Below are 72,089 nucleotides of genomic sequence, written 5' to 3' on the forward strand. Positions count from 1 at the left end.
AAGGCTTTGATGTGAGAAGTTGTCGAGCTCTTTCGTTAACCTTATCAAAATGCTGCCATATATCTCCCAGTTATCTGGTCTACTGAGGATGTTTTCTAACTCTATACCCTTTCCCAGGGAACATGGTTTTTAAGTTGCCTGAGATCAGATAAGCAAAGGGCTCAAGAATAGGTAGAAACAGCTGGAACTATGTCCCCCATAATGTCAGCACTCCCTGCCTTGAGTTACTAAGTGCATATGTTTCACTGGCTTTTCAAGAGCCTCTTTTTGCAACCCCAAACACTATGATTGATTCACAAGCCTTTCCACATTAAATATTGGACATACCACTATAACTTATATGTGATTGGTTTTTGTTTTGTTTTTAATCCAACTGCATCCCAAAGAGAAAGATGGGGAGAGAGAAAGAGCATTAGGGGTGGCTGTAAGAAAATAGTGTTCTTTTTTGGTTCTGAACAGTTAAGCTTTCAAAAGGACACAGCAAGGTGATATTTTAAAATAGTTGTACTGGTTAATGGTTTCTTTCAGAGGAAATGAAAACAGAAAATATTTTTTACTTTCAAATATGAGTCATTGTGTTTATTAGCTGCCTTCAAACCCTTGTTAAGCTGACCAAACATAGAATCTCCTTCAATTGCAACTAACTCCCTCACAAAGTAATATTTATAAAACAAACATTTTGTATGTACAGGATTTCAGGAAAAATAAGGGCATGGGGCACATGGTAGAACAATATTATAAAAAAACGAAAAGGTGAATTTATTATTTTAGCAAGTTTAGATGTGCAAATTCACCACTACAACACTGGAAGGAATAATAACACTGTGAGCCACTGGTTTCGTTTTGTGCCAGGCACCATTCTAAGTCTTTTACATGTGTTACTTTATGTACTACTCATGACAACCCAATGATTTCAGGTCAGAATTCTTGTATCTCCAGTTTACTAAGGATGAAACAGGCACCCAGAATAACTTAATTAGTTGGAGATGGTATTCGACCCCAGGCAGGCTAACCAACTACAGGGCCCACACCCTTCTACTGCCATAGGGAAGAAGGACCAACACTCTGGAATTAGATAGACTGGTTTCAGACCTAAGTACTGTCACTAACTGTGTGAGCTTATGCAAATTACTCGTGTGAACTTAATTTTTTAATCTATAAAATATAGCTATTGACAATACTTTTGTCACTGTGGTGAATAAATGAGGTTAACCAGAATAAGATCTTATAAATACAGTGTATGTAATTTATTTCAGTTAATATTATAAATATCTTTCTTTTGTGAAACTCTTTGCCATTTACAAAAGACTGCATATTCTCTCAGTTCATCCTCACAAATAATTTGTATAGTAATTTGTATAATTTGTATATTACACTTTTCATTTTTAAGACAATTACTATACAAATTATTAAAAATATTTAATAAGTAAAATATGTCCCGAGTGAAAAAGGCATATCATGAAACACTATTATCATATAAGCTTACTTAAGTATTGCATGATGATATTATGGGCAATTTAGATTCTTTTTTTTTTTCCTTTTTTATGTTGATGTCTGTTTGTTTCCTCATTTTTTCATGATAAACATGTATATTTTATCTAATGCAAAAAAAAAGAATGGGAAGTTTAAAACATAATGATTAGCCCTACCTGGTTTGGCTCAGTGGATAGAGGGTCGGCCTGGGAACTTAAGGATTCTGGGCTTGATCCCCAGTGGGTGGCATTCAGGAGGCAGCCGATCAATGATTCTCATCATTGATGTTTCTATCTCTCTCCCTCCCTCTCTGAAATCAATAAAAATATATTTTTAAAATGTAATGTTTAGAAAGGGATATGTAATTTAGAGTGGTACTTTCAGACGTATTACTTACCTAAGCTTTCCCTCTACTTTATGAATTAGGAAAAAATAATGCAACTGTCTTTTGGAGGTCCTTATACCATATGCCTTTCCAGAGCTTCTTATAAGACTTTCATATAGGGTTCACTTTGTGGAAAAGAGTAAATTCGGCTCCCTAGTGCTTTTATTTCGCTCAGAATCAGCTCTTTCTCTAAAAGAGAGAGGGGTTCTTGGCAGAAAACTCTGGCTTTACAGTTTTTGGTCTGGATGCTTGGGACAGAAAAAGAGAGGGAATAAAGAAACATATCATGCAATAAAATGAATCTTTCCAAACAGGAAAAATTTCCCCAGGGACCTCCTATCTACATTTTCCTATCTCTCACCTGAGCCCTCTGTTTGCCACTAGTATAAGAACAAATTTTCACTAAAGAGAGTTTGAATTATGATGCTTTGAACACCTATATTTTATTTACTTTTGTTTCTTTTTAACAACCTATTTCAAATGTTCATCTCTTTAAAAAAAAATAAGCCAATATACTCTAATCATCTTAATAAAAACAGACACACTTTTTAAAAAATGACCATTCCACTACTTCAAAAGAAGAAAAGAATTCAGACTTAAAAGAACAAATAATATTTTGCATTAAATAATTCAATTAATCTACATTTTACCCACTTGAATGATGAAAACAAAAAGGAAACTCAAGATCTATCCATGGACCCAGAGTTGTCATAGACATTAGACATTAGACTTAGATTTAGCTCCTTATAATAGAAACCCAAGTAACAGCAGCTAATGCAAAATATTTAGCTTTTTTTCCTCCCATAAAAACTTGTAGAGATAGGCAGTCCAGAGGTAGGCAGTTCTAAGATGCCACCAGGGACTCAGGTTCTCCTGGCTTTTGGACAAACCATTTTTAGTACATATTTTCATTCTCAAAACCACCTTATTATCTGAAGATGGCAGCTAAAGCTTCTAACAGCAAAAGCTTTTGATTGAACTGAAGTGTCACATGACCCCTACATACAAGGAAGGCTGTCATAATTTCATTTTTCCAGCTGGGCACATTGCCACCAGAATAGAATTGAGGCTGTATTAATCAGGAAATAAGAAAAGTGGGTATTAAGTATGCAGCTAACATATTCTGATAAGCATGTATTAGCTGTAAAATAAGTAAATAAATGATGAAATAAGTAAAAAAAAATGATGAAATTTTAGAAATAGCCCCTTTTCTCAATGTTATATTTTGTTTATATCCAAAAACACAAGAAGAGAGACAGATTTAGTGGATAGAAAAGTTTTGAAAGACAAACATATTAATAAAAACAATAAAATGAGGCTCTATAGAGCCTAAGATTTTAGTCAAAATTGATGAATGGGTGTGAAAAAATAAACGTAAATTTGTTTCTCCAATCCTGAATAAACAAAAGCAACTCATGTGATACTTTTTAAAAAATGAATGCTTGGGATAAATGATGAGAGATATATTTTAATACTGCCATAATTAAGCTTATGCAATTGTTACTCCAAAAAACAAATCCATAAAACTATATATCCAAAAAGAGTTTCAGTCAAGTCAAGCATGATATGAATTACAATGTGGGGGACACTTCTCTTTTGGGAATATTAAATTACCAAACCCAGTCCTGGCTCCGATTTCATGACTTCCTCCCAGAAATCTCTTAATGGCGTATATCTTCTGGAAAAGAAGATCCAACCATTTAGATAGAAATGCTTTCTCTTTCTTATTTCTTCTCCTCTGCACTCCTAACCTCGAATTGAAGGTCCAGTTCCCTCCAGTACCTCTTCAATAGTCCTGCTACGAAGGAGCTTAATCTTAAGAATATTGTGAGGACTGAGAGGAAAGAGGTAAAAAAAAATGGTGGAATAGTGGGTCACTCTTGTGAGAAAGAAAGAATATGATCCTGGAAAATGGAGAAAAAAATTATTTCAGGCGTTAGGAGGATATGATACAATAGTGAGAACTGAAATCCCCAAACCAGACTGAAAAAGAGGAAATAATAAAATAGAAAAAGTTATTGAGAGGGAAGAGAGAGAACAGTGAACTTTTGGGGAGAAGTTAAGAGCTTAGCAAACCACTCTCCTCTTTGCCCTGGCTGGACCCATGTGGGAGAGAGGGCACAGCCACTGGAGAGGAAAGAACCACAGGAGAAAGGGCTTTTATGCCTTTCCTGCAGGAGAAGGTGAGAAAAAAATCCTGAGAAGTTTCAACTTGTCTCGGCTGCCCTCCATTTCCTCTGCTCAGTGGTAAACAGTACCAGGTAAGTTTTGTGGACAAGGTGGGTGAGCAAGTAGTGAAATTAGCAAGCAAGAAAGCAAAAGTGGGGACCCTCCCCCTACAGTGCCCCTGGCCTTTTTCAGGGGAGGCTGGAGGCCTCAAGCTAGGCAGGGGTTAGACAGAACTTAAGGGGAACATTTGGGTTAAAGTTTGTCACAATCGAACTGTCCAATTGAGGGAATGTCATTGTGGAGCATTTAAGTGCTGCCTCCAGTAATACCATCAACGCTGATTTCCTACGGACAACGGACCACTCCACAACCCACAACCCGGAATTGTTCTGTATCCCTAGGATCTCTGCCCCAAGGCCATGTGTCTTCTTGGTTTGAGATCTATTCCAGATCCTAAAATCTCCCTAAATACTAGATTAGAGAGGCTAATTCAAGAGGAACGGGGCTCGCTATTAGACAAGTCAGGGCCTGCAGTGTGGGCTCAGGAAACAGCCTTTCAAACATTCCAGAGTAGCCACTGAAATAGGACGGTGCAGCATTTGAGCGTATTGAGTGACATTCACAATGAGACCGGTAGTTTTTCAAGGTTGAGTCACCCAGATGACGAATTCCCCAGGCCCTTCTCCTCAGACTTCCTCTGAACTTTTCACTGAAGTCTGAGGCGCATACAGCTATGATGCTCTTAGCTGAAGGAATAGGACTTGCGGAAAGGCAGCTTTATGCGATCACCCAGGCAGGTTACCCTCGTGGCAAACTCAAGGGGAAGTGTCCAAATCCTCCTTTGTCCAAAGACATGAATTCTGAATAATCCCAAACCCTGTCAGGAGGACAGTGCCCTTCACGATGGTTAACTATCTTCTAATTCCCCCCGAGGACCAGTCTGCTCTCCTGCCTCTTCCTATCTTTTCAGTGACCTAGATCGGAGATATATGATTACTGCTCATTTCACGCTAGGGAATTGGAGGCCTTACCATTGGAAAGGAATAGTCAGCAGTGAGAAAGGGTCAGTGGGACCTCCTCCCTCTGCACTATGCTCTGAACACAAAAGTATCACGGCTTTGTTTTTCCCTTTTACTGCGTTTTCTACTTCATTCTCCCACCCACTTTCTCTACTTGCTTTATATTTCACCTGAACTAACTTTTACTCTCTCTTTATAAACTCAACATAAACTCAATGGTAGAATTCATTTGGAATGTTTCTTTAGTCCTGCCTGAGGACTTTTGAGTGCAAAGACCATCAGATTTGGAGGCAGAATACCTGGACTGTAGCCACAGCTCTACCACTTTTACTCCTGTGACCTCGGGCAAGTCACTTAACTTCTTTGACATTTGTGAGTAAAATAAGGATAATATTGGGCCATGTATATTACTTGGCTAAGGATCAAATAAGAGTGTATGTTAAAGAAAGAAAGAAAGAAAGAGAGAGAGAGAGAGAGAGAGAGAGAGAGAGAGAGAGAGAGAGAGAGAGAAAGAAAGAAAGAAAGAAAGAAAGAAAGAAAGAAAGAAAGAAAGAGGAAGGAAGGAAGGAAGGAAGGAAGGAAGGAAGGAAGGAAGGAAGGAAGGAAGAAAGGAAGAAAGAAAGAAAGAAAGAAAGAAAGAAAGAAAGAAAGAAAGAAAGAAAGAAAGAAAGAGTGTGCCCTAACCGGTTTGGCTCAGTGAATAGAGCATCAGCCTGCAGACTGAAGGAACCCAGGTTCGATTCCGGTCAAGGGCATGTACCTTGGTTGTGGGCACATCCCCCGTAGGGGGTTTGCAGGAGGCAGCTCATTGATGTTTCTCTCTCATCAATGTTTCTAACTCTCTATCCCTCTCCCTTCCTCTCTGTAAAAAATCAATAAAATATATATATATATAAATATTTTAAAAAGAGTGTATGTTCAGATCTTATTATGTTTGTATCATTATCATTTGTTTCTCCTCCAATCTACTTTGTAATAAATAAAGTTGCTGCCCAGTCTTGAAAGTAGCCCATTTATAGCTCACAGCTCCCCTCCAAAGAAGTTAGAAACCTGAGCTGATCGTCCCCAGCAGGGGAATTGGGAAGTGACACCAATTTCTCTGCTGAGATCTCTCACACGTTGCAGGCTCTTCTTGCTGGTCTGTCTCTGTTTCATTCTCCACTGGCTTTCTGTCTGCACGGGGGCATAGCTAAGCGCTCAAGCATAGCTTGAGTCCTCTGCTTGGCCAAATGTCTCCTTTATATTGTAATCACAGAACTGTCCCACGCATATTGTGTTTTGTCAGTATCAGAAGGCCCAGACCTGGGATTGTTGGCTTTTGCAGGATTTGACGCTCATCTTCTGTCCCTTCTTTCCCTAGAAGTAGGACCAATGATGGAAAGACCTCGGTTCTTCTTCCCTCTCCTCTCACTCTTACTGCTGGCCTTGATGAGCCTCGGCTTGATGAGCTGGGCATGGACCGCTCCCAACTGCACCATAGGAGACAGCTCCCTATTACCTAACATCTCCTACTACATCCCATTCTGTACCTTGGCCCCAGGACTGCATCTTTTCGCATCATGCTCCAATATTAAAAACCTGGCTCAGACCCTGAGAGCAGTGCCCCGGGATACAGAGGCATTATGTCTCCAGGGCACAGTTACCATCCTGCCTGCAGATGCCTTTGGACACTTCCCCACACTACAGCTCCTGAGACTGCAGCTGGGCCCCATCAGGATTACATCTGGGACATTTCAAGGATTGGGCCAGCTACAGCACCTTTCCTTTGAGCATCAAGCTCCCTGCTGCCTGAGCCTGTTTCTCCCTCCAGATGCACTGGAGCCCCTCGGATTCCTCAACACCCTTTCCTTCCATGGATACTGCCTGAATTATAGCCAGGATGTCCAGTTGCCCATCAGCCTTAGTCATCTAACCCTGAGGCACAGCTGTCTGACAGACCTGCAGGAATTGCAAGGGCTCTTCCCAAACCTTGTCTCTGGCTCCTCACACACACCCAGCCCCAGCCCACGGACTCCCTTCCTGGAGTTGCTGGATCTGTCTGCCAACCTGCAACTGAGCAGTGTGGGTAGCCAGGCTCTGCGTGGCCTCCAGCTCCATTCCCTGAGATTGGATGGCACCCCACTAAGTGCATTAGACCTTTTAGGCTCAGGACTGCTCCACTTGGACTCCCTCTACCTTGTGGGGACCGGTGCAAAAAAACTGCCTGGCAATGTGACAGGTTACTTTGCACTTCGTGCACTTGACCTCGGGAGGAACCAAATCCGGAACCTAGAAGGTGGAGATCTCCGAAGCTGCCACTCCCTGGAACTCCTCAGCCTTCATGCCAATGGCCTTCAGTTACTTCCCTCCAGTTTCCTGAGTGCCCTGCCCCAGCTTCAGAGGCTCAATCTGTCAGTGAATAAGCTGGGCCCAACCTTGGTGCTCCCGGGAGGGCTGGCCAGCTCAAATCTGAGAGTGCTAGATCTGTCTCACAATGAGCTCTGCGTGCTGCCCTGCAGGGCCTTCTCCTCTCTTCCTCAACTCCAGGAGCTCTGGCTGAGTGGTAACAACATCTCCAACTTATCCAGGGAGAGCCTGGAAGGACTGAGGTGGCTGAAGACCCTAGACCTGAGTTGGAACCAAATTAAGATGCTAAAGCCGGACTGGCTCTCCTCTCTTCCTGCCCTTACTTCACTGAACCTCCTGGGCACCCATTTAGAGCATATCTCAGGCAGACAGCTCCAGGGTCCCCTGAAGCTGAGCCATCTGAAGCTGGGTTCCTCTAATATGCTGGCGATCTACCCTCCCTGGCCTCCAGCACTGCTCAGCTTGGAGTTATGGGCAGAGAGTTCTGTAGAGTTTAGGGTCCCCAAGGCAGAACCCTTCTTGTTCTTGGAGAACTTTACCTTACAAACTACCTATATGTTGTTGCATCCGGGCAACGCCACACTCCATTTCCCTTCCCTGCGTCATCTCACTCTGCGAGGCTGCAACACCATCATCTTCTCTCAGCTGAGAGTCTTCCTCGGGCTCCCTCGCCTGGAACACTTGCACTTCTGGTCTGATCACAGTGGCGCGGGAGATCTGCGTCTATCTGGGATGCCCAGGCTGCGAGTGCTGGAGCTGGGGGACTTGGATTTCTTCTATAATGCAAGACCCGTGCAGCTGGAGATGCTACTGAAAGAGCTGCCTCAGTTACAGGTACTGGCATTGAGCAACCTGAACCTCGGGAACCTCTCCGTCTCCAGCTTCAGGGGCTTGGGCCTCCTTCGCCTGTTGCTGCTCAACTCCGAATGGGCCCTGGGGTTGGACAGCAGCCTCCAGGAACTAATCCCCCAGATGCCGCAATATGTTTATTTCTCAGATGTCACCTTCACCTGCCAGTGTGAAAACTCTTGGGTGGGGCCTTGGGCAACACGGGCCCCAAACACTTTTGTGTATGGGCTGGAGAAATCCATCTGCAAGGCCAATGCCTCTGATTACTCCAAGACGCCACTGCTCACCTTCCTTTCTGGTCACTGCTCACATGATTCTGAGTTTCAGGCCTTTCTAACCAGCACCGCTCTGTTGCTCCTGCTGACCTTCCTTGCACTGCTTAGCTGTCCTAAATGGCCCTGGCTTCCCCGCCTGCGGACGCTATTTCATGCCTGGTGGTGGAAATTGGGTGGCCAGCACCCCAGAAATCAATTCCACTATGATGTCTTCATATCCTATTGTGAGCAGGACCAAGCCTGGGTGCTGGAAGAACTGGTTCCTGCGCTGGAGCAGCCTCTTCCAGATGGCGAGGGCTTGAGGCTATGCTTGCCTGAGAGGGACTTTGGGGTTGGGCAGGACAGGATGGATGCTACGGCCGCCAGCATGGAGAGCAGCAGAGCCACCCTCTGTGTGCTCAGCCACCAGGCCCTGGGAAGCCCCTGGTGCAGTCTGGAGTTGAGGATTGCCACCCACAACTTGGTGGCCAAGCCTGGGACTGCTTGCCTTCTGCTCCTGTTTCTGGAACCTATTGATCGGCGGCAGCTGCATAGCTACCACCGCCTGGGCCGGTGGCTGCGGAAGGAAGATTACTTTGATTTGTCCCAAGGGAGGGTTGAGTGGGATGCCTTCTGTGAACAGCTCCGGAAAAGGCTAAGGAAAGCTGGGCAAGAGAGAGAGGACTAGGGACTCTGGAAAGGAGTTTCAGCCAAGCCAGAGGACTCCCAGCAGGGACCTGGACCCAGCACATCTCGGGAGGGCAGGCTCAGAAGGCAGTGCTCTACAGGCAATGCTCAGCTCAAGCCGACTTGCCACACTAAAAATGATACGCGGAGAAACCAAATCCCAATGGGATAACATGTCAGCACTTGGAAACGAGATATTCATTCAAAAAACAGTTGTGATACCTGCTAGTCCTCTGAACACAAGGCATCCCCTAAAAAATAATACATAAAATGTTTTTTAGAACCACGTCTGCATTTCACATAATAAATTCATTCTGCCCCATGAAAGTAATGTATTTGCTTGTTTGGTTAAAAAAAAAAAAAGTACTTTATTCTAGTGGAATGGGGCAAGAATCAATGAGGTATTTGTGTTGAAGCTAAATTGAAGCCATATTTTCAATTCACCAAAGATCCAAAATTTCGAAGAGGCTCTCACAATAACAGTCTTTAATGGGGAGAACAATAGTTTTGATTCTATATTACTTGTGAGGAATCTGAGTACATAAAATTTACGTGATTTATGACCTTGGTGCAGCTGTATATCACGAAGTTTGGCTTTGGCCCCAGTTCCTCTGAGTCACATCCATGTCTACGTTCTCCACTCTGTCTTTCAGTTATCTCTAACCAATGACAACTTACCTTCCTACAAAGTTAAAGCAGGCAAACAGCTTCCCCTGCCCTCAAATCTGTCAAAGCAAAGGCACCAAATAAACTTGTGTGTGCTACTGCCACCTCGTGGTCATATCTGTTTTCCTTGTTCAGTTGGGGAACACCAACCCCCCTTCTCCCCCCTCCGCCCCCCCCCCCCCCGCCTTGCCGCCCCCCCCCCCTCCGCCACCCACCCCCAGTCTTTGGCTCATTGAGTGAAAGAGTTCCACACTTTTTTTTTCTTTTTCAGGAAAAAATAACAATTTCTTCAGTTAACAGCAGACTATTTGTAGTCCCATGGCATAATTCTGGGATTTTGCTGACCAATCCGCAATCCAGAATTCCTTCCAGAATTCCTTCCCCCCTTTGTCTGCTGTCAACTAATGATCCTTAGAAAATACGGTTCATTTTAGTCAGTGTTGATGAAAACCTCAAGTTCTCATTAACCTTACTGTTTCCCATCACATGTTTGTTTGTTTGTTTTATTTCATTGACGTTATCTGAATAGTTTTCTTTTTTTCTTGACACATCTTAGATTCATATAATGGAATTTCAGTATTAAAAGAAATTTGCTTCTGATGCTTAAATCCTTTCTACTACTTTCCCAGCCTGTATCGAACAAAGTCATGATATAAAGTAGTCTTCTGAAGCAGCCTGTGCCATCACTGGGTAGGTTTCTCTGTAAGAAAGTCATCCTCCATATTGAGTTACAGGGTGTTTCCCTATAACTTTTAACTATTACTTTTAATTCTGAACTTCAGGGATCAAATGGCACAAATTGTATTGCTCTTAAATAATTACCCTTCCACTGTTCCAATAGAACAAAGGAATTGTATTGTTCTTAAATAACCACCCTCCCTTTATTTCAGCAATTTAAATACCCCAGTCCCTTCCACTGTTACTCATTTTTCGTACTTCTCAGCCCCTCTAAGTCCAAGTGCACTGCAGTTTGCCCAGGTACTGCTTAACCCCAGAACTTGTAAAGGCACAGTGTCTGATCTCTGTAGAATCAAACAGGATGAGATCATTCCCTCCATTTATACATTCTGAAGTCACATTGTGGCAAAAAAAAAACAATGTTGACTCAAATGTTTGATTTGCTTTTCTTTGGCTCAATTGAGATTAAAAGGACAAATTCACAAAACAAGTGAGGCAGTAGTTGACAGTCAAGTCCTCATGAAACTAATGCAAAAATCCCAACATTACCACAGCAGACTTGGGGCTGGGATATGTATAGAATTATGGAAAGAATAGAATAGATGAAGTGAGTCTTTGAAGTGTTTTATAAATTACTATAGGTGCAGTGTATGAAAACGTGCACTCAGGCGGTCCCTCAGCCTGGCCTGTGCCCTCTCACAGTCTGGGAGCTCTCAGGGGATGTCCGACTGATGCAGGGAGCAGGCCTAAGCCGGCAGTTGGACATCCTTAGAGCTGCCGCAGAGGCGGGAGAGGCTCCCACCACAGCTGCTGCGCTCGCCAGCCATGAGCCTGGCTTCTGGCTGAGCAGCGCTCCCGCTGTGGGAGTGCACTGACCATCAGGGGGCAGCTCCTGCATTGAGCGTCTGCCCACTAGTGGTCAGTGTGTGTCATATGACCGGTTGGTCTGTCATTCAGTCAATTTGCATATTAGCCTTTTGTTATATAGGAAGGACTTGCATTAACTAACTTCTGCCTTTCTATTCTTGGGATTTGTAGAACCCTTTGCTTTTACATCTTCACTTCTAAATCCAATATCATATCTTCTGTGGGAAAACACAGCTGCCTTACTATATATATATATATATATATATATATATATATATAGAGAGAGAGAGAGAGAGAGAGAGAGAGAGAGAGAGAGAGAGACTTCTGCTTATAGTTCAGGTTATTTTTTTATTCATGTGTCTATATTTGTATAGTTCATATTCTGCTCTAAGGCTTAAGGCCAACTTATTCTTCAGCTTAGACCCAAGCCTCATCATCTTTCCTGATTCCCCTGGAGGTTGGACCAATTTAGACCTCAGTTAAAGGAATACTTTCTGAGAACTGGCCAAAATGTTCTCATTGTTGTCCCTAGCTGAGGCCACTGGGGAAAGTTGGGTAACCCAGGAGGGTCAGAAAGAAACCTTGACATGTTTATTAAAAAGTGTACATGGCCTGGAGCTCAGCGGAAGGCTTATGTGCTCACAGAGTGCTCTGGGCACCACCCCTCCAAGATGGGCTGCCCAGGACAGAGCAGCCATGGCTCAGAATGTGTTGGCCACGTACTCTCCTTTAGAGGTAGGGGTGTAATTGGTCCTTCCCAGATCAGGAAAGACCACAGTGCCCTTTACAACTGCATGTAACTATCTTTTCATCCTGTTTAAACAATATGCTCATTCTGTAAGCGTCAAGTAATTGCTATTCTTGATATTACTTTCCAAGTAATATCTCACCCCCTTTTGAAAGCCTTCTAAAAAACTTGGATGCCAGCACCATTGTGTTGGTTTTGCCGCACACTTTCTCCTGCTGAAATGAGAGAACAAGAAAACTGAGGCTGACTGCACTGTCTGGGAAAGAGAAACCCAAATTTGGATGTCTGCCCTCTACTGGATTCTGTAATTCTCAAACAACAGCTTCAGGTAAGGCACAGCTTAGATTATATATAATGTCTTTTTCATCTTCCTCTAAAAGTGTTGTATTTTCTCCACATAAAATGTAAATTAGGGTTAAAAAGGTGAAAAGTATCCAGAAAATAGTCATGGTATGAAAAGTACAGCATAGGGAATATAATCAATACTATTGTAATAACTATGTATGGTGTCAGATGGGTACTAGGTTTATTGGTGTGATTACTTAATAAGGTACATAAATCTGTAATCATTATGTTGTACACCTAAAACTAATATAATATTGTATGTCAACTATAATTGAAAAATAATTTAAAAAAATAAAGTTAGTCTAAGATTGAAAAAAAATGTAAATTAGCTTTCCTATATTAGAAGTTGATTAGATTCTCAACTATATAACATAATCTCCAGAATCAATTCTGGTCTCAATAAATGTTGTTATATATGTTTTATTTATAAGTATTTAAGTAAATATATTTAATAAAAATAACAATATTTTACTTGACTTCAGATATTAACTGAACTAAAAACCACATAAGCCAGGAAAAATTGTGGAATGGCAACTTTATTCTATAACTTATTACTTATTCAAGTAATATATACCAGATTTCCTAAACTCTGAACATGGGGCAGAAGAAAACATCAGGCAATAAGAGAAGAACATTTTTCTATTAAAGCACATTGGCTAGCTACATGGGAAGTAAATGTCAGTTACAGACTATCCCCACATGGTCTTTAAGAGGGAGCAATCTAAAACAGTTCACTTACCTATTTAAAATAAGAGGAGAAGATTATAAAAGCATTCAATAGTAATATTTAAAGATATGGACAACCAGTTATAGAAACAGACAGAAGACAGCAAAAAGCAGTGCGTATCCTGGTACATACACACATACACACCCTTAGAGCATGATTACAACTTAGCAACAGTAAGAAAGCACGGAGCACAACTGGCGTGGATAAAGGGGACACAAAGAAAGATGAAGCGATTCAGAGAGAGAGGTAGCTTGGATGGCATTGCCTGAAGTAGGCTCCTGTCATGGATATCCTCCTGTTTACTTAGACTGAGGTGTAGCCCCCTAGCAAAGTCCTTGTTACCTTGCTTTTCTTTTTATTTGTTTGGGAAGTGGGGGGGTTACTTGTTTGTTTTTGTTAGTAAACTGGAGATTTCAATCTTTGTATTCTTTTTTTTTTCTTTTTTCCCCTCAGTCCGAGCAATTGTTTTCCTATTTGGTTACATATAGGGCATGTTCATTGATTAAGAAAACAAATATTTAGTAAATACCTGTAATATACCAGACACTGACCTTGATTCTGGGAATAATTCAATGAGCAAAAAATGTCCCCCTCCTCTTATTTCCAGGTGGTTGAGACCAAAAATACATACTAAGTATATAATACAATGCCATGTGGTGATATGTGCTTTGAAGAAAACTAAAGCAGGATTGGAAAACAGGGTAGCAAAGATGGGCTAAACTGGGATGACCTCTCTGAGTCTCTGATTTTTACCAGAAATCTGAATAAGGCCAAGTAAGGCATGTGACTATTAGTGAGGAAGAGAGAGAGAGATTACAGGCATCGGTATGGGCCACACTTAGCATAGTCAAGTATCAGCGGCTGGAGAAGGAAAAGTGGTAAGCAATGAGGGCATGGAGGAAGGCCTCATTGTCTGTATAGACTGGGTAAAGAATTTTGGACTTATCCTAAGTGCGTTTAATTGGAAGCAAGTAATTGACATCAGATTTTAAAAATTATCCATCTAGGTACTATGCAGGTAATAGTCTCTAAGTATACTAGTATAAGTATGGAAATAGGTAAGTTAAGAGGCATTGGCAGTAGTTTGAGGATTTAATGCTGAAAGCTGATGGGACTGCTAAAAACTATTCAGATTCTGAATGTTTTGAACATGAAGCCTAATGGATTTGTTGATGGTGCTGATGTAGAGTGTTGGGAGAGGTGGTAAAGATGTAGTCAACGTTTATGGCCTGAGCAACTGAGCAAATGGAGGTGCCATTTAATGATGTGGCAAAGCAGTAGGAGTCAATCAGTTTGAGTCAATCATTTAGAAATGGCAATATGCCCATTTCTAAACTTTCAAAAGTTGTGTTTTAGTTATGTTATATTCCAATATGCCCATTTCTAAACTTTCATATTGTGTTTTAGTTATGTTATATTCCAAACAGAGATGTTGAGTAAGAAATTGGGTGGATAAATCCAGGTTGCAGAAGAGACTTTATAGGTAGGGAGACGAAATTCGGCTTCATCCCACATGGATGGTTTTTATGTCAAGGGCTAGATGACAGATCACATACAGGGAGAACAAGTAGGAGAAGGAAAATATCAAGGATTTGGTCCTACAAAACACATTTATAGGTCAGGTAAACCAGGAGGAACTCTACATAGGAGCCTCAGATAATGTGTGTGTGTGTGTGTATATAATATATATGTGTGTGCATATATACATATATGTACATATGTGCATACATATATATGTATACAGTATGTGGATATACATATTATGTATATGTGTGTTTATATGTGAGAGAGAGAAATGAGAATGAGTAGTCCATGGACAGTAATGTAATTCAAATCCCAGAGTGCTTTCAATGATGTAACACTGTAGTTTTATTTTGTTTGCTCTAGGTGGCAAAATGTAGATATTGTCACGAGGTATTTTACAAGTATCTGATAAGTTACAACTGAGGACTGAAGCCTGTGTACTGTAGTAAAGGTGAATTTCAGTTAAAAGAGAACCATGTTGGTTTGTAGTCTGAACCTCGTTCATTCACACCAATTTCATGTAAAATGTTTATTTAAGATGACACTGCATGGAGCTTACTCCTCTTCAGCAACAAGATTTTAACTGCAAAGAGGACCAATGTAAAAGTAAAGAGTATTTTATAGAATTGTGTATATGTCACTAAACACAATTTAGTGAGAGAAATTAACAATGAAAATTGTGGAATTTCTTTCATGGAATCTTTCCAAATAAGAGGGCACACAAATGTTGGGATTGACCTTGCTGTAAACAATCACTGATTAAAGGTTATTTTCCTTATCTCTTTTCCAACATTCCTAATACTACCTAGAAAGAAACCCTATATGAAACTATGCATATGATAGCATTAAGAATTGCCATTGTAAACAAACTCTTCTTTGTGGCTATTCATTCTTGCAATGTTTTCTTCTGTTAACACGGGGCTTAAACTGTACAATTGTTTGAACCTCCCTATGTTGGGCCCAGATTGATGTTTCTGAATGAGTTTAAAAGCCTCTGAATGGCAAGAGAGCATCTACCTTATTTTATGTAGTGTTGAGGATACCAAACACAGGCAGGTATTTAATGGATCATTATGGGCATGGTGATCACAATGGTAAGGCTGTAATAAGCACCACCCCCCCCCCGCAAGTTTTTTATTTTCTCCCACGACTGGTGTCACATTAGGACAAAGAATGCTGAAAAATCTTTAAGTAATCTAAAACTATGGTGCTAACTGAATTGTAAAGAAATGCAGAGAACATCTTAATGAGAAAATTTCTGTAGAGTAATTTGTAACATGGCAATGTCTTGTTATTGCGATTTTAGGAGAGAAAAACATGGAAAACCTCGGAAGGAATAATAACTCTGACCCTGTGAGCATATTCATTCTTCTTGGATTCCCTTGTACCTGGGAGATCCAGGTCCTCCTCTTCTCACTCTTCTCTGTGATCTACGTCCTAACGCTCATTGGGAACCTTTGCATTATCTGTGCAGTGCGGTGGGACCACCATCTTCACACACCCATGTACATCCTGCTGGCCAATTTTTCATTCCTGGAGATCTGGTATGTCACTTCTACTGTCCCCAATATGCTAGCCAACTTTCTCTCTGAGACCAACACCATCTCCTTCTCTGGCTGCTTCCTCCAGTTCTACTTCTTCTTCTCCATGGGCACCACTGAGACCTTCTTCTTGTCTGCCATGGCCTTTGACAGGTACCTTGCCATCTGCAGGCCCCTGCACTACCCCACTGTCATGACAGTTCCACGCTGCATCAGAATGGCAGCCTGCTGCTGGGTGTGTGGCTTCTCCTGTTTTCTCCTCCCAGTTTATCTCATCTCCCAGCTTCCTTTTTGTGGCCCCAATATTATTGATCATTTTTTATGTGACCCAGGACCCCTTATGAAGTTGTCCTGTGTGCCAGCTCCTGCCACTGAGATCACCTGTGCCGTCTTTAACTCGGTCCTGATTTTCTCCACCTTCCTCTTCATTACCGGCTCCTACGCCCTCGTGATCAGAGCTGTGCTGAAGGTCCCCTCAGCAGAAGGCCGGCAGAAGGCCTTCTCCACCTGTGGCTCCCACCTGGCCGTGGTGTCCCTGTTCTATGGCTCAATCATGGTGATGTATGTGAGCCCAACAGCAGGCAATCCAGCAGGGATTCAGAAAATTGTGACTTTATTTTATTCTGTGTTAACTCCATTTTTCAATCCCTTGATCTACAGCCTCCGGAATAAGGAAATAAAGAAGGCCCTGAGAAAACTGCTGAGGATTGTGAGATTTGGTCAAAGAACTAGAATCCAAGAACTAGAATCTAGTCTCAAGAACTAGAATCCATATATGTGCAGTACATATAGTGATATAAAATTAGAGGAGGTTAATAGTCTTGAGTAAATTTGAGAGACAAATATGTTTCCTATATTTCCTGGAATATATTTAGGGATGCGTTTCAATAAAGCAAGTAATAAACAAGATCTTACCAGACTTTTCATAAATTATTTATTTGTACTAAGCTTCACTGTATTGATATTCCTGTGTATATCATATGAAAACAGAAAAATGCCAGATATTCTCAGGCATTTTTGAAGAAGAAAAAACATATACAATCCAAAGGTCAACTGGTCCATTACTATCTTTTGCAGATTTCAGTAAATTTGTCTTCAGCCCCCAGTTTCATAGTGATTAAATGTCCAGAGTCCTCATCACTATCTACTTATACACCCCCACACACACACACACACACACACACACGTACATGCACACACATGCACCATACAAGCATGGTAATGTGCTTCTCCTCCCACTCCTGAATCTACCTGCTGTCTTGATCAATCACACCAATCTGGATGTGAGACTCATACCCTCCAACATTTTATCTAAAACCCAAACTCATTCCAGCTCTGTGTGAGTTTATTAGCGTGACTGCAGGTTGGGGCGAGGGAAAGTCAGAGGAAGCGCCACCATGATGAACACCCATCAATCTCTCATAGTACACCTGAAGCTGCCTTTTCCTATCTTCCTCATCCTCTTCTCACCACCCACAAGAGTCGCCAGAACATCTTTTTTTATATATTTTTTTATTTCTTTATTGATTAAGGTATTACATATGTGTCCTTATTACCCCATTACCCCCCACCTCCCATTCATGCCCCCACCCCCCTGTTGTCTGTGTCCATTGATTAGGCTTATATGCATGCATATAAGTCCTCTGGTTGATCTCTCCCCATTACCTCCACTGTCCCCTACCTTCCCTGAGGTTTGACGTTCTGATTGATGTTTCTCTGTCTCTGAATCTGTTTTTGTTCATCAGTTTATGTTGTTCATTATATTCCACAAATGAGATCATGTGATATTTATCTTTCTCTGCCTGGCTTATTTCACTTAGCATAATGCTCTCCATCTCCATCCATGTTGTTGCAAATGGTAAGAACTCCTTCTTTTTTACCACAGCATAGTATTCCATTGTGTAGTACCACAGTTTTTTAATCCACTCATCTGCTGATGGGTATTTGGGCTGTTTCCAAATCTTAGCTATGGTGAATTGTGCTGCTATGAACATAGGGGTGCATATATCCTTTCTGATTCGTGTTTCTAGTTTCTTGGGATATATTCCTAGAAGTGGGATTACTGGGTCAAATGGGAGTTCCATTTTTAGTTTTTTGAGGAAACTCCATACTGTTCTCCACAGTGGCTGCACCAGTCTGTATTCCCACCAGCAGTGCACGAGGGTTCCTTTTTCAGGCTCTATGTGGGATGATAGCATGACTTATTTTAAAACTTGGGTGCAGGGCCAAAGCTAGTCTATGAACTCGTTACATAAATCACAAAAATAACAAAGTAGCCCTAACTGGTTTGGCTCAGTGGATAGAGCATCAGCCTGCGGACTGAAGGGTCCTAGGTTCGATTTCTGTCAAGGACACATGCCCAGGTTACAGGCTTGATCCCCAGTAGGGGGTGTGCAGGAGGCAGCCAATCAATGATTCTCTCTTATTATTGATGTTTGTATCTCTCCCTTCCTCTTTCTGAAATCAATAGGGGACAGTCGCAACTCCTTCTACTGAACAGATTCCCTTATGCCAGGAACAACTTGTAGAGTCTTATCTAATATCCCTTGGTAGAGGAGAGAAGAAGTGAGCCACAGGCAGCCTTTCCACATTCTTTCTTAGAGGTTTTGAAAGAAGGGAGAAGGTAAGTATTTAACCCCCCAACTCCCCTAAAAGAAAGACGGAGAAGAAGCTAGGGATTAAACACAGCACACCAATACTCACCATATATCTCTTAAATTGAAACTCAGAATTTGCTCTCATCCTAGTACTTTTTTTTTTTTTTTTACCAAAGACCAGTAAATATTGGATGTGAATTCTCATAAAAATAATTTCAAAAGTTATTAAAATCAATAAGAAAATGTAAAATGATGGCCAGATGCAAAGTAAGTCTATAAAAGATAATAATCAGGAAGAAAATATAATGGAAGTAAAAGGCCATTTATAATAACAATGAAAATGTAAAACACCTCTAAATAAATTCATCAAAGAGGAGTGAAGTGTATGAGAAGAAAACTGTGAATACCTTGAAACAGTAAAATAAAAACATTAATAAATGGAGATATCTACCATGTTTCTAAATGTAATGAGTAAATGTTGTAAATTTGTCATTTCTTCTCAAATAAATTTATAAATTTAATGAAAATAAAGTAATAATATTAGAATTATACTTATTCAAATGTTCACTAATTGGAGAGTAGTTAAGTGAATTATCATATGTCCAAATTATAGAATAACATACAGATATTAAAAATCATGTTTTAAAATATATTTGATGAGTTGGGAAAATGCTCACACTATAATGTTGTTTAATTTTTATTTTTCCAAAATAAAAACTTACATAATTGTTTCCAAACTTATTTTGTAATTAAGAAAATACAGGAAGAAGCATGAACAGACTGTTGAACCTCAGAAGGAAGACAGAAGAGGGTGTGTGGGAAGAGAACAACCAATGAACTTGTGACCTCTTGATTCATGGTTGACACTCAACCACTGAGCCCACTGGCTGGGCTATAAAGCAAATCTTGATGGACATAAAAGGAGAGATCAATAGGAATACAGTCATAGTAGGAGATCTATCCCATTGGCATCATTGAAACAATGGCTTTAAATGACATACTGGATGGATTTAATTAATTTTTAGAGCATTTCACCTCAAAGCAGCAGAATATACATTTTTCAATTACAAATGGCATATTTTCCAGGGTAGACCACATGTTGGACCACAAAACAAATCTTAATAAATGTAAGAAGATTGAAATCATATCAAGCATCTTCTGCAACCACAATAGTAAGAAACTAGAAATCAGTTACACTAAAAAAAAAAAAAAAAAAAAACCTGAAAAACACACAAACACATTGAGGTTAAATAACATGTTACTAAAAAATAAATGGGTTTTGCCCAGCTGGTGTGGCTCAGTGGTTGATCATCACTCCAAAAACCAGGAGGTCACATTTCAATTCCCAGTCAGGGCACATGCCTGGATTGCAGTCTCGATCTCCAGTAGCGGGCATGCAGGAAGCAGCTGATCAATGATTCTCTCTCATCATTGATGTTTCTATCTTTCCCTTCCTCTTTCCAAAATCAATAAAAAATATATTAAATAAATAAATAAATAAACAAACAGATTAACAATGAGATCAAGAAAAAAAACAAGATACCTTGAGACAAATGAAAATGACTATTGTGCTAAGCAAAATAAGGCAGTTAGAGAAAGACAAATATCACATGACCTCACATATGTCGAATTTAATGAACAAAATAAACTGATAAACAAAATAGGTCCAAAGTCATGGATGTATGGAACAGAATAACAGATCTCAATGGGAAGGGAGGTGGAAGGGATGGCAATAGATTAACTAAAGATCATATATGCATAACCATGGACACAGACAATAGTGTGGGTGAAGTGGGGGTTGGGTGGAGGGGGGCAGAAAGGGGAACACCTGTAATACTGACAATAATACATTTTTTAAAAAGAAAAAACACAATGATCCAAACTCTATAGACACAGCAAAAACAGCCCTAAGAGGAAAATTCATAGCATTACAGGTTTACCTCAAGAAATGAGAAAAATCTCAAATAAATAATCTTACATTTCTTAAAGGAGCTAGAAAGAGAACAGCAAACAAAGCCCAAGGTGAGTATAAAGAAGTAAATAATAAAGACCAGAGCAGAAATAAACAAAAGAGCGTTGAAAAATATATGCATCCCATGTTCATTGCAGCATTATTCATAATGGCAAAAATGTGGAAACAACCTAAGTGTCCATCTACAGATGAATGGATAAAGAAGATATATATAACAGAATATTATTCAGCCATAAGAAGGAAATCCTACCATTTGTGACAACATAGATGGACCTTAAAGGCATTATACTAACTGAAATAAGTCAGACAGAGAAAAAAATATTGTATGATATCACTTGTTTGTATAATCTTAAAAAGTTGAATGGAAACAAAGAGCAGATTTGTGGTTGCCAGAGGTGTGGGATATGGGAAATGGGGGAATGTTTGTCAAAAAATACAAACTTGCAGTTATGAGTAAGTTTGAGGGACTTAATATAGATCCTGGTGATTATTGTCAACAACACTGTATTATATGCTTAAAGTTGCTAAAAGAGAATATCTTTACTATCTCACCACAAAATAGAAATGATAATTCTGCAAAGTGATGGAGGTGTTAGCTAATGCTATGGTGGTAATTATTTTGCAGTATATATGTATATCAAATACACTATACATCTTAAACTCACATATTGTTATATGTCAATTATCTTTCTATAAATCTAGAAAAAAAACTTTTTAAATAAAAAAAGAGTATAATGGAGTGCAAATGTTATAAAAAGAAGAAATGGAGATAATGGACTGGGTACCACACAGGGGGCATTCTCCCCAGTTTACACTTCTCTAGCACACTGGCCTCCCTGCTCTTTCCCTGACATGACAAACACACTCCTACCTCTTTTTTTTTTTTTTAATATATTTTATTGATTTTTTACAGAGAGGAAGAGAGAGGGATATAGAGTTAGAAACATCGATGAGAGAGAAACATCGATCAGCTGCCTCCTGCACACCCCCCTACTGGGGATGTGCCCGCAACCAAGGTACATGCCCTTGACCGGAATCGAACCTGGGACCCTTGAGTCCGCAGGCCGACGCTCTATCCACTGAGCCAAACCGGTTTCGGCCACACTCCTACCTTTTGTTCCTAGAATTAGTTATTCCTTCTGCTGAAAATCCCTCTCCATGTTCTTCATTTTTTCAAGCCTCTGCTCAAATGTTAATGTCTCTGTTAGGCTTTCCTTAAAACCATATTTAAAAGTCTAAGTCCTGCTCTAGCTGGTTTGGCTCACTAGATAGAGCGTAGGCCTGTGGACTGAAGGGTCCCGGATTTGATTCCAGTTAAGGACATGTATCTGAGTTGCTGGCTCAATCCCCAGTGGGAGGCATTCAGGAGACAGCCAATCAATGATTCTTGTCATTGACATTTCTATTTCTCTCTACCTTTTTCTCCGAAATCAATACAAATATATTTTTAAAGTATTTTTAGAAAGTCCAAGTCCTGCCCATTTCCAATCCATCTCATTTCTACACTTCATTTTTCTCAAATGAAAAATATATATAATACCTTTTATTTTTATTTTTTAAATTTCTTTATTGATTAAGTAAAGGCAGATATATATATATATATATATATATATATATATATGTATGTATGTATATATATAGATATATATAATACACTTATTCATTTACTCATTTTATTTATTTTCTGTTGCTTTTCTCCCCGCCCCCCATTGAATTTTTCTAGGTAAGCAGGATTTTTTTTCTATTTTGTTTACCCTACTATATCTCTAGTACCTGTTGAGCACTCTATAAACATTATTAAATAGCCTATACAAGTCTTAGCACTTAAAATGTCATTTTTCTATCATAAAATTGCAACTGCAATGTCTCTAAGTAACAAATTTTAGAATAATAGTTAATAAAGAACTGTTTTTTTCTTCTTCAAAATATAAATGGTGAACTTAATGGTACATCTTTTTGTTGTAACTATTACAGCAAACTATTACTATTTCATTATTCCCTAGGAACCTTTTACAATGCCTGGTTACTAGAAGCACAAGAGATGATAAGAAGCTAGTTTGGTAAGCACATTATTCCTCAGGGATAGCAGGGCTTGGGATTTCATTATAATTAAATAAAATTCAAAACTATCTCATCTGTTGAACAGATACTTTAAAAATACCAGGGAAAGGCTCCCAGATCTCAAAAGCCATGACAAGGAAATAAATTTAGATGAAACCTTCATCTATGCTTTCATCTTTACAATAAATATGAGTTTTCAATCTGGGAAGAAAAAATTTTTTTTAATTTACTCTTTGCAACTCATGGAAGGTTACACACTGGATCATCCAATTCTGCAGAAGTTCCTCACATGCTTTTCACTCTGTGGGGTAACATTTTATTCCCCCTTTCTGACTTCTCTTCTTAGCCTGTATTCAAGGAGTGAGTTAAAACTTTGCATGCCCAATTATAAGAGCTGACTTTTCTGCATAAGTAAATTTACTGGGAACTGCTTTCTTCTTGTTCTGAAAGTGTAAATATCTGGTTAAAAACAAATTCAGACAGAAAAGTTTTAAAATATTAATTATTCTCTTGTTTTTGAATCTTTGGAAGTGCATTCATATAGCTTTCTTATCCTTTTTAAATATTAATGGCTATTGTTTACAAAGAGACCTGGAGATTTTATGTAAAAATGTATAACTAATAAATTTCTGGAGGAGGATTTATTATCAATATTACAATCAATTTTTTCTCAATATAGAAAATATGACAAATTTCTGATACCACTCATATCATATCTCTCCAATACATATATTGCTCTTAATTAAATGTATTGTTAATAAGATTATGTGATATAACTCTTCCTTTAATGACAAAACCATTCAGTATCTGCATGCTCTCTGTTTCTTGAATTTATAGTATCTTCTTTGGATTGTGACTTTCTACAGTTTGTACTCCCAAGAAATACTGTAACAGGAGACCAAAGCAGGGTGAGTACTGACACTCATTTGCCACGATTAGGGGTCCAATTATCAGTGAAAATGACTAATTAAGAGTGCTTAGAGTAGGGTATAACAAGGTATCAGAACACAGATCAGAGTGTGAAAGATAGCAACTAAGACCTGTGTGGCAGCTAAGTGAGCTTTTTCTTCAATAAAAGCAGCAGAATAATTTGTGGGCATCCCATCAGGGTAGTTTTGAAACATTCATATAAATTGCCTCTTACATCAATATTATGCTTTTTCTCTCTTCTGTATATTTTGTACTCACTCTATGTACCTAAGTATAATTTAAATGTTCAAGGCACTTTATTTTCCAAACCTAGCAAATGGCTAAGATTCACTAGCTCCATAGGTTGTGTCTCTGGACAAGATGATATTCGTTCCTTTTCAGAAAGGGTACAACCACCTCAGCTGAGAAAAATCATACAATTATTCACAATAAAAAATCCTAAATATTTTTTTAATCTTACTTCACAATCACAACAAATCAAGAGGAATCTATGTCTTCCAGGACAACACACACACACACACACACACACACACACACACCAAAAAAAAAACCCAACTCTTATAATTTGAGAAATTCTGGTGCCTGCCCTACATTGCCACCTGGTATGATATTATTGCTATGGGAAACAAATAGACTGACCTATCACATTGCCTTCAGGCTCAATACAATCTGCATAGCCCAAGAGCAACGAGAATACACACACAGCAGTTCTTCCACTTTAGATGACAAACATTATAGCCAAGAGTAGGCTTCTGAAGAAACAAGATGTATAAAAGCTGTGATTGAGTAACAACAAACTGGGAGCAAGGGGACAGCAGGCATGAGTGAAGCAAGCCATTTCATGTTTCAAGGTTGTCTCGAAAGAAAATCCCTAGAATAGGTATACATATGTGCGAGAGGTATGAGTAAAAAGAGAAAAGACCAAACATAGAAAGCTGCTATGAAAGTAATATGGAAATGTCAGGCACACAATCAAAACTCTTTACTTCACAACATTTTGTGGAACTTTGGCCAACTCTAGTCACAGTCAGTTGTCCAGTCATTCAGAGCAGTGCTCTGCCTATGTCAGATGCCCCGCGTGGCTTGTTTCATTCTCACATTCACGAGAGACTGTTTCAAAATGTTCAACCAGCAAGTTTTAGGTGCCAAAGTGTAGGGCTCTGCCCCAGGATGTGGGGCTGAATCCAAGAGCTGAATAGAGAGAAAGCATGTCTTGTGTTCCAAACATATATAATATACCATCTGCGCTGGCCCCAGAGAGGCCGTTTGGGTCATTACTTTATAATACCATTAACAAGCACAAAAAGGAGTATTCTCTGTGCCCTTTCACTGTATCTCAGTGAGACAGAACCTTTTGAAATGTCTTAGTGTAAGTAGTATTTTATTTGGTATTATTATCAATAATACTAATCATAATAAATTACTTTTGTGTAATGTTTTAGAGATAAATTTTGCATACACAAATTTGAATGTACTATAATCTATATGGTAAACAGATGAGAAAATAGACAAGTAGAAGTTAAGTGACATACTCAAAATTAGAAATGTAGTACTCATGTGTAATCCAATATTCTCACCCGGTTTAATGATTGCCCCAAGCCAAGTTTTTACCTATTTGCATCTTGCCAAAATGAAATCATACTTTGGGAAACAGGTTGTGGTGATCACAGTTTTGTTGCTTTAACTGAAACCTCATTGTTTATTTTAAAAATTGTAAAGGAATTTGGTGTTTTCAGGGAGAACCAGCAATCTCCATTAAAGTGCAATAGCCAATGTCACCTCCATGTCTTCCAGACTGATGAATGTGTCCGGCAGAGAAACCAACTCCGTGAGTCACTTTATCCTCATGGGCTTTCCCTCGAGCCCAGAAATGCAGCTCCTCTACTTTGGGCTCTTCTTAGTAGCCTATACCTTGACCCTGATGGGGAACACAGCCATTGTCTGTGCTGTGCATTGGGACTGGCGCCTTCATACCCCCATGTACATCCTCTTGGGGAATTTCTCTTTCCTGGAAATATGTTATGTCACCACAACCATCCCTAACATGCTGGCCAACTTCCTCTCCACAAGCAAGTCCATCTCCTTTGTGAGCTGTTTTGCACAGTTCTACTTCTTCTTCTCTTTAGGGTGTGATGAGGGCTTCTTCCTTTGCATCATGGCTTTTGACAGGTACCTTGCCATCTGCCGTCCTCTGCATTACCCACACATCATGACTAAACAGCTCTACACGGGCCTCATCATCTTTGGATGGTCGGGTGGATTCGTTCTTTTCTTAACCCCAGTTGTTCTCATTTCACAGTTGCCCTATTGTGGCCCAAATATCATCAACCATTTTATATGTGATCCTGTGCCGCTGATGATGCTGTCCTGTTCAGAAGATACCACGACACAGTCCATTTACTCTACTTTCAATGCTATCTTTATGGTTGGCACCTTTCTCTTTATCCTTTGCTCCTACGCTCTGGTGATTCTGGCTGTGCTGCGAATGTCCTCAGCAGCAAGCAAACACAAGGCTTTCTCCACTTGTGCTTCCCATCTGGCTGTGGTGATCCTGTTCTTTGGCTCTGTCATTGTGATGTATCTTAGTCCTGGACCTGGACACCCAGTGGAAGTGCAGAAAATTGTGGCCTTATTTTATTCTGTGATAACACCCCTCTGTAATCCTCTGATTTATAGCCTCAGGAACAAGGAGATGAAGGCTGCCCTAAGGAAAGTCTTTGGGACTGAAATACACAGTCATAAAACATAAATCAGAAATAAGAGTAAAGCAAGTTCTGCCACAACCTATCGAAATAAGATATAAGCAAGTTTGTTTTCTAGAGAATTCAATAGTTTTGGTTAGGGAACAATAAAGCCCGTTGTCATCTTAAATATCACCACCACAGAGTGGGTTAGTCTTATTTAAGAAATAAAATTGCCTTAAGAAAACTGAACTCTTTATATATAACAGTTTCTTAAAGGAAGTATAAATAAGCTTTATATTTCAAAATTGGAGCAACATATAAGGATGTAGCATAGGTCATAAACTTGTAAACAAATTCTCCTCCACTGAGAATTACTGACTAAAAAGAAGGATTTCTGTATGAAATAAGTCCAACCTTGCAAATGTGACCTTATCACACTATCTGCAAAGAATAATACATGTTTTTACTCTAAGGATTTTAAGAAACAAATAGCTCTAGCTGGACATTAAATACAGTTTTTCCTCAGTATCCAAGGGGAATTGGTTCCAGGACCCACCTTCCCCACCCCTACCCTTGCAGATACCCATATCCGTGGATGTTCAAGTCCCTTATATAAAATGGTGTAGTATTTTTGTATAACCCATGCACATCCTCTCATACACTTTAAATCATCTCTAGATTACCTATCCAGTCATGTGCCACTTAACATTTTAGTCAGTAATGGACTGCATGTATAATGGTGATCCCATCCTATATAATAAAAGCCTAATATGCTAAGTGTCTGGTCGTCCGGTCATCCGTTCAACCAATCAAAGTGTAATATGCTAATGATATGCTAAGGCTGCTTAACCACTCGCTATGACATGCACTGACCACCAGGGGGCAGATGCTCCAATCGATAGGTTAGCTTGCTGCTGGGGTCCGACTGATCAAGACTGAGCAAGATGGGCTAGACATGTCCTGGAGCCCTCCCGTGATCCCCCCCCCCCCACTGGCCAACCTCCCTGTCCCTTCCCAGCCTCGATTGTGCACAGGTAGTGTCCCTCAGCCTAGCCTGCACCCTCTGGCAATCCAGGACCCCTCGGGGGATGTCAGAAAGCTGGTTTTGGCCCAATCCCGCTCAACACAGGAGCCGCCCCCTGGTGGTCCGTGCACCCCCACAGAGGGAGCACCTGCTCAGCCAGGCTCACAGCTGGTGAGCACAGCAGCGGTGGTGGAAACCTCTCCCGCCTCCGTGGCAGCACTAAGGATGTCTAACTGACAGCTTAGGCCTGCTCCCAATGGGGGGACATCTCTTGACAGCTCTTGGCCTGCAAGAGGGCGCAGGCCATGCTGGGGGACCCCCTAACTCCCGCCAAGTGCACAAATTTCATGCTTCGGGTCTCTAGTAAGACTATAATGAGCTGAAAAATACCTATTACCTAGTGATGTAGCTAACACAATGTCAGAGCAAAATGCATTACTCACATAATGTTTTGGTGATGTTAGTGTAAACAACCCTACTGCACTACCAGTCATATAAAAATATAGCACATACAATTATGTACAATACATATACCTGATAAAGATATTAAATTACTATGCTACTGGTTTATGTATTTACTATATTATAGTTTTTATCATTAGAGTATATAACCTTTCTACTTATAAAAAAGTGTTAGCTATAAAACAGGAGGTTGTATTATGTCAGCAGCAGTCTCATACATCTGCTTACCACATCTCTTGATTGAATCATTTTCTCTTTGCTTGATTTAATCTCATGTTGTTTTGTACAGAAACATTCTATACAAGCTTTTACCCTAGGAGCAATAAGCTGTACCATATAGCCTAGACATGTAGTAGGCTCCACCATCTAGTTTCAGTTAAGTGCACTCTATGATGTTCACACAACAAAATTGCCTAATTAGTTACCTCTCAGAATGTATCCTGTCGTTCAGTGGTGCACACCTGTAATTCTAATGCAGCGTAAATGCTATGTGAATAGTTGTTATACTGTATTGTTTAGGAAATAATAGGAAGAAACAAGTCTGTACACTTTCAATACAGATGCAAGCATCATAGGCCTAACTACACAGTACACGTCCGCAACATAACTTTTTTTCCAAATATTTTCAATCTGCTGTCGGTTTAATCCACAGATGCTGAACCTGTGAATACAGAGGACTGACTTCAGTATTTTAGAGAGCACTCAAAATAAGAATTAGGAATTTAGTGGCTATTGTTTATATCCAATAGAATTGAGATAGATGCTAACTGTAAAGGGTCAGGCATTAGTCAGGACTTAACTCCCTTTGCTGTAAATCCAGTGTTAACTGACAGGTTTTAGGACCATATTTTGTTTCAATATTTTTGCAGTGTGACATATTTCATTATCCAAAATGTCTCTAAAGATCTTCTCTTAATTAAAATATATAATCATTCTTGTTGGTTTGATTATGCATTTTATTTTCACCATTGGCCATCTGTGGGGCTTTTTTAGGATAACTCTAAGATGTAAAGAAAGGCAATAGGGAAATAACATGCAATATACAGAGCTACATTTATAGCCTTCAGAGAGTCATTAGATTCCACAAGGTGAAGTGCAACTGTAATTAAACTTCCTTTAGGAAAGAATCGAGGATTTGAAGTTTTCTGGACTTGAAAGGGCTGGATTTCTGGGAGTTTCATGACAAAAGAGAAGTTTGTTCTATTTCACAGAAGTAAAGTGAACTGAATGGACAAGCAAGTGCCTGGACAAATTATTTACATAAGCAAAACTGCATAACAATATCTTTAATATAAGTGTAAGATGGATGTTCTTTTCCTGATTGCTTTAATTATGATTCTCCTCTGGGAGCTTATGGTTCATTCATTCCATAATCATCTATCCTCCTTAGCAGATTTGAAAAAGAAATGAAAATGTGTGATAATAAAATGTCAAGTGATTATTTCTGACGGTGTGTGGATTCTGCATTTGTAGCCAACCTTGAGGTAATAATTAACTAGGCTCTCTATATCTCAGGCTTTCCATAACCCAGAGAGATGTTCACCTCATATTTCAGGTTGCTGACACTTAAGGGAAAGAAATCCAACTTAACTTAATAATTTTGTCTGATAAGAATGTAGTGGTAACAAAATTTGAATTCAAATGTGTCTAATTCATTTTAAGAGGTGAACTATTTATAAGGATACAAACAAAAGTCTGTCTCATTCAATAGATGATTCTTGGCTTTCTCTCACACACTCCCCTCAACCAGACAACACTGTGGTGATGACCAGAAGGAAGGAGGGGTGAAGGCAGGAGAGAGGTGGGCAAAGGGAGCTGAGGGAGAAATGGGGACATCTGTAATAGTATAGACAATAAAAATAAAGTTTTAAAAAGTTACAATCTTTTCAAACCATATAATAAATTCTTACCCCCACACAAAGAGGACAGCCTTGCAGCTTACTTCACTTATTTCAATATACTTATTACTATTTGAACACTTATCACCTCTTAGTCACTGAGATAAATCACTTATGTAAACATTTATCTCTAAGTGTTCAAACATGTTTTTCTAGGAATGATCCATGTGGAGTTAATAGAAAAGGAAAAATAAGTCTGCTTAAGTTTAAAAAGTCCTATATTTAAATAAAGCAAGTAATGGTGTACACCAAGTTCATGAAGCCTTCAAGAATATCCTAAGCAGTATAAATCTCCAAAATGTATATATTAGAATGGACCTTTATCCAAGTTTGACAGGATAACTTCCTTTTCCCCCAAATCACTTCATGGAATTATTATTTCACTGAATATGTTTTGAGAACAGCCCCTGCATTTATTATATACAACAATCTCCGGGAGCAGGTTATTATCAATGTCATGTTAATAAATTAGAAAGCTAACAGTTGTAGTGAGTTTTAGAAATTTGCCTAATGTCACACAATTAGTAAATTATAATGAAACCAGAAGGTTAATGCAGCAGATGCTTTTAGTGGGCTTCTATTTTCAGCTACAGCTGTATTGAGCAGTTCCGTATGAATTTTGACTCATACTAACAATGTCTCACATGAAAAGTACCATGTATCTTTCAAATTTCTGCCTCAGAGGTTCTCAGAGGCTATGAGATCCCCCCAGCTGTTGTGTAGGGTCAGCCCTGAAGTGTTATGGGTCAGAACAGATAGATAAGTGCATCAAACATTTTTCTTTTGGGGAGACATTCCCTATACATTTCAGAGATCCTGGAATGAAGTCTCCTCAGTGACTTTTTTTCCTCGCCTCTTACTATCCCTGCTCCTTCTTTCTTTCTAAGGTCATGTTGGCATCCAAGTCCTGTCTCAGGCTCTTCTTTCAAGAGAGCCCATATGAGCACCACTGATAATATAAGTGGCCCTAGAAACTGAACTTTCAGTATGAAATCCTGGAGAGATGTCAGCAAAGACCCCAGTGCAGTGGATAAGTCACGTGGTGGTAACCCCTAGTATAGGAGAGTACAACACTTGCTAAGACTTGACCCTTGAGAAATTGGGAGGAGGCACAGGTGGAAGGGAAGGCACTGTCTACGAAATGGCTCTAGCACTTGAGTGGATGGAGACAATGGTAACTGTACGAGCCATGGAATTGGGTAACTTTTGATTTCCTTGACATACAGGATGTCCCCAAAAATGTATACACACTTTAACAGCTGATAGCTCAATTCTGAAAATGAAATGTATTTAATAAATGCAGCCTTTATAATTACTCAAAGTGTGTGTATACATTTCATGGGACACCCTATATTTAAGATCAACAAACTCAGCTCAACCATTCAAGCCAGGGCACATTGCCTCTAAAATAAAAGACAAGTTTTTATATTTTATAATCCCTGCTACACAGAACTTGGTGGGACTCGTGATATTTAGGAGGCAGATAAAACCAAATTTGCTGAATATGGCTCTGACATATTAATCAAGTGACTGATGTGGAAGACTGCTGATTTTGAGTGGGCCCAGTGCAAAAAGGAACCTTTACAATAGGTTCAGGCTGCTATTCGTGTCGTCCTGCTTTCGGGCTAACTAGATAAGAATATGGTGTGATAAGCAGCATTAGACTTGTAGCGCATTTCCCTTGAGTCTTAGAACAAGGCCATGCTTTCTGCTCCATAGAACTACTTATTGTTTGCAAAGGATGTCCTGATTTCCATTGGTTGAAAAAAACTGAACATCTTACCACAGGAAATTGAGTGGCTATGCAAATAGAGCTGCTCAGAGTGAGCTGGATATTGTCACATAAATTCAGTTAAGAACAGCAACGCATTAGAAATGGTACCTGAGTGAGTGCCCAGGCACATTCAGAGGACACTTCACCTAGCTCTGCTATACCAGCACCTCTTCCTGAGTTTACACCTATGGCCTCATCAGGGGTTTCCAACAACCAGTAAATAATGGAAGAAGCTCAGTCCTACTTCATGAATGAGTTGACTCAATATATTCATGTGAGCCAACAATAGATGGCTGCTGCTATATAATAATGTTATGTCATTTTTTGTTCTGATGTTTTATAGGTTTCTATAATGTATATAGTCTAACTTACATAATTTAAAAGTTATTTTTAAATAAATGAATATTTGAGGAGACCCCAAGAGGGAAAGAAATTCTAAAACAGTGCTCTAAATACAGTGTGAATGTAAATGAAACAGTGGAGTGAGTGAAGACAGTTATGGGTATAATTGAAGCATTTTCAGCATAAACTATGGTCCAACTGGGCCACTTCCTCCAAGTGTGTTAAAATTATATTTCTGCCCAACTTCTAAGTCAGGGATAGTCAGGGATTCATCACTCAGATCTGAGATCAACAGTCATATCAAAGATGCATGTGAGGCTCTCAGAATCCCAGAAAAATCTAAAAATTAAATTAACTCACTTTCACTTTGATATTTAGTAATTAATGTACAGGGCATTAAGCACTAGTTATACCAACTCCAAAAGTTTGGATATCATCGATCTAAAGTCAGCTAGGAAATTACCAAATATGTGTATTTGGCCACTGTATTTTTTGCCCAAATTCCACAGGGGACATAGCAACTCTAAGAGCCTTTACACATGACCTGGGGAAGACTGTATAGAGACTGGGACCTGGGTGTCCTGAGACATAGTGCCCAAAGCAGAGCTTAACCCAACACAGCCCAGGAGCTTAGCTGTCATACCTTCTACAACACCCTCCTGACAAAAAGAGAGCCTCAGACGGTCAGATTTACTCCAGGTGCACGACTTCCTGCCTGGCTTTTAGGTCCAGTGCTGATTTCTTCCCAGAGTTTGAATCCAAAAACCTAATCAGGACCTGGTTTCCCTTGGTTTTCCTTAGCAATGACTTCCAGGCCCAAAGGGCATTTTTCTCTTTAGCAGTGAAACATATTATTTGGCTGAAGCTTGGCATATTAGTAGACTATCCAAATTGGCTTCATCAGGGCACCTGCAGAGTGAGCTGTATGAGCTAAGGTGCCCACTGACAGGCTAAGTGGTAAAACAGAAGCAATGAGATCATTGGTGATATCACAGAAACTCAGTTGCCATGACACCAATTCTAAGAAGAAAACACATAGAAAGAAAATCAGAGAATGGGAAGAGAGAAAAAGAAAACATTGAAGAGAGAAAAACATATGGGTCCAAAATTACATTTGAGGAATTTATCTAAGACATTTAGAAAGTTTTAGGTTTTTATCTTTGTTTTTCAGAATGGCTTTCATTCTTGGGCAGGTGAATGTGAGAGAGGACATGTTTCTGAGGTACTTCTGAAATTAAAAAGGGAAAGAACTGATTTGGGAGGTTACATACTAATGGGATACCAACTTAAGTATTAATATAACAAAATATTTTTAAAAGATTGTAACAAAGAGGTTAGACAGACATCATCAAAGTGACAGAATCAATAGAAGTTTTTCATAAGCAAGTCACTGGAGGTTAAAACTGAGTCTCTAAGTGTGATATGAAAGCATCAATGGGTCTAAGATTTCCAGATACATCAGTGATACAACCAAAATAGAAATTAGAGTATCCTTCAGTTAGTATGAGAAGAAGCAGGAAGTTAGGGCAGCTAAAAGTTAATGCTATTAAGAAGTATTTACCCTCTAATTACTTTCTATAGGGACTGGTGAACATTGAACAGAGTGAGCGAGCTGCTTCCTTTGTCAGCTGCATTAAAACATTCTGAAGACAACATGGCAGGACCTGGAGAGTATTATGCTAAGTGAAATAAACCTGTCAGAGAAAGACAAATATCACATGATCTCACTTATAAGTGGAATCTAATGAACAAAATAAACTGACAAACAAAATAGACCCAGAGACCCGGAAGATGCAACAGACTGGCGATTCTCAGAGGGAAGGATGCGGGTGGGCAGGAAGAGATTAACCAAAGAATTTATATGCATATATGCATAACCCATGAACATAGACAATGGTGTGGAGAAGGCTTGAGGAGGTAATGGAGAAGTGGGGAGGGCAAGGGGAAGAGGACACCTATAATACTTTCAACAATAAAGATAAATTTTTTTAAAACACACATTCTGGCTGGTTCCTGCCACTTCATACCACTGTACAAAATGACTAAAGCTCAGAGAAGAGAGAAGAAGCCTAATGAGAGTTAAAGTTCTAACAGAAGAAGGTAACATCTGAGACTGGTCTGACCCGCATCTTCCGATGAACCATGCCCAAGAGTTCAAATGCATCTCACCATCAGTGTAAGACTACCATGTATCCACTTAAACAGCAAAGAAAAGAAAAAAGGGACTTAAGTTTTGCCTTTGCACAGGGTTTTTGCTGGACCATTTGCCACAGTAGGTCTTTACCCTGAAAGCTCCTTGTGGGCAATAATTGTTTTGAATAAATCTTTGTTCACAGTGAGCACTCATTTTTCAGTGAAATCCCTTTTACAGAGATAAACAGAAAGTTATATCATAGAGCACAGTTTTAGAACAACTTTATCAAGTATAGTGTTTAAAATAAAAATATTTAAGGAAAGCTCTGGCCGGTGGCTCAGTTGATTGGAGTGTCGTCCCATACACCAAAGAGTTGCAGGTTTGATTCCCGGTTGGGGCACATACCTAGGTTTTGGGTTCCATCCCCTGCCAGGGTGCATACAGGAGGCAACTGATCAATGCTTCTCTCTCACATCAATGTTTCTTTCTCTCTCTCCTTTCTCTCTCTAAAATCAATAAAAACATAACCTCAAGAGAGGATTTAAAATATATACATACTAGAGGCCTGGTGTACAAAAATTCATGCAATTGGGGGAGGTGGTCCCTCAGCCTGGCCTGCACCCTATGGCAGTCCAGGACCCCTCAAGGGATGTCCACCTGCTGGCTTAGGCCTTCTCCCTGGGGGATTGGGCTTAAGCTGGCAGTCAGACATCCCTCTGGCAGCCTAGGAGCCCTCGGGGGATGTCTACCTGCCACCTTAGGCCTGCTCCCTTAGGCCCGCTGGGCCTAAGTCACAGTTGGACATCCTTAGCGCTGCTGAGGAGGTAGGAGAGGCTTCCTCCACCACCACTGCACTCATAGCCCTCAACCCGGCTTGTGGCTGAGCAGAGCTCCCCCCGTGGGAGCACACTGACCATCAGGGGGCAGCTCCTGCGTTAAGCATCTGCCCCCTGGTGGTCAGTGTGCATCATAGTGATCGGTCATTCCCAGTCGTTCCACCCTTAGGGTCAATTTGCATATTACCCTTTTATTATATAGGACATTTAAGGAATAAAAGAAGCCAAAATAGTAATGTTAATAGAAGTTTACCAGAGTGACCAAAAGGTATAACAATGGCAAGAAGAGAATAATAGGTAGTAGCCACAGGCAGATTATACTTTTTCACTTTAGGCACCCTATTTATAGAAATAAAATAAACCAAGTTGAATCACCACCAAATATAAACTTTAACCCTCTGTGGACTTCGGTTTAATTATTTTTAAACGAGAGGCCCAGTGCATGAAATTTGTGCATGGGGGGTGTGTGTGTCCCTCAGCTCAGCCTGCACCCTCTTCAATCTGGGACCCCTATAGGGATGTCTGACTGCCCCTTTAGGCCTGATGCCAATGAGATCAGGCCTAAAGGGGCAGTCGGACATCCCTCTCACAATCCAGGACTGCTGGCTCCCAACCGCTCACCTGACTGCCAACCTGATTGCCCCTAACTGTTTCTGCCTTCCAGCCTGATCACCCCCTAACCACTCCCCTGCCAGCCTGATCGACACCTAACTGCTCCTCTGCTGGCCCAGTTGCCCCAACTGCCCTCCTCTGCAAGCCCGGTCACCCCTAACTGCCCTCCACTACAGGCCTGATCACCGCCAGCTGCCCTCCCCTGCAGGCCTGGGTCCCCCCTCTCGAACTGTCCTCCCCTGCAGGCACAGTCACCCCCCCCCAACTGCCATCCCCTGAAGGCCTGGTCCCCCCCAACTGTCCTCCCCAGCAAGCCTGGTTGCGCCCACCTGCCCTCCTCTGCTGGCCCAGTCACCCCTAACTGCCCTCCCCTGCAGGTCTGGTCCCCCCCCCAACTGTCCTCCCCTGCAGATTTGATCGCCCCCAACTGCCCTCCTCTGCCAGCCTAGTCACCCCTAACTGCCCTCCCCTGCCGACCATCTTGTGGTGGCCATCTTGTGTCCACATGGAGGTGGCCATCTTTGACCATATGGGGTCGGCCATCTTGTGTGTTGGAGTGATGGTCAATTTGCATATTACTCTTTTCTTAGATAAGATGGTAAGACTTACCTTTTTGGCTTTCTGAGCAGCACTATGGTGATGGACAAGAACAAGTGCCTTATGAAAGTGCCAAAAAGGGAACCAAAAAAGAAACTTTTTGATCCACTTTTTAAGAAAGATTCGTATAATGTGAAAGCACCAGCTATGTTTAATATAATAAATGTTGGAAGAATACTAGTCACGAGAACTCAAGGAACAAAAATTGCATCTGATGGTCTCAGGGGTGATGTTTTTGGAGTGAGCCTAGCTGATCTGCAGAATGATGATGCTGCATTTAGAATATTCAAGTTATTACTGAAAATTTTCAAGGCAAAACTGCCTAATTAATTTCTATGACACGGATCTTACCCATGACAAAAGGTGCTCCATGGTCAAAACATGGCAGCGCATGATTGAAGCTCATGTTGATGTCAAGACAACCGGTTATTTGCTTTGTCTATTCTGTGTTGGTTTTAATAATAAAATGCGACAATCAGATTCGGAAGACCTCTTGTGCTCAGCATCAGCAGGTCCGCCAAGTCCTGAACAAGATGATGGAAATCATGACCCGAGAGGTGCAGGCAAATGACTTGAAAGAAGTGGTCAATAAACTGATTCCAGAGAGCGCTGGGAGAGACATAGAAAAACCCTACCATTCTATTTCTCTGCTGTATGATGTCTTTGTCAGAAAAGTCAAAATGCTGGAGAAGCCCAAGTTTAACTTGGGAAACTCATGGATCTTCCTGGTGAAGGCAGCAGTTCGGGAAAAGCTACTGAGGATGAGACAGGTGCTAAAGTTGAATGAGCTGATGAATATGAGGCCCTAGTCCAATAGTCTGTTTAAAAGTCATACTTTTAATGGTGACAAATAAAAATCCTATTTGTGAAAAAATGATAATAAAATGGTAAGACTTTCTTTGAAAGAATTTTATGATAATTGTATACTAGTATTGTATAATGCATGTAAAAGCTGCTGCCCAGTAATCGATCATAGCAGATATGAAAAACTGTCATCTAAGCATGATATAAAGCTGGGTAGAGTGTCCTTGAAACAGGGGGAAGATAGTTTAAAAATATAGAAAGACATTGAATCCTTGGGGTTGAGGGTATGAGAGGATACTCAATGTTAAATGAGAACCCAGATTTTCTTACTCTCATGAAGCCTGGAAACTGCCAACAGTTCCAGCGGCTTCAGTCCCTGCTGCCAGGAGTCTGCAGATGAAATGGGAACCAACTTTAATCACAGTAGACTCAGTGATAAAGATGGGCAGGGACGCTACTTTTATTTTATATTTTTAAGCATAGTAGGCTCTACTTTATTTTTTTAAAGATATTTTTATTTATTTCAGAGAGGAAGGGAGAAGGAGAGAGAGATGATGAGAGAGAATCATTGATTGGCTGCCTTCTACAGTCCCCTACTGGGGATCGAGCCCGCAACCCGGGCATGCGCCCTTGACCAGAATCAAACCTCAGACCCTTCAGTCTGCAGGCCAATACTCTATCCACTGAATCACACCAGTTAGGGCCAGGAACTTTACTTTTAGTGATGATTGGAAAGATACACAGTATTTGGGGTTTTGTTAAAGTGAACTTTAAATGTCATTTGAAAAAGCACATATAAAAGAAGGGTTGCTCCAAAAGCCTTGAAGAAACTGGTGACATCTAACATGTGTCTGGTTTTTAAAACCCAGAACCTGTCTGGAGGTGTCAGGTGAGCAGCAAACCGGAGAGGCCATTACTAGGCAACCATCTCACCAATGGATTCAGGGAGGGTCTTTCACCTTGGAGCTCATCACTGAATGTAAAACACACTTAGGAACTGAGTGGTGCACTGTGGTTGTCCCTGCTGCTCCTGAGGGATGGCCTCCCTTAAAACAAAGGCTTTTTCTCAAGATCTCCCTATTCTCTCCTTAATTTTGAATTTTAAAAAAAAGGGTATTTCTTATTCGAATACAACAACTCTGAAACACACCTTCCTTCCACTCTTGTTCTTTCCTTATCACATCTTTGTCCTGTTTACAGGCAGTCTCACCCAATATAGTCAGTTCAACTGTATAAATAAAATTATGGTCACACTAAAATAAAATTATGGGCACTTACAACACTCACTTTCATTAAATCTCAAATATAGACAATTTAGATGGTCTAGTTCTGGTTTAAAACATCATATATCATCCCTTCCAATCAGTGGCTTTCCAGTTCAAAGCCGCCTTCAATGATCAATAGAGACAACAAGTGTGCTCTTGTTTCACAGGTTTTCCTGATTTAATTCCTGATCTTGGTGGCAGAAGACCCCACTGAGCACACTGTGTTGTGGGAGCAGTGCTTTCATATGAGTGTGCACCACCCCCAGGGGAAGGGTCTTCCCTGAAGAACTGTGTCTTCAGCTTCATTGTCCTAACTTGTTTCAGATTAATAGTCCCTACAGGAGCGGAAGGAAATCCAGACATTGCTATGTAGGTGAGAGTAGAGGTGGGTGAGAGGGTCAGTCGTTGTACAGAAATATTTAGGTTTAATCCAATTTACATATTCATTTAAAACCCAGAAGTTATATTTTTATATATAAACTAGAGGCCCGGTGCACAAAATTCGTGCACAGAGGGGGGTTGTCCCTCAGCCCAGCCTGTACCCTCTCCAATCTGGGACCCCTCAACGGATGTCCGACTGCCCGTTTAGGCCCAATCCCAGGGATCGGGCCTAAACGGGCAGTCCGACATCCCTCTCACAATCCAGGACTGCTGGCTCCCAACTGCTTGCCTGCCTGCCTTCCTGATTGCCCCTAACCGCTTCTGCCTGCCAGCCTGTTTGCCCCCAACTTCCCTCCTCTGCCGGCCTGGTTACCCCTAACTGCCCTCTCCTGCAGGGTTGATCACCTCCAACTGCCCTCCCTTGCAGGCCTGGTCCTTCTCAACTGCCCTCCCTTGCAGGCCGGGTGCCTCCCAACTGCCCTCTCCTGCTGGCCATCTTGTGGTGGCCATCTTGTGTCCACATGGGGGCAGGATCTTTGACCACATGGGGGCAGCTATATTGTGTGTTGCAGTGATGATCAATCTGCATAGTACTCTTTTATTAGATAGGATAGAGGCCTGGTACAGGGATGGGGGCCAGCTGGTTTGCCCTGAAGGGTGTCCCTGATCAGGGTGGGGTTCCCTTGGGGCGTGGGGTGGCCTGAGAGAGGGGCCTGTGGTGGTTTGCAGGCTGGCCACGCCCCCTGGCTACTGGTATCTGGAATTTATTTTCCTTCTACAATTGAAACTTTGTAGCCTGGAGCAGAGCCAAGCCTGGGGCTCCCTCTGAGGCCAGCAGCCATTTGTGTTGGGCTTATAATTGAAACCTTGTTGCCTTAAGCGGGTGGGCCCGGCCAGGGTGTGCGGAAAGTTTTGCTTCCCCTGTTGCCGGCGGCAACCCTGGCCTGTTCTCTCAAGCTCCATTCTGCCGCCATTTGTTTGAATTTATTTACCTTCTATAATTGAAACTTTGTAGCTTGAGTGGAGGCTTAGGCCTGGCTAGGGCAGGCGGAAAGCTTGGCTTCCTCTGTTACCTAGGAAACCTTGCTCTCTGTGACTGTAGCCATCTTGGTTTGGGTTGATTTGCATACTCGCTCTGATTGGATGGTGGGCGTGGCTGGTGGGCGTGGCTTGTGGGTGTGTCAGAGGTATGGTCAATTTGCATATTTGTCTACTATTAGATAGGATCACAGAAAAGGGTCTAGAAGTATATCCACCAAACTGAGCACATTGCTGAAGAGATAAGTACGTGTGTAGAAATATGGATGTGAGGATTTTCATTATTTTGTACTGCTTTCTTTGTCTTTTACAATAAAAAATTAATTATAAAATATATTACTTATGTAATTTTAAAAAATAGAGAGAGAAAATGGAATATGACTCAATTTAAATATGGCACATATAACTTAAAAATCATGATAAAGATTTCCATCTTTTAACAAATAAGGCAGTGTATAGTAGTTAATATTAGCTCTTTTTTGAGATAAGCTATCAAGCCTGTCATTTCTCCCTTCTTCTTAATACCAACAAAGATCATTTTTTTAAAAATATATTTTATTGATTTTTTACAGAGAGGAAGAGAGAGGGATAGAGAGCTAGAAACATCGATGAGAGAGAAACATCGATCAGCTGCCTCTTGCACACCCCCTACTGGGGATGTGCCCGCAACCAAGATACATGCCCTTGACCAGAATCGAACCTGGGACCCTTGAGTCCGCAGACCGACGCTCTATCCACAGAGCCAAACCAGTTTCGGCCAAAGATCATTTTTGTTGCAAGAATGTATTTCCTGGAATTCTCAAGTGATGTTTTTACTCTTATCAGCATCTATGTAAGAGAATTCTGAGGTCTGACACATCTTTGATTCAAATGACCCATGAAAAGGATGAGGATCTACAAACTAAATGTCACAGATGTGGCACAGAGCAATGGCTATGGAGAGTCCTCCAGCTCTCTGGTTATATGAGGAAAACATATACGTATGAAGTCTCTCTTATTTACAGCAGTTGTTTTAGGTATGCAGAAATTTCCCACATGCCCCTTGACTCCACACAAGTGTAGCCTTCCCCACTATCAACATCCCCCACCAGAGTGGCACATTTGTTACAAGTGATGAGCCTACGTACATTATCATCACCCAGAGTCCATAGTTTACATTAGCATTCACTCTTGGTGTTGTACATTTTATGGGTTTGAACAAAGTTATAATGACAAGTATACACCAAAAAAAATAAGGATTTATGATTTGACCCATAAATCTGTGTAAGTAGAGAGGAAATAAGTGTGAGGACTGATGGAAAGGATCTTTGGTTATAAAGATGATTCTGAAATTTGACATGGGAGACATCAGAGACAGAGAGGCCATTTATGAAGTTACTAGAAGCCCGTTGCACGAAGTTTCGTGCAATAGACTTTTCCTTCACCTGGCTGCCGGCACCAGTTTTCCGACAGCAGCAGTTTTCCTCTGGCCTCCCGCCGATCAGAGCGCCTCCAGCCAGCAAGATCGGCCACCCCGAGAGGAACTCCGATTGGGAGGCGCTCTGATGGGAGGTGGCCAGAGGAAAACTGCTGCTGGCAGAAAACTGGTGCTGGCAGCCATGCAATCGGCCACCCCGAGTTCTGCCACCAGCGTCTTCCACCGGCCCCATGGGTCCTTCCGCAGCGTCGGCCGTTTAGGCCGGTGGGAGGAGCAGGGCTCGGGGACTCGTGAGTCCCCGCCTCCCGCTCCTACCGCCAGCCAATCGGCCACCCTAAGTCCCACCCCCCGTGCCTCCAGCCGGCCCAATCATGGGCGTAGCGGAGTGATGCAATTTGCATATTACCTTTTTATTATGTAGGAGGATTATGCCTTCATAGGTATAATGTAGTGCTAGAACCTAGACAAAAATGAGTAAAGATGATGAATATCACAGGGAGGATGCCACATAATTTAATAACATTAGGATTGGGTATGAGAAGATGAGGGATTGTAAATGTTAAGATTTGAAGTTCAGGTTAACAGTAGAGCCATTGGCAAATAAGGATGGCTAGAGCTAATTTAGTTGTTTTTTATTTTTTTGTTTTTTCTTTTCCTTTATTATTTTTTCCTTTTTATTGAATTAGTTGGGTGACTCTGGTTAACAAAATTATACAGGTTTCTGGTGCCCAATTCTACAACACATCATCTATGCACTGTATTGCATGTTCACCACCCCAAGTCAAGTCTGTCCGTCACCATTTATCACTCTTATAGCCTGCTGCACCTTCCCCCTGCCAGGGAATCACCACACTGTTGTTGTATTCATTAATTATTTTTTAAAAAGAAAATCTTACCCTTTGAGACAGCATGGATGGACCTGGACAGCATTATGCTAAGTGAAATAGGCCAGTCAAAGACAAGTACCATATGATTTTACTCATATGTAGAATCAAATAAAATGAACTAACAAGCAAAATAGAGACAGACTCATAGAAAATGGGCTGATGACTGGGGTTGGGGAGTGGGAGCTGGGTTGGGGAGATTGAACAAAAAAGAAAAAGAGAGAGAAAATTTTTTGTTTTTTAGAGCTAATTCAAAAGGTTAGCAAATTTAGGATTTAATTTTTTAATTTGAAATGGGTATTTATGTAAAAATATCCAGCAAGAAGTTGCAGATGTTTGACTATGGTTTAAAAATAAAGTTAGTCCTCCCCTGGCCAGTGTGGCTCAGTTGGTTAGAGTATTGTCCCATACACAGAAAGGTCACAGGTTCAATCCCTGGTCAGGGTGCATTGATGTCTCTCTCTCTCTCTCTCTCTCTCTCTCTCTCTCTCTCTCCCCCCTTCTTCTCTCTCTCAAATCCATAAAAACATATCTTTAGGTGAGGATTTAAAAAATAATTAATATGCCTGGCAGGTGTGGCTCAGTGGTTGAGTGTTGAACCAGGAGGTCACAATTCAATTCTCAGTCAGAGCACATGCCTGGGTTGTGGGCTTGGTCCCCAGTAGGGGGCATGTTGGAGGCAGCCGATCAATGATTCTCTCTCATCATTGATTTTTTTATCTCTCTCTCCCTCTTCCTTCCTTTCTGAAATCAATAAAAATATATTTTAAAAATAATTAATAAATAAAAATAGTGTTAGTGCTGGGGTTATCCCAGAACAAAGTTTTTGCCTAAGGTTTCCTCATGAAGTATAATACTGTGAATTAAATTACTACTCTAAAAAACAAGAATAGAGAGTATTAATTACTTCTGAGAGACATGTATCCAAAATTTGACAAAGAACTACATGAAAACAAGTGCACCTTAGGTCTGGATAGTAGTAATCTCACAAAGTCTATAGCTCTTTGGCTTACACTGAGTATTAGCTAGCCTTCATGTGTCTGAATATGGAAGATTTGGACCTACCTCCTAAAGTGTAGTATTAGCAAAGTGCAGGGAGTCAATGAAGTTAGCATAACCCTACTGAGGATTCTCAAAACTATACTTGCAATTATAAAGTATTTTTAAGTAGTGTTTTTAAATAGTCCCTGATATTGAGGTGTGTTTTTTTTTTTTAATCTGGCTACCTAAAGGGTTGTTGGTTAACCATTTGTATATTTGCAATACATTAGACATTTGCTATGCTCTAAGAAAGAACAACTGGCTTTGATAAAGGCCAAATTTGAGGATGTTGAAGTACATTAAGAAGCATGTTTCCAAATCTTAGCTATTGTAAATTGTGCTGCTATGAACATAGGGGTACATATATCCTTTCTGATTGGTGTTTCTGTTTTCTTGGGATATATTTCTAGAAGTGGGCAGCACAATTTATCATAGCTATGATTTGGAAACAGCCTAAGTGCCCATCAGCAGATGAGTACCGTATTTTCTGGCGTATAAGACGACCTTTTTAACCCAGGAAAATCTTCTCAAAAGTCAGGGGTCATCTTATACCCTGGGTGTCGTCTTATAGAGCTGGTGCTGAAACTTCCGAGCTGGACTGGAGAATCTGCAGTCGCCACATATGGTGTGGGGAGCTAAAAAACGGCTGCACTCCATTCATTTCAATGGAGCCGGACGGAAACCGCAAGTGTCTCTGGTCGGCTCCTTTTTGTGCCGCATACGGTCTCCGTCCGGCTCCATTGAAATGAATGGAGTGCAGCTGGGTGCTCGCCGCGCATACGGCGGGGATGCGGCCGCTGCCATTTCTGAGCTCCCCCCCCCACCATATGCGGCGACCGTATGAAAGCAGCAAGGGCTGTGCTGAACAAGTAGGGTAGAAGAAAATCCACTCACCAGGATTTGTGGAAAGAAGTGACTTAACATGGTCCCGATGACAAGGTGAGGGGGCGCCTCACCGGGAAGGTGTAAGTGAAGGGTGGAGCAAGCTGCAGGCGTCCGGGACGCCCGGGGTATGGAAAAAAGAGATTGAGCTGTGCCCAGAAAAACACGCCTCTTTCACCCGTCTGGCCCACCCTTGTATCCTATTACCATACCTCCTTCTCTGACTCTTAGATCTCGCTCCTGAGGACTGCAGTGAAGTGGCGTTGCTAACTCACCAGGGACTTGCCTGGCACTTGCTCTCTCTCTATTGTTTGTTATCTTCCTCTTATCATCATCAGTTCCAGTTTGATTGACAGCTTAGAAAACAAACAGCATGGCAGCTCCCATGGGTTTATTGTCTTATCCTTCCTTTCAGCTTTAGAGTGAATTAGGAAAAGTTTAATCCACTTGCACTGTTTTATGTTTACATGTTTGATGACAAACAGCCTTATGTTTATAAGTGACAGTTTTCCTGCTAAGTACCTGCATGTCATAAGCATTTGAATTAAAATTACCATATTAAAATCAAATCTGATGTTTTTTACATTTTTATTTGGTGTGCATTGGAAGAGGGGTAGTCTTATACGGCGAGTATATCCCAAACTCTATATTTTAACTGGAAAAGTTGGGGGTCGTCTTATATGCCCAGTCGTCTTATACACCAGAAAATACGGTAGATTAGAAAATTGTGGTACATCTACATAATGGAATACTACTCTGCTATAAAAAAGAAGAAATTCTTACCATTTACAACAGCATGGATGGAACTGGAGAGCATTATGCTAAGCAAAATAAGCCAGTCAGAGAAAGATAAATATCACATGATCTCATTCATTTGTGGAATATAAAGAACATCATAAACTGATGAACAAAAATAGATACAGAGACAAAGAAGCATCAAACAGACTGTCAAACTTCAGCGGGAAGGCAGGGGAGGGTGGGTGGGGGGTAAGATATCAACCAAAGGATTTGTATGCATGCATCTTACCTTATAATAGAGAAACATGCAAATTGACCGCACCTCCGCTATGCCCATGATTGGGCCTGCCAGAGGCTGGGGGCGGGACTCCGGGTGGCCCATCCGGCCGTTGGGAAGACCAAGATGGCTGCGCCCAATCCTGTAAGTTCTGGGGATCCGCATGGCGATCGCCACAGGGGGGGGCGTGTGGGGCCGAGCCCGGCGCTCCGTGGGTGTCCCGGGGGCGATCGCCACCCCGGGGGCGTGTCCGGGCCGAGCCCGGCGCTCAGTGGGTGTCCCGGGGGCGATCGCCACCCCGGGGGCGTGTCCGGGCCGAGCCCGGCGCTCCCCGGGTGTCCGCATGGCGATCGCCACCCGGGGGCGTGTCCGGGTCGAGCCCGGCGCTCCCCGGGTGTCAGCATGGCGATCGCCACCCGGGGGGCGTGTCCGGCCGAGCCCAGCGCTCCCCGGGTGTCCGCATGGCGATCGCCACCCGGGGGGCGTGTCCAGGCCGAGCCCGGCGCTCCCCGGGTGTCCACATGGCGATCGCCACCCGGGGGGCGTGTCCGGGCCGAGCCCGGCGCTCCCCGGGTGTCAGCATGGCGATCGCCACCCGGGGGGCGTGTCAGGGCCGAGCCCGGTGCTCCCTGGGTGTCTGCCTTGACAAAAGCTTTCCACATCTCTGTTTATTCTTTTGAATCCATAAAACGACCTTTAAAAAAGCATGGGGGCCAGCTAAGAAAGAATGCACTTTCTGGCCAGAGCACGCAGGATTCTTTTGCCCAACAGGTTAAAGGGAGCAGAGCTGGCACAGTGGGAATGGCCCTGGTGCCCTATGAGGAGACCGGGGGAATGGGGTTGCCGAAATTCCCTAAGCCTCTTGCCACCTTCTCCTTTGCAAACCACACCATCCAGATCCACCAGGACTGGAGGCAACTGGGAATCACAGCCGTGATTTGGGACATGGTAAGCAAATCTTGAGGGGCCTCTGAAAACACCTGCAACTGATTATAAGACTGGTCTTTATTTAAAAAGAAATAAAAGAACAGCTTTGTTGAGATATAACCCATATACTGTACATGTCACCTAAAGTGTACAATGAACTGGTTTTTTAAAGTAAATTCAGAGTGGTACAACCATCACCATGCTCAATTTTTAAATATCTTCGTGACCCATCCCCTCCAAAAAAAACTTCTACCCACTGGAATCACTTTCCTGATCATCTTCCCCAAAATAGATTGCACTTTAAAGGTGGGTAAAGGAAAGTTGAGGGAAGTTAAAACACTGCACAAAGGATATTGTAAGATGACAAAGCCCAAAGTGAAGATCATGTGTTTTCTTTAAAATATATATATATTTTTAAAATTTCAGAAAGGGAGAGGGAGAGAGAGATAGAAACATCAATGATAAGAATCACTGATCAGCCGAAACTGGTTTGGCTCAGTGGATAAAGCGTCGGTCTGTGGACTGGAAGGTCCCAGGTTCGATTCCGGTTAAGGGCATGTACATTGGTTGAGGGCACATACCCCGGTGGGGGGTGTGCAGGAAGCAGCTGGTAGATGTTTCTCTCTCATCGATGTTTCTAGCTCTCTATCCCTCTCCCTTCCTCTCTGTGAAAAATCAATAAAATATATTTAAAAAAAAAAAAAAAGAATCACTGATCAGCTGCCGCCCACAGGCCCCTTACTGGGGATTGAGCCCGAAACCCAGGCATGTGTGCCCCTGATCAGAATCAAACCTGGACTCTTCAGTCCACAGGCCGATGCTCTCTCCATTAAGCCAAACTGACCAGGGCCATGTGTTTTCTTCAAGTTCTGCGTGGTTGTAATGGTCCCCAAATCTATACTAATAAAAGGGTAATATGCTAATTAGAGTGGTTGTCTTCTGGACATCTTTCCAGACAAAGCCGCAGTGGCTACAGAGGCCAAGGCTCAGGCAGCCATAACCACCTGCAGTGGCAGCAGCATTGGGGTTATGGGGGTGGTGCCTCCAGAGGGAGGCCAGACGGGGGGCCAAGGCACAGGCAGTTTGGGGTGATCAGGCTGATAGGGGAGGGCAAGGTAGGGGCAATCAGGCTGGCAGGAGATCAAGGTAGGGGCGAGCAGGCAGGCAGGCAGTGGGGTTAGGGACAATCAGGCAGGCAGGCAGGTGAGTGGTTAGGAGCCAGCGGTTCCAGATTGTGAGAGGGATGTCCGACTGCTGGAAATTGGACATCCCCTGAGGGGTTCCAGATTGAAGAGGGTGCAGATTGGGCTGAGGGGCATACCCCCCCTACCCCCCCCTCCCACCAGTGCACGAATTTCGTGCACCGGGCCCCTAGTATAAGCATAACCAATAGACACAGACACTAGGGGGTGAGGACATGTGCCGGGCGGGTGAGGGAGGCGAAGGGGGGGGAGGTGAATGGGGGAAAAAGAGACATGTGTAATACTATATGTAATACTTTAAACAATAAAAATAAAAAATAAAATAAAAAGAAGCATGTAATAGAAACCAAAAGAGAAATTTGAAACTCAATTATAGAGAAATATATGAAAATCTTATTAAATTGTATTTAAAAATAAAGAAGTTTAAGTATAGACATATCTGGAACATAAGAGTAATAACTTCCTGAGACTTAAATCATGAATCTAATGAATTTTTAAAATCACCTTTCCAATATATGAAAATAAAATAAACCAAAAGGGGGAAAAATCATCCTATTCATCTCATGATCTTCCATATTTATTTTTCTAAATATTAATGATGCATTATATTAAATTTGGCTTTTGAATCTTTTAGAGATTTGTCACAATAATACATTCAGAATTTTCTTTAGTGCATCCTTCATATCTTTGTTCCGGAAATTATAGATAAGGGGATTAAAGAATGGAGTTGCCAAAGCATAGAACAAGGTCACAAATTTCTGCATACCAGAATAGGTCCCAGAACCTGGGCTAACGTACATCACCATGACTGAACCATAGAACAGAGACACCACAGCAAGGTGGGAGGCACAAGTAGAGAAAGCCTTACGCCTTCCTGAGCCTGAGGGCACCTGTAGCACCACACTTAGGACACAGAAGTAAGTGCCAAGAATGTACAGAAAAGTGAGAAAGATGATGAGAGAGCTAATGATACCACAGACCAGAGTAATCCCAGCTACTGGAGTACAGGACAATGCTAGTAAAGGTGCCAGATCACAAAGAAAATGGTCGATGGTGTTTGGGCCACAGAAGGACACCTGAGATATTAGAGTCAAAGGTGTCAATAACCAGAGAAAGCCACCTACCCAGCAGAAGACCACCAACTGAGCACATAGGCGATGGGTCATAATGTTGGGATAGTGCAAAGGTCTACAAATGGCAAGAAATCTATCAAAAGACATCACTGACAGAAATAAGCCTTCAGCAGCACACATGGAGAAGAAGAAGTAAAACTGGAGCAGGCAGCCTGTGTAGGAGATGCTCTTGGTCTGAGAGATGATATTGGCCAACATTTTGGGCACATCAGAGCTGACATAGCAGATCTCCAGGAAGGAGAAGTTGGCCAGGAGGATGTACATGGGTGTGTGGAGTTTCCTGCTTGACCATACCGCACAGATGATGGATGTGTTCCCCAGGAGGGTCAGAAGGTAAATGAAGGAGAAGAACACGAAGAGGAGGATCTGGATGTCTCTGCGACAGGGAAAACCCAGGAGGATGAACTCACTCACGAACCCAGAGATATTAGTAGTGTCCAAAGTCTTCATTAATCTGACCTGTGGAAGTGACAGGGACAGTAAAAGACACAGAAATACTTACACTAGTTTTCTTCTTCCTGGTGAAGAGATATATCTTTATTTTCCTCAATTTGAGTTACAATGTTACTATCTTCCCTTCAGAAGGTGAGTTGTTCTTTCTTCTTTGTCTCCTGCATTTATTTAATACACATTTTTGCACATATTACTGCCAGGCACTAGGAAATAGGGGGTAGGGGAAACAATGAATAAAAAAGCAGAGACCCTACTCTTTTGGAGCTTATGTCAAAGATCAACTGTGTGGTGACGGCCAAAGGGAAGGAGGAAAGGGGCCGGGTGAAGGTGGGCAAAGGGAGGTAAGGGGTGACATATATAATAATATAAACAATAAAAATAAAGTTTTAAAAAAGATTGTATCTAAAAAGGGGGAGGGTGCCCGGCTAGCTCAGTCGGTAGAGCATGAGACTCTTAAAAAGGGGGAGGTGACTTAGGGATTCTGTCCTGTTTGAGCTCTCTGGGAATGACACCCACCCCATGTCCCATTCCCACACAGACACAATAGTGAAGTTTATTGGGCACTTTGCAATAGCACAGTGTCTTCTTCAGAGGGCATGATGAATAAAAGTGGACAGTTGCTTTGCTTGGCCTCACTTGAGGTCAGCACCTGAGATGTTTCAAAGCCCTCCCCCCCAAAAAAAAGAAAATATGGGACTCACATGACAGAGGATTCACTGCCAGTCTGACTAGTTCAGACTTAATTTGCTAGTCAATGAAAAACTGCAGCTGGTCTAGTACAAGAGTAAAACGATCTAAGTTTATGGAAGCTGCATTTGAAAGACCATTTGCCAGACAATTACAGGGCAATGAAACTAGCAGGAAACTATTAGAAAGCTATTTCAGTGGTCCAAGTAAAAATTGTTTATTGAATGCTGACCTAGGGTAATATGTAAGCAAAAAATACCAGGGATGGATTCAAAAAATGTATAGAAACCTAATCTCTTGGTCTTTAAAATCAGCAGAGGTAATTAAATGCTGCTCAAGAAGCAGAGGAGAAAGACACAAAATAAAGAGACCTCACTTTCCATTTGCCACATTAATACTCTTGAGCTCTCTTCTGATTGTCCTCTCACCTGGGATGACTCACAGGAGAGAGCCACTCACTCCAGCACAATAGTCCCACTCAGAGCCTTTCTGTTCCCACAGGTCAACTCCTGTTGTTGCCTTTGGGTATCTCTCAGATCCCACTGGATTCCCCAGTCCCCTGCTTTCTTTTGACGCTTTTGAATCTGAGTATTATAGCTCATTAAATAAATGATCTTCTACTTACATGGTTTTTCTTTCCTACAAGCCACACTCAATGGCTATGCTGTCATCTGTGTGAAAGAGAGCAGTAAACAGAGAGCTATCTAAATTATTTCCAAAATCTTAAAGAAAAATTTTCCATTTTCTTGTTGGCTAAGAATGCAATTCTTTTGCAGATGACCTGCACAAACAAAATGATACTTTGACAAAAAAATATTTCCTTAATCTCATGTCTAATAAGGTTTATATAATTGGAATAGTGTTTGTAAAGGAAAATAATCATGAAAATTTATGCTCCTTTTTCATATCTATCCTATCTAATAAAAGACTAATATGCAAATTGCCCGTCACTCCAAAACACAAGATGGCCTCCCCCATGTGGTCAAAGATGGCTGCCTCCATGTGGACTCAAGATGGCCACCACAAGGTGGCCAGCAGGGGAGGGCAGTTGTGGTCAATCAGGCCAGTAGAGGAGGGCAGTTGGGAGGGACCAGGCCTGCAAGGGAGGGCAGTTGTGGGCAATCAGGCCAGTAGGGGAGGGCAGTTGGGAGGGACCAGGCCTGCAAGGGAGGGCAGTTGTGGGAAATCAGGCCTACAGGGGAGGGCAGTTAGGGGTGACCAAGGCCAGCAGAGGAGGGCAGTTGGGGGGACCAGGCCTTCAGGAGAGGGCAGTTGAGGGAGACCAGGCCAGCAGGGGAGAGCAGTTAGGGGTGACAGGCCTGCAGGGGAGGGCAGTTATGGATGACCGGGCCAACAGGGGAAAGTAGTTGGGGGAACCAGGCCTTCAGGGGAGGGAAGTTGGGAGGGACTAGGCCTGCAGGGGTGGGCAGCAGGAAAGGGCAGTTGGGGCAACCAGGCCTTCAGGGGAGGGAAGTTAGGGGTGACCAGGCCTGCAGGGAAGGGCAGTTAGGGGTGACCGGACTGCAGGGGAGGGCAGTTGGGGGCAACCAGGCCTGCAGGGGAGGGCAGTTGAAGGAGAACAGGCCAGCAGGAGAGAGCAGTTAGGGGTGACCAGGCCTGCAGGGGAGGGCAGTTAGGGATGACCGGGCCAACAGGGGAGGGCAGTTGGAGGCAACCAGGCAAGCAGGGGAGGACAGTTGGGTGGGACCCAGGCCTTCAGGGGAGGGAAGTTGGTGGTGAGCAAGCCTGCAGGGGAGGGCAGTTGAGGGGACCAGGCCTACAGGGGATGGCAGTTAGGGATGACCCGGCCGACAGGGGAGGGCAGTTAGGGGTGACCGGGCCAGCAGGGGAGGGCAATTGGGGGGGGACAAGGCCTGCAAGGGAGGGCAGTTGGTGGGGACCAGGCCTGCAGGGGAGAACAGTCGGGTGCAACCAGGCCAGCAGGGGAGGGGAAGTTAGGGGCAATCAGGCTGGCAGGGAAGCAGGTAGGCATTGATCAGGCTGGCAGGGGATTGGTTAGGGGGTGATCAGGCTAGCAGGCAGAAGTGGTTAGGGCAATCAGGCAGGCAGGCGAGTGGTTGGGAGCCAGTAATCCTGGATTGTGAGAGGGATGTCTGACTGCCTGTTTAGACCTGACCCTTGAGGGGTCCCAGATTGGAGAGGGTGCAGGCTGGGCTGAGGGACACCTCGCCCCATGCACGAATTTCATTCACCAGGCTTCTAGTATATATATAAAAGCCTAAGCGACTATTATGACCTGATGACTGGACAACCAGATGATGACCAGTAGCTATGACATGCACTGATCACCAGGGGTCAGACATTCAATGCAGGAGCTGCCCCCTGGTAGTCGGTGCACTCCCACAGTCAACCTCCTGTGGCCGTCCAACCTCTCGCAGTCCCTCCCCACAGCCGGCCGACCCAATCGGCCCTGATCAGGACTGAGTGAGATGGCCCTGATTGTCATCCAGGCCGAGGGACCCCACCCGTGCATGAATTCATGCACCAGGCCTCTATACTAATAAAAGGGTAATATGCAAATTGGTCAGGACGCCCTCACAGTAACAACTGAACAGCAAGCTACATGGGGCAACCAGGCTGGCAGGGGAGTTAGTGAGGGACAACCAAATGACTGAACAGCAGGCTGCGTGGGGCGACCAGACTGGCAGGGGGGGCAGTGAGGGGCAACCACGCCTGCAGAGGGGGGCAGTGAGGGGCAACCAGGACAGCAGGGGAGGGCAGTTGGGGGTGACCAGGCCAGCAGGGGAGGGCAGTTGGGGATGACCAGGCTAGCAGGGGGGGAGGGGAAGTTAGAGGTGACCAGGCAGGCAGGGAGGGGGGCAGTGAGGGGCAACCAGCCTGGCAGGGGGGCAGTTGGGGGCAACCAGGCTGGCTTGGGAGGGCAGTTGGGGGTGACCAGGCCAGCAGGGGGGCAGTGAGGGGTGACCAGGCCAGCAGGGGGGTGTGGTTAGGAATGATCAGGCTGGCAGACAGAGGTGGTTAGGGGTGATCATGCTGGCAGGAGGGGCAGTTAGAAATGATCAGGCAGGCAGGTAGGTGAGTAGTTAGGAGCCAGCAGTCCCAGATTGTGAGAGGGATCCCGGATTGGAGAGGGTGCACGCTGGGCTGAGGGGACACCCCCCCCCCCATGCATGAATTTCATACACCAGGCCTCTAGTAGATATATAAAACAGAATAGACATTCAGTTATAGGAAACAAGTTACTGTTCCTAAGGCAACCCATGAGTCTGAGATGTCAGCTACTTGATAAAACACCCTTTCTTCACATGGATCCCTCTCAGGTTTTACTTAGAGAATAGAATGTGCCACAAATTTGTCCATTCCCCATTACTTGTCCCTTCCAGACTCTGAAGCCTGTCTCTGCAGACCTCAACCCCAGGAGCATGAAGGCAATTAACATGCATCATACAGACTAGAGCGAGTCCTCACTACGGCCTGTGGGCCACATGCGGGTGTTTTTGCTGTTTTGTTTTTTTACTTCAAAATAAGATATGTGCAGTGTGCATAGGAATTTGTTCATAGTTTTTTTTAAACTATAGTCCAGCCCTCCAACGGTCTGAGGGACAGTGAACTGACCCCCTGTTTAAAAAGTTTGAGGACCCTTGGACTAGAGTATGTTTCATCTCTAGTGATTGTCATTTTGGAGATTAAAACTACATGAATGTGCACACACTCATATGTACCCTCACTTACAAACACATGCACATACACACATATTCCAGACTAACACAGCATCATTCCCTCCAGAGTTGCCTCTCCTAACCTTAATAAATTACTTCTAAGCTAACAAAGCTTTTGACATGAGATGCATTATTATTTTCAAACTTTGTTAGATTTATAGTCTCCCATTCCTGTTTTCCAAACGATAATTTAAAGAGCTCATCCACTATATCCAGAATGAGCCTATTCTCAGATATCTACAGAACTACCTATCTCCATTGTTTACAACAGTGATGGTGAACCTATGACATGCGTGTCAGCACTGACACACGTAGCCATTTCTGATGACACGCGGCCACTGAGGCGGCCGCATGCCAAGGATGAAACATTTGCTGCTCCTGAGGATGAAACATTTGCGACTAGAATCTTGGAGTTAAACTCTAACTAGACTCTAACTCCAAGATTCTAGTCGCAAATGTTTCATCCTCCCCTATTAGACACTCTGTGCCAGAGGACTGTAGGCCAAAATAACAGAAGTCTGGCACAGAGCGTCTAGTTCTGGGACTTCCGGTTAAGCCGGGATCTTTGCCCTCACTTCCGCCGGCATAGCAGGGAGCAGCAGAACGCAGCGGGGGACTCATCTGTGGGGTCCCTGCCATTACCAGTAACCAAATAACAGTTAACCACCGCAACCATTATCTACTGTTCTGGGGTGTCATGGATTTCTAATCCATCATTACTGAGATAAGTGAGGGGGAGGCTGGGAGAGGCAAGGGTTTGTGGCGTGCTATGGGTGCCGTTTCCCGCCATTAGAAATAGCGGCAGCCATTTTAATTCACATAAGGAACACCATCTTGCTCCATAGTGCAGACTCCATTTCACCACTATTACACCTACTAATGTGCATCCTTATTAACCCCTATTTCTGCTTATTAACCCTGCCCTTTCCTAAAAGACAGTTATATGCACCATTTTGTGGTTAGTTAGGCTAGTTAACCCTTAATTGCCTGCAGGCCTAACAAGCTATCTATAATTCTATCTTCTGTCACTGCCCCCCTGATGGAGAACCCAAAAAATAAAAAGATAAAGTTAAGTAAAGGAAGTGGTAGTAGCAGTGGCCAACCCTTTCAAGAGACATGGACTGAGATGTATGGCTTTATAGAAAAAAATGGCAGATCATTTTGCATTCTATGTACTGAAACGGTAGTAAGCAGAACGTGGAATATAAATAGACATTTTGAAACCAATCATTCCCAGCTCTTGGAAAAAAGTGAGGATGAAAGGAAGGAATACATTTCCAGGCAGCTACACCTTTATAAGAGCCAATCTAATTCCATCCTTAAATTTATGAAAGGCTCTACAAATTCAACATCTGCAAGTTTGAGCATTGCTCACTCTATAGCTCAGCATGGAAAAGTGCTCAGTGAGGGAGAATTTATTAAAGAAACTCTCCTAAGATGTGCAGCAGTTCTATTTCACGATATGCAGAATAAAGATGCAATTATTAAGAGAATATCTGAGTTACCACTCAGCAGAAATATCATAAAAGACCGAATAATGAGACTGAACACAAACGTACAACATCAATTAAAGAGAGACATATGGAAGTGTAAATGTTTTTCGATCTCTCTTGATGAAACTACTGATGTCACATCACATGCTCAGTTGGCCATTATTGGTCGATATTCTGATGGTCTCACAATGAGAGAAGAGTTGATAAAGTTAGTATCAGTGTCAACAAGTAAATCAGGAAGCGAAATATGTAAGGTTGTTATACAAACATTTCGTGACCTAAGCATTGATATCTCTAAAGTTGTGTCAGTGACGACAGATGGGGCACCAATATGGTGGGAGAAAAAGTCGGATTTGTCAAATTGTTTACAGAAGCTATTGGACATCCGATTGTGCCTTTTCATTGTATTATCCATCAGGAGGCTTTATGTGCCAAGGCAGGATTCACCGACTTAAACGACTTAATGTCAGTTGTTACAAAAATAATTAATTTAATAGCTGCTCGCCCCCTTCACAAGCGAGAATTTTTGGCACTTTTACTGGAGATTGATTCCACCTACAGTGGACTGCTGATGTACAATAATGTAAGATGGCTGAGCCGAGGCAAAGTTCTTGAGCGCTTTATGGAGTGCTTTGAAGAAATTAAGGTATTTCTTGACGATAAGGATCTGGGAAACTTTCCTCAGCTTAATGATGATAAGTGGGTCAACACCCTGATGTTTTTTACAGATCTCTCTGTTCATATTAATGAACTGAACTTAAAGTTACAAGGTTTTGGCAAAAGCATTGATGTTATGTTTGGATACATAAAAGCTTTTGAAAGTAAAGTTAAAATTTTCAAGCGAGATGTAGAAACTAAAACTTATAAGTATTTTCCTCGAGTAACAAAGTATTTTGAGAAGGCCAGTGCAGCTGTACAAAATGAAATGGAACTCTTGCATATGAAGTACCAGCATGTTCTAAACTCGTTACTTGACCAGTTTAGTGATAGATTTAGTCAATTTAGAAGTCTAGAACAGACCATGAAAATCATTAAGTATCCTGATGTAGTAGTCTACAGTAGTTTGGAATTAAATGGTTTCCAATGGATGCAAATTGATGATTTGGAGATGCAACTTGCAGAATTTCAAGACAGTATCTGGGCTCAGGTGTTTGTCGACTTGAGGTCAAAGCTTGAGAATCTGGAAAGGTGCCGCTTGGAGAATCAAGAGGAGTGCCACTACGAATAGGAAATTTGGAGTGCCTGGAACCGACTACCAGACACTTTTAGCACCCTGAAAAATATAGCAATGGCTTTACTCACAATTTTTCCCTCTACATGCTTTTGTGAGGCCTTATTCTCAGCGTTAAATAATATCAAAACCAACAAAAGAAACAGATTGACAGATGAAGTTAGTAGTGCTTGCTTGGGCCTGAAGTGTACAAAATACCAACCTTCAATTGAAGATTTAGCCAATGAAATTCAGCAACAAAAAAGTCACTAATAGGCAGGTTAGTTAAAGAATTTCCCCTCCCCCTCACTTATCTTAGTTCATGGCACCCCACACAAGCTAAATAATATCAAGACCAACAAAAGAAACCGACTGACAGATGAACAAAGAAGTCACTAAGCAGGTAAGTTAAATATTTAGTTTTTGGTTTATTAAATACAATTACATATAACAATTATACATTTATGTTATTTAAACTATAAATATCGTGAAATAATGTTTTTTCCTCAAAGTGACACACTACCCGAGTTATGCTCAGTTTTTTGGCGAAGTTTGACACACCAAGCTCAAAAGGTTGCCCATCACTGGTTTACAAACTCCTTATCTTCATATACAGATCAAACAAGATACATGCTGGTCAAACAGGAAGTTATGACATTGTGAGAGAGAAAAGTCCATTTCCTCTTCAAAAACTACATTTTTTTCTAAGCCTTCTTGCAGATAGGTGTGCTCATGTAACTGATCTCTAGTCAGTAGAATACAATTAAAACTGATGTGCAACATTCCAGGCCATACCCATGCATGGTCCTTGATGACTGTTGATGTAATTGAGCATGTTAATGTAGGAAGCTGAGTTTGAAGGTGATGAACTCAAAGATGGTAAAAGCCTGGGTTCCAGAATCCTCACTTGAAGAATAACCACCTGGCGATTAGGAACAATCATTTGGATTTTAAGTGAACAGTAAATAAGTGCCTTTCATATTTGATCCACTAAAAAAGAATCTTGTTTGGAGAGCAATAATGTGAATAAAAAAATTAACATTTTGATAAATGTATAAAGAAAACAATCTGTGGGTGACTATATCAAAAAGCATATTTGCAGGCTTATTTCCTTCAAATCTAAAACAGCAGGGGGAAAATTTAGGAAACAATGTTATGAAGGACAAATTCTGATAAGTGAAAAATTTGAGTCATATAGTGAGTACATTTTAAATTTTGGTAAATGAGGCCGCATTTCCTTCCAAAGAGGCTTCAGAGCTTTCCTCATTACAGTTACTTTTCTCTCTGTCCTTAGCATCAAGGCCTAGCTTTTCATACTGTGCTGCTGGCCTAGCTCTTCAAACTGGGGCTCATAGTGAATATAGAAACACTATCAGATGCCTCCATTATGATGATATATGTTGGTGTCAATTGAGAGAACATGCAGTATATTCTTCAGTTTAAAACTCTTTCATCGAAGGTGACCCAATGTCTACACTTTTAATTGAATACCTTCCCAATTGAAATATCAAGCTACTAAGCTTAAACTCTGACAATGTTGGTGTAAAACAGAGATTCCCTGCCTTGAATCTGTAAGACTCTAATATAGCAGAAGTATTTTCAAGGGGAACTGTGATATTCTCAAAATATTGAGATGATACAATTAATTTTAATTCATCTTTTCCTCAAAGCTGATTGGATAACTTACAACACATTTGATGATAGAAATAGCATTAAACAGCACAGACTCTAAACTTAAAAATACGATTTTTTTTTAAACTTTATTGTTGAAAGTATTACAAATGTCCCTTTTTTCCCTGGTTGACCCCTCCACTCTGCTCCCAACCCTTCCCCAGGTCTTCCCCATACTATTGTTTGTCTATGGGCTATGCATATATGCATAGAAATTCTTTGTTAAATCTCTTCCTGTACACACACACACACACACACACACACACACACTTCTGAAATACATCAATCTGTTACATGTTTCATTGTCTCTGGATCTATTTTTTTTCATCAGTTTATTTTCTTTATTAGATTCCACATATAAGTGAGATCATGTGATACTTATCTTTCTCAGACAGCTTATTTTGCTTAGCATAATACTCTCCAGGTCCATCCATGCTGTCTCTTCTTTACAGCTGCATAGTATTCCATTGTGTAAATATACCAGTTTTTTAATCCATCATCTACTAATGGGCACTTGGGCTGTTTCCAGATCTTAGCTATCCTATCTAATAAAAGAGTAATATGCAAATTAACCATCACTCTACTACACCCACAAGCCATGCCCACCAGCTAATCAGGAGCGAGTATGCAAATTAACCCAACCAAGATGGCTGCAGCCACAGAGTGAGCAGAAGGCTTGGGTTTTCCCGGCAATGGAGGAAGCCAAGCTTTCCGCACACTCTGGCAGGCTCAGGGCTCCACTCAAGGCTACAAAGTTTCAATTATAGAAGATAAATAAATCCCAACAAAAATGGCGGCAGCCATGGAGCTGGAGAGAGCAGAAGGCTTGAGTTGCCCCCAGCTATGGAGGAAGCCAAGCTTTCTGCACACCCTGGCTGACCTAGGCCTCCACTCAAGGCTATAAAGTTTCAATTATAGGAGATAAATAAATCACAACAAAAATGGCTGCAGCCACAGAGCAAGCAGGAGGCTTGGCTCCGCTCAAGGCTACAAAGTTTCAATTATAGAAGATAAATAAGTCCCAGATACCAGGGCCTCCGCTTGGGTTGCTGAGGGTCATGGCAAACCACCACACGCCCCTCGCCCAGGCCACCCCACGCCCCAAGGGAACCTCCACCCTGATCCGAGACACCCTTCAGGGCAAACCAGCTGGCCCCCACCTGTGCACCAGGCCTCTATCCTATCTAATAAAACAGTAATATGCAAATTGACCATCACTCCAACACACAAGATTCTTGCCCCCATGTGGTCAAAGATGGCTACCCCCATGTGGACACAAAATGACCACCACAAGATGGCCAGCAGGGGAGGGCAGTTGGGAGAGACCAGGCCTGCAAGGGAGGGTAGTTGTGGGCAATCAGGCCAGCAGGGAAGGGCAGTTGTGGGGGACCAGGCCTCCAGGGCAGGGCAGTTGGGAGGGACAAGGCCTGTAGGGGAGGGCAGTTGGGGGTGACCGGGCTGGCAAGGGAGCAAAGTTGGGGGTGGCTGGGCCAGCAGTGGAGGGAAGTTGGGGGTGACCAGGCCTGCAGGGGGGGGGCAGTTGGGGGCCACCAGGCTGGCAAGGGAGGGCAATTAGGGGCAATCTGGCTGGCAAGGGAGGACAGTTAGGGGCGACCAGGCCAGCAGGGGAGGGCAGTTAGGGGCAATAGGGTCAGCAGGGGAGCAGTTAGGCATTGATCAGGCTGACAGGGGAGTGGTTAGGGGGTGATCAGGCTAGCAGGCAGGCAGCAAGTGGTTGGGAGCCAGCAATCCTGGATTATGAGAGGCATTTCAGATTGGAGAGGGTGCAGGCTGGGCTGAGGGACACCATCCCCATGCACGAATTTCATGCACCAGGCCTCTACTATATCATAAAAGGAGTTGATGTTCAAAATATATAAAGAACTCATACAACTCAACAGGAAAAAACAACAAGTAATTCGGTTTAAAATGGGCAAAGGAGACCAGCCAAGGTGGCTCAATGGTTGAGCCTCAACCTACAAACCAGGAGTCACAGTTCCATTACTGGTAAGAGCATATTCCCAGGTGTCAGGCTTGATCCCTTGTGGGAGGTGTGCAGGAGGCAACCAATCAGTGATTCTCTGTCATCATTGATGTTTCTATCCCTCTCTACCTCTCCCTTCCTTTCTCTCATATCAGTAAAAACATACTTAATAAATAAATAAAATGGGCAAAGGATCTGAATAGACATTTTTCCAATAGATATTTTAAGTGAAATAAGTCAGAGACCAATACTATATTACCTCACTTATATGTAAAAATCTAAAAATATGTATATTTTTAATCATAGAAAAAGAATTCAGATCTGATGTTACCATAGTGGGAAAGGAAATCAGATGAGTGTGATCAAAAGGCACAAACTTCCAAAATAAGTACTCAGGGTGACATGTAACTACAATTTACACAGCTGCATGATATATATATATCATATATAATGTAAATTGTTAAGAAAATAAATCTAAAGAGTTCACATCAAAAACACTTTTTTCTTTTTGTATCTGTATGAGATGATGGATTTTCACTAAACTTATTGTGGCAGCAATCATTTCATGACATATGTAAATCAAATCATTATGCTGTACACTTTTAATTTACACAGTATGTCAACTATATGATATGAGTAGTAACAAAGAAATGCAACTACAAAAATGAGATATAAATAGTTTTCTATCAATGTAGAGATAAATGTTTTAAGTACCATCTTTATGTTAAAAAGGATACCATAAAACCGGGCAGTCCTAGACAGCGGAGCCCCGCGCACAAAGCGGACACATCTCCGCGGCTGTTGCGGACGCAGAGACCACGCCATCTTGAGAAACAGAGCTGCCTGAGACTCGGATCCTGGCTTCTGACACAAACCAGGACCCTGCAGCCACTGGGGACAGAGAACTGCTATCACAGCTTCAGACCAACAAACAACAAGAATCCAGACGTCCCGGCAGAATTCCGTGAGTCAAAGAGCCTATCCCCCTCCCCGCAGGCGCGCAGACAGCGCCATTTTAACTGATAGATCCGCCTCTCTCCCAAGCCGCAGAGCTTTGCGCAGGGACTCGCTCCCCCTCAGGGAATTTGACACGCGCGCGAGCGCACAGGAGAGAATCAGCTCCCTGTTGGGGAAATCTGTCAGTGCGCACAGAGGGCACCCCTTCGGAGAATTTGGGGGAATTTGGCTTGCGGGTCACAGCTCTCCCTTCAGGGAATCTTAGTGCTTGCACAGAGGGGCTTTCCCTTGGGGGAATTTGGCGCGCAGGACGGACTCCGCCCCCCTTCCGGGACTCCAGTAGAGTGCACGGAGCCAGCTCACCTTCAGGAAATCAAGAGTGTGCGCCCTAGCCGGTTTGGCTCAGTAGAGAGAGCACACACAGGTCGCAGCTCCACTTCAGGGAATTTGGCACGCTGGACACAGCTGCCTGGGATCCCTGACTCACAGCGCATTCACACTAAGAGCCAGCGACCCCAATTGTTGGTGCATGCACACATAGGGACCCTGAGTCTCAACGAGAAACCGCACAAGGCAACAGAGACTCTGACACTCTAGTCTTGGTGCAGACACAGGGAAACTCTGACTCCTGGCACTTGCTAAGGATCTCATTTTCGGCACATACCAACAGTGTGGTGCAGACAGGGCCCCTGAATCTAAGTGTGCACACGAGACCACACGGAACACTGGGGACACTGACCCTGGGCAAGTCTGGTTCCCACCAACCAAAGGCAGCCACACGTCCTAGTGTCAGAGCACTTCAGTGAAACTCGGGTGGAGTGAAGTCCCCACAGCACACGGCCCAGGTCCACGCAAACGGAAGCTTGAGCTTTCTGGTGATAGCCAGAATGGGGAAACGAAATAACTCACAGAGGAAAGAAAATGTGGAGTCGCCAAGAAAGGAAATCAGTGAAACTGAAGCTTGCAACATGACCGAAAAGGAGTTTAGAGTAATGGTCGTGGAATTTATACATCGGATGGATGAGAAAATCAACAACTTATGCAAGAATCAGGAAGAAATGAAAAGTGATATAGCTACAATCAAAAACACCATGGAAAGTTTCAACAGTAGACTACAAGAAGCAGAGGACCGAATTAGTGAGTTAGAAGATCAGGTACAGAAACAAGCTCAATCTCAACAGCAATTGGAGAAAAAAATTAAAAAGCAGGAGGAAAGCCTAAGGGAGCTTCGGGACAACATGAAACGAAGTAACATGCGTATAATAGGGCTGCCAGAAGGACAAGAAGAGCAGCAGGGATTAGAAAATCTATTTGAAGAAATAATGACAGAAAACTTCCCGGATATGGGAAAGATAAAAGTTACGCAAGTACAGAGAGTCCCAAGCAGGATCAACCCCAAAAGACACACACCAAGACATGTCATAATTTCAATGGCAAATATAAATGATAAAGAGAGAATCTTAAAGGCGGCAAGAGAGAGACAGAGAGTTACCTACAAGGGAACACCCATCAGATTGTCAAATGATTACTCAACAGAAACACAACAAGCTAGAAGTGAATGGACGGAGGTATACAAAGTGTTGCAAAGCAAAGGACTGAATCCAAGAATACTATATCCAGCAAGACTATCAATCAAAATTGAAGGGGAAATCAGGAGCTTTGCAGATAAAAAAAGGCTTAAGGAGTTTATTACCACCAAACCAGCAATGCAAGAATTGCTAAAGGGAATACTGTAAAAAGAAGAAATAAACAGGCAAGAAGGAATATAGACACAAAAATAGATATGACCACAAACAAATACCTTTCAGTAATATCTTTAAATGTAAATGGACTAAATGCTCCAATCAAAAGATATCGAGTAGCTGAATGGATAAAAAAACACGACCCATATATATGCTGTCTACAAGAGACCCACCTCAGAACAAGAGACTCACACAGATTGAAAGTGAAGGGATGGAAAAATATCTTTCAGGCAAATGGAAATGAAAAAAAAGCTGGGGTAGCAATACTTATATCTGACAAAATAGACCTCAAAGTAAATGCCATAACAAGAGATAAAGAAGGCCACTTCATAATACTAAAGGGAGAAATCCAACAAGAAGAAATAATTCTGGTAAACATATATGCTCCCAATATAGGAGCACCCAAATACATAAAAAAACTCCTGGAAGATTTCAAGGGAGAGATTAATAGCAATACAATCATAGTAGGAGACTTTAATACCCCACTATCACCACTGGACAAATCCTCTAAACAAAAAATCAGCAAAGAAACAGCAATCCTAAACGAATCACTAGACCAGATGGAATTAATTGACATCTTTAGAACATTTCACCCCAAAGCCACAGAATATACATTCTTCTCAAGTGCACATGGGTCATTTTCAAAGATAGACCATATGCTGGGTCACAGGCAAAGTCTCTTCAAATTCAAGAAGATAGAAATTATATCAAGCGTCTTCTCAGATCACAGTGGCATTAAACTGGAAATCAACTACAATAAATACAATCCAAAGAAATCAAACACTTGGAGACTAAACAGCATGCTATTAAACCATGACTGGGTCACCAGAGAGATCAAGGAAGAAATAAAAAACATCATGGCAACAAATGACAATGAAAACACAACAATCCAAAATCTTTGGGACACAGCGAAAGCAGTCTTGAGAGGGAAGTTCATAGCTCTACAAGCCTATTGCAAAAAACAAGAATCAATGTTAATAAATTACTTAACCCTACAACTCAAAGAGCTAGAAAAAGAGCAGCAAGAAAAGCCCACTGTAACCAGAAGGAAGGAAATAACAAAGATCAGAGCGGAGATAAATGACATAGAGACCAAAGAAACAATACGAAAGATCAACAAAACCAAGAGCTGGTTCTTTGAAAGGATAAACAAGATTGATGGACCTCTAGCCAGGCTCACCAAGAAGCAAAGAGAGAGGACCCAAATAAACAAAATCTGAAATGAAAGAGGTGAAATAACAACAGACCCCGCTGAGATACAAAGGATTGTTACAAAATACTACGAACAACTCTATTCCAACAAACTGGACAACCTGGAGGAAATGGACATATTCCTAGAAAAATATAACCTTCCTAAAATCAATCAAGAAGAATCTAAAGAGCTCAATAGGCCAATAACTATGGACGAAATTGAAGCAGTCATCAAGAAGCTTCCGGCAAACAAAAGCCCGGGGCCTGATGGCTTCACAGGAGAGTTTTACCAAACATTCAAGGAAGAACTAAAACCTATCCTCCTCAGACTATTTCAAAAAATTCAAGAGGAAGGAACACTTCCAAGCTCCTTCTATGAAGCCAGCATCACCCTAATACCAAAACCAGATAAAGACAACACAATGAAAGAGAATTACAGGCCAATATCCCTCATGAACATAGATGCCAAAATCCTCAACAAAATTCTAGCAAATCGGCTCCAGCAGTACATCAGAAAGATCATACACCATGACCAAGTAGGATTTATCCCAGGAATGCAAGGATGGTATAATATCCGCAAATCAATAAACGTGATACATCACATAAACAAATTGAGAGATAAAAATCACATAGTCATATCAATTGATGCAGAAAAAGCATTTGACAAAATCCAACACCCTTTCTTGATAAAAACTCTCAACAAGGTGGGAATAGAAGGCTCATACCTCAACATAATAAAAGCTATATATGATAAACCCACAGCAAACATCATACTCAATGGACAAAAACTAAAAACATTTCCCCTAAGAACAGGAACAAGACAGGGATGCCCACTCTCACCACTCCTGTTTGACATAGTACTGGAAGTATTAGCCATTGCAATTAGACAAGAAGAAGAAATAAAAGGCATCCAAATTGGAAAAGAACAAGTAAAGCTGTCTTTATTTGCAGACGACATGATATTGTACATAAAAAATCCGAAAGACTCCGTCAAAAAACTAATAGACTTAATAAATGAATTTGGCAATGTAGCAGGATACAAAATTAACGCCAAGAAATCTATGGCCTTTCTATACACCAATAGTGAACTTACAGACAGAGAGACTAAAAAAGCAATTCCATTTACCATCGCACCAAAAAAATTAAGATACCTAGGAATAAACTTAACTAAGGAGGTAAAAGACCTATACACGGAAAACTACAGGACACTGAAAAAAGAGATAGAGGAAGACGTAAACAGATGGAAGAACATACCATGTTCATGGATTGGTAGAATCAACATCATTAAAATGTCCATACTACCCAAAGCAATCTATAGATTCAATGCACTCCCCATTAAAATACCAATGGCATATTTCACCGACCTTGAAAGAACTCTCCAAAAATTCATCTGGAATAAAAAAAGACCCCGAATAGCCACAGCAATCCTGCGAAAGAAGAATAAAGTAGGAGGGATCTCAATACCAGATTTCAAGCTGTATTACAAAGCCACTGTTCTCAAAACAGCCTGGTACTGGCACAAGAACAGACATATAGATCAGTGGAACAGAATAGAGAATCCAGATATTGACCCAAACCACTATGCTCAATTAATATTTGACAAAGGAGGCATGAACATACAATGGAGTCAAGACAGTCTCTTCAATAAATGGTGTTGGGAAAATTGGACAGATACATGCAAAAAAATGAAGCTTGATCACCAACTTACGCCATACACAAAAATAAACTCAAAATGGATACAGGACTTAAACATAAGACGGGAAACCATAAAAATACTAGAGGAATCCACAGGTAGCAAAATCTCAGACATATGCCAAAAGAAATTCTTCACTGACACTGCCCCTAGGGCAATGGAAGCTAAAGAGAAAATTAACAAATGGGACTACATCAAAATAAAAAGCTTTTTCACAGCAAAAGAAACCATTAACAAAACAACAAGAAGGCCTACTGCATGGGAGAACATATTTGCAAATGGCATCACTGATAAAGGTTTGATCTCCAACATCTACATGCAGCTTATACAACTTAATAAAAGGAAGATAAATGATCCAATAAAGAAATGGGCAACAGACCTAAATAGAAGCTTTTCAAAAGAAGACAGAAGGAAGGCCAAGAGACACATGAAAACATGCTCAACGTCACTAATTATCCGAGAGATGCAAATCAAAACAACAATGCGGTACCATCTCACACCTGTCAGAATGGCTATCATCAACAAATCAACAAACAACAAGTGTTGGCGAGGATGCGGAGAAAAAGGAACCCTCGTGCACTGCTGGTGGGAATGCAGACTGGTGCAGCCACTGTGGAGAACAGTATGGAGCTTCCTCAAAAAACTGAAAATGGAACTCCCATTTGACCCAGTAATCCCACTCCTGGGAATATATCCGAAGAAACTAGAAACACCAATCAGAAAGGATATATGCACCCCTATGTTCATAGCAGCACAATTCACCATAGCTAAGATTTGGAAACAGCCTAGGTGCCCGTCAGCAGATGACTGGATCAGAAAACTGTGGTATATCTACACAATGGAATACTATGCTGCCATAAAAAAGAAGGAATTCTCATCATTTGCAGCAACCTGGATGGAATTGGAGAACATTATGCTAAGTGAAATAAGCCAGTCAATGAAAGAAAAATACCACATGATCCCACTCATTTAGGGATAGTAAAGATCAGTATAAAGTGATGAACAAAAAGATAGATACAGAGACAGTAAAGCATCAAACAGACTTTCAAATTACAGGGGGAAAGTTAGGGAGAGGTGGGGGAGTTATGAAATCAAACGAAGGACTTGTATGCATGCATATAAGCATAAACAATGGACGCAAAACTCTGGGGGGGGAGGGCATGTGTGGGTGTGGGGTGGGGGGGTAATGGTAAGATATGTACACATATAATACCTCAATAAAAAATATTAAAAAAAAAAAAAAAAAAAAAGGATACCATAATATGACATATTCATCAACAAATCTTTTGAGAATATTTGTTGGAAAATAATGTGGCAATATAATTAAGAAATAAGTTATAAATATCTTTTGACATTATAATCTTTCAAGCAGTCTATTCTAGGGAGATATTCTAAAATTAAACAAACATTTAAACCTAAAGATTTTTATTGTATTACTTGAAGATTTAAAAATGTAAATAGCCTAAATAAATATCAACCTTATAACACTGGGGGGGGGGGGTGTTAAAAAATAACACTATTCTGCAGCTTTTACAGTATTTAAAATAATTTCAATTCCAAAAAAAAAAAATGCTTATAGAAGCAAAAGATTAAATTGTAAATGGTGTCTGACCTCATTTTTTTTTCATTTATCTTTATTGTTGAAAGTATTACAGATGTCCCCTTTTTCCCTCATTGACCCCTCCATCCTGCACCCACACCCCACATCTCACCCCAGGCTTTCACAGCATTATTGTCTGTGTCCATGGGTTATGCATGTACGAATATAAATTCTTTGGTTAATCTCTTTCAACCCCCTCCACCCTTCCCTCTGAGATTCTATCCTCCCCTCCCCACTCCTATCAGGCAACCAATAAAAAGTTCTGTGTGTCTATGAGTCTGTTTATGTTCTGCTTGTTAATTTTGTTTGTAGATTCAATTGTTGATAGAAATGTATTTATTACCATTTTATTCTTCATATTTTTATATTGGTATTCTTCAAGAAAACCCTTCAACATTACATATAATACTGGTTTGGTAGTAATGAATTCCTTTAGCTTTTTCTTGTCTGGGAAGCATTTAATATGTCCATAAATGCTAAATTATATGTTTGCAGGACATAGTAATCTTGGTTGTAGGTCATTGCCTTTCATCACTCTGAATATTTCTTGCCACTCCCTTCTGGCCTGCAAAATTTCTTTTGAGAAATCAGCTGACAGTCTTATAGGAGCTGCCTTGTAGGTAACTAACTGCTTTTTTCTTGCTGCTTTTAGGATTCTCTCTTTGTCTTTAAACTTTTGCATTTTAATTATGATGTGTCTTAGTGCAGGCTTCTTTGGGTTCAACTTGTTTGGGACTCTGTGCTTCCTGGACTTGTATGTCTGTTTCCTTCACCAAGTTGGGGAAGTTTTTTGTTATTATTATTTTTTAAATATATTTTTATTGATTTCCAAAAGGAAGGGAGAGAGAGATAGAAACAACAATGATGAGAGGGAATCATGATTGGCTGCTTTTTGCACAGCCCCTACTAGGGATCGAGCCCACCACAGGGGCATGTTCCCTGACCAGGAATTCAACCATGACCACCTGGTTCATAGGTTAATGCTCAACCACTGAGCCACACCAGCTGAGCTCTGTCATTATTTTTTCAAATAGGTTTTCAATTTCTTGCTCTATTTTTTTCTCCTTCTGGCACCCCCATGATGTGAATGTTGGTACACTTGAAGCTGTCCCAGAGGCTCCTTACATTATCCTCATTCTTTTGGTTCTTTTTTCTTTTTGCCGTTCTGATTGGGTGTTTTATGCTTTCTTATATTCCAAATTGATGGTTTAATCTTGGCTTCACCTGCTCTACTGTTGATTCCCTTTACATTATTCTTTATTTAAGCTAGTGCATCCTTTATTCTGACTGATTCTTTTTTATGCTGTTGAGGTCCTTAATAAGTTCATTGAGCAACCTTACAACCAATGTTTTGAACTCTTCATCCAGTAGATTGCTTGTCTCCATTTTGTTTCAGTCTTCTTCTGTTCTTTAATTTGAGACATCCTTCGTTATCTCCTCATTTTGGCTGCCTCCCTGTGTTTGTTTCTATGTATTATGTCAAACTTCTATGTCTCCTAGGCTTGGTAGCATGGCCTAATGTAGTAGGTGTCCTATGTATAGGGTCCAATGGCACAGTCTCCCTGATCACCCGAGCAGAGCATTCAAGATGCAACCCCTGTGTGGGTTGAACACCCTTCTGTTGTAATTGAGTCTTGATTTCTGTTGGCACATCAATAGAAGGGATTTACTCAGGCTGATCAGGTGCAAGGACTGGCTGTGACCACAGATCACCGACCTCCAACCACCTTGGAAGATCACCTGTGTAGAAGCCCACCACACAGAGCAAGACTTACTTCAGCATGGCTCTGGTACCCACTGAGTCCACCCCTTAAGTGTATTTATTGCTTATGAAGGTGTTTGGGTGGTGGTGCTTTGATGTGGTCTGAAGCTGTTTACTGGTCGTGCTGGCTATGGGGCCTTCTAGGAGGTAAAGGCCTAGGTCAGCCACCACCTGTGTTCTTCCTTGGGCCACCAGTCATAAGCTACAAAGAGATCTGCAGATGGCTGCTTCTTGTGCTGGTTTTGGAGGTGCCCAGGCAAGGTCAAGGCTGGCTGCTACTAGTGCCAGACCTGGGACCACTTAATGAGAAGTATGGGGCTTGCTGAGGCAAGATGCTTCTTGTTTGAGATATTTTAGGATAATCTGAAGCCTGAGCCAAGACAGGCCATTCCTATGGTGAAGCCACCAGAAACAGCTTAGGTGGGCCTGAAAGTTTGGTGGAGCAGGACTTCAAGGAATTACCAGGTTGGGCAGTGTGAGCTAGGTTGATAGAGTCTCAGATTATGGCACCCATCTGCTGGTTCTGTGGAGGAAGGGCTTATCAAAGTAACAATGGCCTCTGCCAACATTTCTGTCTGGGGAGGAAAAGTTGCCCCTCCAGCTCTTGCCCTGATGCCAAGCAATTCAATTCTTCCCCATATGTCTTTTGTGCCTTTCAAGCTACTGCCCCTGCACTGGAGCTTAGAGGGAGGGAGTTCAAGTGAGTCCGTGTGCAGGCTCTTTATGAGAAATGCCTGGGACTCCAGAAGCCTCAGCCTCCCTCCTCAAACCATGTTGGTTTTTACAGCCAGAAGTTATCGGGACTTCTCTTCCTGGCACTGGAACCCTGCTCTGGGGGGTCTGGTGTGGAACTGGGATCACTCATTCCTCAGAAGAATGAGTTTTTTATCTGCCACACATGGGTATGGGAACAGCCTTTTTGTGCCTCTACACTGATGTGGCTTCTTCTTTAATTTCACGGTTGTAGGACTTCCATTTAGCTCAATTACAGGTGACTCTGAATGATGGTTGTTCCGTAGTTTAGTTGTAATTTTGATGTGGATGGAGGAGGAGGCGAGTATCATGTTTACCTACACTGCTATCTTGACCAGAAATCCTCTGACCTCATATGTTTAAAGAAAAAGTGTTGAAGCAAGAAAGACCACAGGAAATATGCCAAGTTTTTACATGAATTTCTATCTGCTTCATAGAATTTTCTCTAATTTTTAGCTCCCTTAATTCTTCTGAATCTTCTAAATTTTGTTTAAACACATATTACTTTGATAATCAGAATTTTTTAAAATTATAGCAGTGATCATCTGGCACACAGGGTGTTGCAATAATTAAATAAGATGATTTTTATAAAAGAATTTGCCATGATGGCTGGCATGAGATGAATTATCAATAAGTAATGTTTTCTTTCACTGCCAAGTAAAGATTCAGGGTAAATAGTTTAGTATTTGAGAACTCAAGCTCTGCTTTCAGAAACAACTACATTCATATATTTGCATTCCCATTTATAAGATGTGACACTTTGAACAAATGATTTATCTAAGCTTCAATAACTTTACCTATAAAATAAAAACCATAGTAATATCTAACATATTGAATTATTATGGGAGTTAAATGAGCTTATTTATAATAGTTACATCTTACTGACTGGCAAGTAATAAGCTTTTACTAAATATTAACTACTTATATTTGTAAAAGGCAAAGTAAAAGGGCAGCTAGGAACAACATGATTTGATGAACAAGAATAGATCCAGAGACAAATGGCAGGGGAGGGGAGAGGTTAGAGAGCAACCAAAGGACTTGTATGCATGCATATTAGCATAACCAATGGATACAGACAGTGGGGCGGTGGGGGCTTGCCTAGGGTGGGAATGGCTGGGGGTGGGAAGTCAATTGGGGAAAAAGGAGACATATGTAAAACTTTAGACAATAAAAATTATTTTAAAAATTATATATATATATATGGCATTTCAGAAAGGCAAAAAAAGGGGGGGCAGCTAGAATAAACAAGATAGGTGTTTCTTTAATCAGAGAAAGAGGCTCAGAATTGCATGCCAAATGGACAGTGCAAATGGAATAGAATCTTTATTCTAATGTGAAAAAAATGACTTATCAGATGTTTGAAATAAACTCATCCAAAGCTGGGTCCCTGGGATAATGTCCATCCAGCTGAGAGAATCTCAGCAAAGAGTCCCTTTAGGGAAGTTGGCTGTGGTCCAGTAATAGTTCACTGGGGACAAGTGGAGAATCCAGGCTTTCATTCTTATTATTGCTGGAGGGGAAAACACATCTTTTCCAACTTCAAAAAAAATTTTCCCAAGTGCACTGCCCCAGGGACAGAACTCTGAGATCCAGAGAAAGTGAAGAGCAGGGGAAGGCTTATCTGCAGACAATTTCTTGTTCCTAATCAGTGACTGAATCAACTCCAACAAAGGGCAGGTACCAATATTTCATGCATATGGGGCAGAGAAAAACATGTGTTATATTTTGAGTGTGGAAATGTAAGTTTGATAAAGTGCCTTTCTAGCTGAAAAAGAAACTATTACTTTCAAATTTTGTCAATTGAAAGTCAAAATTATTATTATTATTATTATTATTATTATTATTATTATTTTGTCTTCATTTCATCCTTTCTACTATCTGCCATGGGTTTTGTGGCCTTTATTCTAAACTACAGGGTGCTCCTTAAAATAAAACTCGCTGAAGAAAAGTAAAAGCCCAATTAGAAACTAATATCATTTTCCTTTTTGTTTCTTGTAGGGAAGAAAAGTAAACTGAAGATGAGATGTGACTCCTTCTGATGGGAAAGAAGTAACCACACAAATCCTCTCCAGAAGGTGGGGGCTATTATTTCCCACAACACTGCATTTCAATTTTTAAACTTACCTTCTGATTCCTGTCCTAGGAATATGAAATGGGGTTGGTCACCCAAAAGTAAAATACAGCCTTCAGATGCCCTGTTGGAAATTTTCCCTTTCTCCTCAACGCTGGCACAGAGGCTGACTTCATTGGCATGTGAAGGGGAAATGGCACCCTGCACGGTAAGTCAATCATGACACAAATAGTGAGGAATTTGCTTATTATTAATTTTTTCTTGGCCTCTGATTGTTACTTAATGGGTATAAATGTTTTAAAGATCTGGGTATTTCCAAATTGCCTGCCAGAAAAAAAAAATTATGAGTTTATATCCTCTCCAACAGTTCTTCTGAATATCATTTCATTGCACCTTCACCAACACTGCTATCATGATGATTTATCTGTGCTCATTTGAAAAGCAAAAGAAAAATTATACTTTTCAAACTCAAATTATCAACTTTCATCCAGAAATCTAGAGGTCATATAAACTTAACCCCCACAATTTACACTAGGACTTCCTATTCACTTCTTAAAATGTCCCTTCACTTTACTGAGAATAATATTTCTAATTGTTAAGACATTTCAACATGCAGGAATATAAGTATACATCTTTAAACATCCCTTACATTGAAAAGTAAACAAGAATACAATAGGCCCTCCATAAACTTTCACTCAGTTCTTGAAATGCTTTAGGCCAGCAATCAACTACGAAGTTTAGAAGATAAGCTTGAAAAGACTGTACCCACCACATCGATGTTCAATAAGTGGTGGCTAAATGACAGTTAATAGAAAATGAACTTAAATTCATGATGGACAGTAATAAAAAAGTTAATGCTGTTATTTAAAAATATTTTACCAAAAATGTTATGAAATATTGTTCTTTAATGATATAAGTACTGAAACTATAT

The 72,089-nt window shown here is 41.6% G+C and overlaps 4 protein-coding genes and 1 pseudogene across 4 annotated transcripts; 4 read left to right on the forward strand and 1 right to left on the reverse strand.

Annotated features, from left to right (window-relative positions):
- The first annotated feature begins 6,420 nt into the window (after positions 1-6,420).
- Positions 6,421-9,183, forward strand: LOC103303513 (toll-like receptor 11). The gene has a single exon (XM_008160511.2). It carries the CDS (start codon positions 6,421-6,423, stop codon positions 9,181-9,183), a length of 2,763 nt encoding a protein of 920 aa, XP_008158733.2.
- A 6,853-nt stretch (positions 9,184-16,036) lies between these two features.
- On the forward strand, positions 16,037-17,044 carry LOC103303514 (olfactory receptor 11H6-like). Its single transcript, XM_008160512.3, has one exon. It carries the CDS (start codon positions 16,055-16,057, stop codon positions 17,042-17,044), a length of 990 nt encoding a protein of 329 aa, XP_008158734.2. The 5' UTR covers positions 16,037-16,054.
- An 8,284-nt stretch (positions 17,045-25,328) lies between these two features.
- LOC103303515 (olfactory receptor 11G2-like) lies at positions 25,329-26,602 on the forward strand. The gene has a single exon (XM_008160513.3). It carries the CDS (start codon positions 25,622-25,624, stop codon positions 26,585-26,587), a length of 966 nt encoding a protein of 321 aa, XP_008158735.3. The 5' UTR covers positions 25,329-25,621; the 3' UTR covers positions 26,588-26,602.
- A 9,635-nt stretch (positions 26,603-36,237) lies between these two features.
- LOC129149009 (40S ribosomal protein S3a-like) lies at positions 36,238-37,027 on the forward strand (annotated as a pseudogene).
- A 10,671-nt stretch (positions 37,028-47,698) lies between these two features.
- LOC103304889 (olfactory receptor 11G2-like) lies at positions 47,699-48,658 on the reverse strand. The gene has a single exon (XM_008161668.2). It carries the CDS (start codon positions 48,638-48,640, stop codon positions 47,699-47,701), a length of 942 nt encoding a protein of 313 aa, XP_008159890.2. The 5' UTR covers positions 48,641-48,658.
- Between the last annotated feature and the right edge of the window lie 23,431 nt (positions 48,659-72,089).

This window comes from Eptesicus fuscus, chromosome 5 (assembly GCF_027574615.1).
Source record: "Eptesicus fuscus isolate TK198812 chromosome 5, DD_ASM_mEF_20220401, whole genome shotgun sequence".
NCBI lineage: Eukaryota > Metazoa > Chordata > Mammalia > Chiroptera > Vespertilionidae > Eptesicus > Eptesicus fuscus.

Excerpts from the sequence above, each read along its gene's own strand:
- LOC103303513 (XM_008160511.2), top strand. The coding sequence starts at position 6,421 with ATGGAAAGACCTCGGTTCTTCTTCCCTCTCCTCTCACTCTTACTGCTG.
- LOC103303514 (XM_008160512.3), top strand. The coding sequence starts at position 16,055 with ATGGAAAACCTCGGAAGGAATAATAACTCTGACCCTGTGAGCATATTC.
- LOC103303515 (XM_008160513.3), top strand. The coding sequence starts at position 25,622 with ATGTCTTCCAGACTGATGAATGTGTCCGGCAGAGAAACCAACTCCGTG.
- LOC103304889 (XM_008161668.2), bottom strand. The coding sequence starts at position 48,640 with ATGAAGACTTTGGACACTACTAATATCTCTGGGTTCGTGAGTGAGTTC.